Source organism: Ascaphus truei, chromosome 10, assembly GCF_040206685.1.
Source record: "Ascaphus truei isolate aAscTru1 chromosome 10, aAscTru1.hap1, whole genome shotgun sequence".
Classification (NCBI taxonomy): Eukaryota; Metazoa; Chordata; class Amphibia; order Anura; family Ascaphidae; genus Ascaphus; species Ascaphus truei.
Window position 1 is genome coordinate 21402764 of NC_134492.1, and position 61932 is coordinate 21464695.

The 61932-nt window shown below is 46.4% G+C and overlaps 1 protein-coding gene across 2 annotated transcripts; it reads right to left on the reverse strand.

Annotated features, from left to right (window-relative positions):
* Nucleotides 1-24400: 24400 nt before the first annotated feature.
* On the reverse strand, nucleotides 24401-60356 carry BTBD19 (BTB domain containing 19). 2 transcript variants are annotated; one of them, XM_075616165.1, is made up of 8 exons: nucleotides 59869-60356; nucleotides 51673-51901; nucleotides 49792-49845; nucleotides 36545-36604; nucleotides 28873-28941; nucleotides 27084-27215; nucleotides 26702-26827; nucleotides 24401-26586 (listed from the first exon to the last, which is right to left on the reverse strand). In XM_075616165.1, exons 1-8 carry the CDS (start codon nucleotides 59976-59978, stop codon nucleotides 26452-26454), a joined length of 915 nt encoding a protein of 304 aa, XP_075472280.1. In that variant the 5' UTR covers nucleotides 59979-60356; the 3' UTR covers nucleotides 24401-26451. The 2 variants fall into 2 exon arrangements, with proteins under 2 accessions (XP_075472280.1, XP_075472281.1); XM_075616166.1 differs by lacking the exon at nucleotides 36545-36604.
* Nucleotides 60357-61932: the final 1576 nt, after the last annotated feature.

The following is a 61932-nucleotide window of genomic DNA, read 5'->3' on the forward strand; positions in this document are numbered from 1 at the left end:
GTCCAAGACAGCGGGTCATCCTGGCACCAAGAGAACTACCGAGCTCATAGAACGCACCTTCTGGTGGCCCAACATGCGGAGAGACATACAAGATTTCGTAGCTACATGCACTACATGTGCACGAAACAAAACTCCACGCAACAGACCTGCGGGCCTCCTTCAACCTTTACCCATTCCGGAACGTCCATGGACACATATATCTATGGACTTTATCTTGAGTTGCCTAAATCTAGAGGCATGGATACCATCCTTGTAGTGGTGGACAGGTTTTCTAAACAGGCACACTTCATCCAGATGAAGGGTCTACCCACCGCGCCTATGTTGTCCGACGTTTTCATCAGGGAGATCTTCAGGTTGCATGGAACGCCCCAGGTCATAGTATCCGACAGAGGATCCCAATTCATCTCCCGGTTCTGGAGGGCGTTTTGTAAGAGTCTGAACGTCACACTGCACTTTTCGTCAGGCTATCACCCTCAGACCAATGGGCAAACTGAATGCACTCATCAGTCTCTGGAACAATTTTTAAGGTGTTTTATTGCTGATACTCAAGACGACTGGGCAGAACTTCTTCCGTGGGCAGAATTCTCCCATAATAATCTTCGGAATGAATCGTCTCAACAGTCGCCGTTCATGGTCAATTATGGCTTCCATCCTTCTGCGCTCCCTTCCCTTATCTCGAAGTCTGGAGTCCCGGGCCACAGAGGACAGGATCCTACACTTACAAGACTTGTGGAAGAAGATCCAACTGAACCTACAGCATGCTGGTAAACTACAGAAGAGACAAGCGGATCATCACCGTAGAGAGGTCCCAGGGTACTCTTTAGGACAAAGGGTCTGGTTATCCACAAAAAACATTCGTTTAAAGGTAACCTCACCCACACTGGCACCGCGCTTTATTGGACCATTCCGTATCACAGAAAGGATCAACCCGGTAGCCTACCGGCTAGAACTGCCAAAAAATATGAGGATTCCCTCCGTCTTCCACTCCTCCCATCTGAAACCCCGTCTGCAAGACTCATTCTCCAAATGACAACCAAAACCTCCGCAACCCATACTGGTGGAGTGTCAACAAGAATATGAGGTACAGACCATTCTCAACTCCAGAATGTCCAGAGGAGGATTGCAGTATCTCGTACACTGGAAGGGCTTTGGCCCGGAGGAGAGAGAGTGGATTCCTCATCGACAGGTACATGCTAACCGTCTAATTCATGCCTTCCACCGTAGTCATCCTAATAAACCATCCCTGGGTCGCCCGGAGGTCTCCCCTCAAGGGGGGGATACTGTATCCGCCGCCGCAGCCCCTGCCAGAACCCGCCCGGCTGACGCGTCACACGGCAGAGCCACGCACCCGCGCACTGCCAAGCCGGTGCGCGCACGCTCTGAAGGGTGCCATCGGCACCTCCCGCAGGGAGGAATCTTGGCCGCACGTCCGCGCCGTGCATCGCGCACGCGCGTGGGTCGCCCGGCACCCAATTAGTAGTAACCAGAGAAGCCTCACCTGTAGGCTGTTTCAGCTACTTACCTCCCTGATGCCATTGGAGGACCTGATCACACCCCTGCAAGGTAATTGGATCCTTCCTCCATATATACCTACTCCTGTCTGTCCTCCCCTGCTGAGCATAAACTCCTGTTTATGCATTGTGCTCACTGCTGCTGTTTCGTTGTTTCTTGATCCCTGCTTGCCCTTGACCTGTCTGTTCTCTCCTGTCCTGACCTTTGGCTGTTCTTCGGATTCCTACACTCTCCAACGCTTTGATCCTGGCTTCGTCCCTTGACCATTCTACCTTCTCTGACCCTGGACTTTGGCTATGGAAATCTACCATCCTCCACTCTCCAACCCAGAACTACGGCAAGTACCCTGATTACCCTGACCTCTCCAACCCTACTACGCTGTACGACTTGGACTTCGCATTCCGGACCGGACTGCGTGGTTGTGGGTCGGTGTCTTTCCATCCCCACCTCAGCCCCGCGGTCTTCAGTCCTGTTTGTGGTGAGCGCAGCGTGACAGGAAGCAACTGCAATGTTTTATTGATGTAAGGACATTGATACTAATATGTATTTTTAATCAACTGTATACTTGACACTCTTTTATCGTGGCTGTCATCCCTCTCTGGGTCCGTTGCAAGAACGCTGGACGCCAAGGAACACATGACACCAGATGATAGACTGACAAGCCACCACTGGGGAAAAAGGCACTTACAGTGCTTAAAGAGATACCCTATGGATCTTGTCTCACACATGCCCGTGTGAGTACTGTTTATGCAGTTATATATTCATCCAACACACCCCTCCTCCTATTGTTTGTGTCATTATCCCATCTGACTAGAGAGTCCAATTATTTATCAGTGTCTGTCTTGTTCATTCATCTATCCATTTCTGTATGCGCTCATCACCCCTTGTTTTTCACGTTTTATAGGCTAATGTGAGAGGGGGGTATTGCTACTTTAAAGCATATAACACGCTTATATCTCTCTATATTATAAAATGATTTTGTCCGCCCCTTCTGTGAGATATAGCTCATCCGTGATGTCATAATGCACATAGCCTGGTGGCAGATATGGAGAGTCAGATAGCTATAAAGTTTAGACAGAAAGCAGAATAAGGAAGAAAGAGAGGAAATCAGTTGACCTGAGAGGAGAAAGAACTGATGACATCATAAGGTATTGAATGAAAGAGGTGCGGTGAAGAACGAGAAAGGAGCGGGGAAAGGAAAAAGTCAAAGTCGTCATTATTTTGCGGAGGGCGGGGTTGGTATGCGAAGCGCGCATGGGCTGAGCACCAGAGATAATAAATAATGAACTCTCACTAATCTGTTCCTTTTTCTATGCAGAGCAAATTATATTGTTACAAACCCAGATATCCATTCTCACAATTTATTTGTATTTCTGCTGCAAATATCCCCGCATTATATATGTAATCACAGTTATGTCCTCATTGAGTCCTACTCTACTGCACAGAATATAAGGGGGGGCTGGGAAAGATTTCCCGGGGCCCAGGACTAGAGTTACGACCGGGCTCCCCCCATTTCACACCTCACGAACCCCCTCTATTCCCTCCTGTCTCACTCCCTCTCTTCCTCACTAACCCCCTCTCATTCTCCCCCCTCCATCAATTAACCCACTCTCACTCAATCCCTCCCCCCCTCGCATGTATTTCCCTCCCCTGCGTCTCACTCTTACTTTCTGTTTTCCTCAATCACTCACTCCACCCTCTCCCCCCCCTCTCTCCTCTCCCCTCCCCTCTTCCGTCAATTACCCACTCCTCACTCATTCCCCCCCCTTCACACAATGCCCCCCACATAATACATACCAAACCCCCAATACAAAAAACTTTCCCACCCCCAAATACATAAAACAATCCCCACCCTCAAATACATACACCCCCCCACACACCAAAAACATACAACCCCCTCAAATACATATAAACCTCCTCTCCCCCCAAATACATAACCCCCACTCCCCAAATACATACTACACCCCCACACCCCAAATACATACAACACCCCCACATCCCAAATACATACAACACCCCCACATCCCAAATAGATACCAATCATACCCCAAACCCCACCCCAGATATATATAACACCACCTCCGCCAAATACATATAACCCCCACCCCCCCAAATACATACAACCCCCACACCCCCAAATACATACAACCACACCCCAAATACATACCAAACTCCCCCCTCCACCCACCAAATACATATAACCCCCCTCCCCCCAAATACATATAAACCTCCCCCCCCCCCCAAACACATACAAAATACAGACTTGGAAAAATAAGGGGGGAAAAGAGCACTACTATAATAGATCCAGAGATATATATAAACAACACAAATGTGATTTAAAGTGATATAAACCTGAAAAATCAGATGTGAAAAAATAACCACATCAAACAGTGTATATAATGAATATTGAATAAGTAACCTTCGTAAGGTAATTAAGAAAGCGTCTGCAGCTGTAAAACCGGAGTGGCCTTACACCCCAAGCGTACTAAAACAGAATAAATACAAAAAAAAACAGCGCACAACGCTCATAGTGTGAAAAAGTTTAGTAACAAAAAATGTTCAGAAAAAGGGTATGTATTCTGCGTACATCAAAACAATTCTTTAAAAGTATATCATGTGACCAGACGTGTTACCAATGCTGGAACCGGATCAATTGGGACACTCATCATCTGGTCTCACAATGGAAATCTTCAAAGGGTATATCACTCTCTGTGGTAGGTGTCCCCACACAAATGAACACAAGGAATGCTCCTCAGGGCGGGTAAAGGTTGCATGTCTCTTCCAGCGATATCGTCCTCACTACCGTCCGTGTTCCACCCGACAGGGTCACTACCAGCACGGCCCGGTGGGTTACGTAAGGCACATAAATGAGGCAGCTCAAAATAGCGCTCCCGGTCTGAGAAACATTCAGGAGATACTCAATTTCAGCCCAAACGAAAGCATCGATGGTGCACGGCAAACGAATAGTGATGTCGCCGTACAGGTGCCACAGACTTGGAGCGCCCGCAACGGAGACAGTCACAAACCTGCTGGGCCTTCCTCTCATGCCGCCGCACACCGGAAGCTGAGCCCAGCTTGCTTCCAGAATGCGCCAGAGAGGCTCGGCGTGCGCCAGAATCAGAAGCTCGGCATGGGACAGTCAGTGAGGGAGGGCCGCAGCTCGGGGAGAGCCGGGCCCGGTAGGAACTAGAGGACCGGCAGCCGGGACCACCGCAGCCACCGGGCCTGGGACACCTGTCCTGGTTCTCCCCCCCCCCCCCCTCTCCTGTCGGCAGCCCTGCATAAGGGGTGGGGTCCTGGTAGCTGAATTACAGTCCTGTGCTGCCATCTGCTAATATATCACCTACAGTAAAACCAAGAGAATTGTCAGTACTTTAACTTGGTGCGAAAGAACACAAGGAAAGCACTATTGGGATAGGACACTGCTTGTATGCACCATTTAGTCTGTCTCCAACGGTGGCAATTGTCAGTATAATAGAAAATTGATGTTGAAGCACAAGCAGGGTTAAAACATCTCACAACAAAGCCAATACCCCATGTCACTCAACTGCTAAAACTCCAATGCATGCCCATATTCGCTCCCATCTGGATTAGTGTGACCTACTGATAACAGGCCTCCCTGCCTTGCAACTTTTTCCTTTGCAATCTACCCCATTATTCTGCAGCTAGAATAAATTCATTTTCTCTCAGAGCGGTGTCTGCTCAAGTCCTCCTTAAATCCCTCTCCTGGCTTTCCATCAAATTCTGCATCACCTACAAAGTTTTCCTCCTTACCTTCAAGGCTCTCTTCTCATCTGCTCCTCCCTACATATCGGCTTTGATCTATCATTGTGCCCCTGCTTGTCTCCTGCGCTCTGCCCATAACTGTCTTTTTCATCCCTTCCATCTCTACAGCTATCCCTCACCTTAAGCTCTTTTCCCTCACTGCCCCATATCTGTGGATCTCCCTCACAGTCAGCATACGCCAAGCACCTTCTCTCCCCACCTTTAAATCAAACCTCAGAACTCATGGCTATTGTCCCACACCTAGAGTCACTCCTACCAACCACTGCCACCAGCTGCACTTATTCCCTCCCCCACTGTCCCAAGTCTCCTAACATAGCAGTTAGATTGTAAGCTCTGCAGGGCAGGGATTTCCTTTCCTTTTGTCTGATAGGTTTGTTGCGCTCATTGTATTATAATTCCATATTGTATTTTCTCCTATGTAAAGTGCTGTGTACACAGTTGGTGCAATACAAACACATACATACAAACAACTCAATTAGTACACATAAAATCAGCCAATTTCAGTGAAAACGTTATGAAATATCAGCGTGCGATGCTGACCTGCCAATGTAATCAGCGTCTGTCAATTGTTTAAGTTGGGAAATACATTTCTGTGCGATTCTTACTGTGTGATATACAGGGGGAAATAATACAATAGCTGGGTAAAAGTAAGGACCAGACCTAATATCCAGGACAACTTAATATACAGGCAAAGTTTACAACCTAAGAAAAATAGAGTAACAGATTATAACTTAAGAACAACTTTTATATGTAACAGACAGTACAACGTTAACACGTTGAGTCATATTAGCTGCAGAATTTGCTAGAAACCCATAGCCTACATCTGCATCGCCCCAAAGGCGGACATCAGAAAGGGTTCCTCAACAGCTGCTCCCCTCTGCACAGAACCAGCGTGCCAAGGGTTAACGCCTGAGATTTCTTGCTGCTGTGTGTTTCGGCAGCCGCATCCGCCGCAGTGTTTGTGACTGTGAACAAAGGAATTTCAAAGCCCAGCTGAATTTCATTCAGAATCCCTTCATTCTACATCTGCGTCTCCCCAAAGGCGGATAGCCAAAGGGTGTCAGCCGTTAACTGCTCGGTTACTGAGTTGGGTAACGTCTTCTTGCACAATTGCAGGCTTATCCCACTTCTTCTTCTAATAGGATTTTAACCTTGTCTGTAACTGTTACATACGCCGATAACCACATATTCTCTCTAACTGTCCATGAAATGTCTGTAAATTGAATGTATCACCACTGTTCATTTAATGCAACCATGTATTATCATAATTCTGTGCCCAGGACATACAGGCAGTCCTCGTTTTACAATGCTTCGCTTTACAACGAATGGCTTATCCAACGCTATGCAATGTATACCTATGTTCATCTTTACAACGCCAAAACGGCTTATCCAACGCTCTTACGACGCTTTGCAAAGTTGTTAATGTGTATATAATATATATATAATATAATATTATACTATATAATATATTATTTTATGTTATATTATATATATAATACAGTATATACACTATATAATTTATCTGTGTGCTGCATATCTTATTGCCTGCATAAAATATTTGGTATATTTTAGTGTTAAAAATGCCTTCAGGAACGGAACCTTTCATTTAAACAGTGTTCCTATGGGAAAACGTGTTTCGCTTTACAACGTTTCGCTATCCAACGCCATTTTGAGTAACACATTGTGTCGGATAACCGAGGACTGCCTGTACTTGAAAACGAGAGGCAACTCTCAATGTATTACATTATAAATTTATAAATAAAAATAGGAGTGAATAAGGCTAAGGCCCAGTTGCACGCGTCCGCACGGCTGTCTTGCTTGCTGGCGGCGTGTGCAACTCACTGCACCGCGATCTGCGGTCTGCAGGAAACTTTTTTCAGAGCGGGGGGGGGGGGGGGGGGGCGCGGCCATAACGTGGGGGGGGGGGCGCGGCCATGAAGTTTTCCCTCTTCCGTGTTTCAAACAATTTGCTCCCATTGGCTAGCACTAGCTGGCTTGCTATTGGTTGATGGGAGCCAGTCTATGATTGGCCCCTTCGCGTACCATGTGACGCGTTGCCGCACGGGAACACCATTCTCTTGTATCCTGTGCTGGCTGACGCGTCACAGTACGTCGTCAGTTGGCAGTGAGGAGGGACTGGGACCGGATCGTGAGTTTAAACCGCAATGGTGAGTTGCGCTCACGCCGCCGCCCGCGCCGCCAGGCGCAGCGGGTCCCAGCCCTAAGTGGGGCTTGTGTAGGCGTTGGCATAGCAATCGCCTGAGCAAATACCTGCAATTGTTATATGTTACCACAAGATGGCAGGGCATGCCCACATAACGGTCTCGCTGTAGGCAGCAACGTAAACGGAGACAAGCTCTGGAAACTTGCCACGTGAAAGTTACATGCATATGGAGGGGACGGACTGTTGTACCTCTGAAGTGGGTTCAATGGGAAGCACCAGATCCGTGCAGCCGTGGTCAGGTTACTCAGTTCTATGTACAACAGATAAGCCTATCCGAATGTGAGCTCCGTAGGGGCAATAGGTTACGCTGTGTATCTACAATGTACAGCATTGGAATAACAGGGAGCTGACCTCTTCCCTGCAGCGCACTGTCTGGTTCTCACACGGTCAGTCTAGATATATATATGTAGCGGGGTCCCCTTACCCTGCCTCTGGGTCGGGGGAACCGCTCTGAGGCAGGCGGCAGCCATTTTTAAAGCTATCGCGCAGGACACGATAGTGCGGCGGTCATCTTGCAGGTGGCGCCGCAGGGTACATTGCGCATGTGCAGGACACGGCAAAGGCGGCGGCCATCTTGTACGTGGCACCACAGGGACATTGCGCGTGTGTGAAGGCCCCGAATCGGAAGGGATGAAGAGGGGAGCCCGCGAGTCAGTCGTGTGGGAGCCAGGACAGTAGGTGGTAGTGTCCAGGGAGCAAGTGGCTTCCTGGACTAGGCCTAGATTCTGCCCCTTAGGCCCCAGATAGGCCCTGAGCCAACCCAGTACAGTATTGTAGGGAAGGCCCCAGATAGTACCCTCCCATTAGTCTGTAGCAGCACTACTGCACCGGTGGACGGACGCCCACGCGGTGACCTGAGGCCTGGGACCAGGCTGTATGTTCACAGACACTTGTGTGAGACACTCCAGCTGGAGCTCACCCCACGTGGAGGACTGGACCCTTAGGCGAGAGGGGATTATTGTCAGAGGCCCCGCTGCTGTGTGGGATCTTCTTCAGTCCAGGTCTAAAAGGTACACTTGGGTACTGGAGTACCCAGGCAGGTACTCAACGTTCACAGGCGGTAGCGCTACCTCACATTGGGTGGGATTGTTGGGACGGACACCGTCCTGGGGTATTGGTGCCACAGCATCCTCAGTACGTTGGAGGGAATACACAGGGGTACTGTGGTATTGTGTATTGCATTGTTGTATTATTGTGTGTGTTATTGTACGTACTGCATTAATTACCTTACTGGGGACTCGGTAAAGAAAGATACACAAACCCGGTTGTATTAGTGGTTTATTGGTTCCTATGCGGAATACATCCCGCCTACGCTGGGATCCTCATAGGTGGAGGCGCTGCACTGTGAGCTATAGCTCCCCAGGCTTTGGCTTCCTGTACGCCTCAGCGGTTTAGCAGCACACGTAGTTGCCCGCGGTTTCCCTTTGGCAAGGGGAAAGGGGGCTGCATACATGTAGCCCCCTTTCCCTGTGCCTAAGGGAACTACGCGGCAACTACGCATGCTGATATACCTGTTTGCTCACAGGAGGCCTAAGCCTCCGCCGCTGGGAGCCTGGGGTGAGCTCTTTCTCCTTGCAGTGCAGCGCCTCCACCTATGAGGGATCCCAGCGTGGGCGGAATAACCACTCACAGGAACCAATACACAGTAAAGAATAATACACCACACAATGTATATAACTAAGGTTTTGTCACGCTTGTGCTCCCCACACACAAGCGCAGAGAAAGGAAGGGACCCGATAGCGAGGTGGGGAAGCCGCAGAAGACACGAATGGGAGTGAGTTGCCGCGCAGCTAGGGATCGGCGCACGTAGTCACGTGAGCGTGCCGCGCGCATGAGAATGCGTGACACGTCCGGAGTTGCGGAGCCAAGCTCAGAGACACGACTAGCCCAGCTGCAAGTGTGCACATGCTCTGACAGCAGAGCGGGGATGCGCGTGTTCTCAGGCACCAACGCGGGGAAAAGCCAACGCTTCAGCACAGGAGTCTGGAACAGGAACATGGAACATGGAACATGGAACAGGAACATGGAAGTAGCCGGGGAGGATAGAGTCCAGAGCACAAGGTCACATCCACAAGGGAAATTGCTTTTTGGAGGACGTCCAGCCTCTTTAAAGGCATAGTGCCAGAAACAGCAAGGTGCAGCGACACTAAATATAACAAAAGGGTTCTTATTCTAATCCATTGGCCAAGGAATTATAAGCCTGGTACCACGTCAAGGTGAACCCTACTAAGCAGGTACCTACACTACCCGATGGTAAACTAACCTCAGTAGTAAATGAGTGACTGTCCCAGTCTTCCGGAATCCAAAGGAGATAAGTAAAGGTCCCAAGGAGGTCCAGACAGGAACAGCATGCGATGGTAGTACTAGCAGGCACGAGGGCAGGCAGCAAATGACTAATAGCAATGAGAAAGTCAAAAAGAGGCTTACTTCCTGTCAGGAGAAAGAGGGCATGATTTGCCAGGAAGCAAGATGGCGTTGTTTGCTTCAGAATCCTTAAAGACACGCTCTTGACTCGCAGCTAGAAGGCGGCGATTAGAAGTAAACAGGTACGGAAGGAACATGCCGCAGGGGGCACCCAATGACCCAACACGTGGTGGTTCCCCCAAAGTACTGAGAGTTCCGTGGCATCAATACGCCTGGCGTCCTGTCCCAGTAATTCCCACCCAAGTGTGAGGGAACGAAGGTGCACATTGGGTACCTACCTTGGTACTCCAGTACCAGAAGGTACTCCAGTACCCAGGTGCTGCTTGGCGTAGTGAGATGGAGCGGGTCCCACGCAGCGGGGCCTCCAACACAAATCCCCTCACACCTTAGAGTCCCTGATGATGTCTGTCCTGTAGGCCTGCACACGTGGTGGAGTCTCCGTCTGGATGAACTCCACGCTGTCTGGTGTCCTGGTCCTCTGCAGCCTAACACTACAGGGAATCACTGAGCTAGGGCAGACCCTACAACACTCTTCTACTGTGCCGGGGTAGCTAACTGGGGCCTGCGGGGAAGTCTGTCCTAGTCCAGGGGCTTACTAGCTACCTGGACACTACCTCCTCCCTTGCTGCCTCCGTCAGGACTGACTATCCTTCCTGGTCCCGCGGAGGATATCCTGAGTCCCAAGATGGCCACTCGCGCCTTTTTTGTGCAAGGCCTTCTGGGACTTGTAGTCTGTAGTTGCTTCTGGAGACATTTAAAGATGGCCACCATTCCGGCCGCAAGTCTGCAGCAGCCGCCGTTACCTTCCTCACTCGCGCGGAGCTCCGGCATATCACTGATCAGCCACGCAGTTCCAGGTAAAGAGGGGGACTCGGCTACATATATATTTCACCCCAAAATTTATTACTTTTTGAACTTGTGCTCCATTCGCTCACTCCATATAAAGAATGTCAGACAATAAGCACTTATAGGTCTATACAGGTGAACATGACAGTGATATAGAAATATATATATATATATATATATATAGATGGTTTCCAATGAAAACCTTGATTTCCTGATGGAAGTGATTAATGTCACAGCGCAGTGTCTGTGCAGGCGGTTAGTTTTGGGGGGTAAAAGATGTAAGCAATCCCTAAAAATTAAAGAAACAGGAATGGGGTTTACAGAGCTACCGACAGGGGCGAGAGCCAGGGCAAGTATCCCGGGCCCGGCAGCTGCACTGGGCATGGCCGACCAGCGCTGGAAGTTCGGCCCAACAACAAGGCCCAACTTCTGTGTCCAGCTGCCAGGCCTCTGCTTGCTGCCGGGACCTCGGCTCTCCCCAGCTGCTGCATGCCCCTCTCTGCCAGGTCGGGCATCTCTGCCGCCGGCTGGAACGGCGATGGGAGATGCGAGCACCGGAGGAGAAGACAAGTGCTCCAGCTGGTCCCTCTTATAGTATACTCTGTCAATGTGAGCGTTACTCTGATTTTTATATAAAGTTGGACTTTGTAAAGAGGCTTCAGAATCCTTCTATTTTCCACTGTGGGAGCGGAGGTGTAAAGAAACGTTTACGTGCCCGGGCGCCCCCACTTCCATGTAAGCGCATACCTCACCACTGAATCTGTTGAAGATTTCTGTGAACGTGCTTCACTGTTTGACAATATTTGTAACTGTGAAAGTATTTAATATGTTGGATAAGCTCATTATCAATCATGGGTGTGCGATACCTCTGCCTTTCCAGTGCCCCCACAAATGACATAGCCCGTTGCACTCCGCCCAGGCCACCTGTGTAAGTCATCCAGTTTTTGTATTATCACTAGAAGCAACTTCGGTTCCACTAAAACCCAGGACTGGATCTCGGGTGACCTCGCAGGTTTGTGTTTGGAGCTTCCTAGTCATGGGACCTGATTGGCAGGCTGGGGGCGTGACGGTCACAGAGAGCTCAAGGACCTGGGAGTGACACGGGTTGTTCCTGCTGATTCATATTCCCTTTATCTCTAGGGAGGCAGATCAAATGTTTTATAGTCGTCTCGAAACTTTGCATTAAAAGCTGTCAGTGTCTGGCCTAGAAGTATTTTTAGTTACTAAGTGGGAACCCGATAACTGAACTATATTCTTTTTATTTATTTGGCTTCTTGCAATGCTCAGTGGTTCACATGATATGGGCCACATGAGTTCACAATCTTATTTATGGTAGGCAGAGGCACAGGGAATTCAAGTGATGGACAAGAATATAAGCAGAGGCGACTGAGACATGAACTGGATCCTCACTTACTGAACAGTGCCAGGCTGTTACAATGTTACTCTTGATCTAGGTATCCACTGCCCTTTCACAAAGGAAGTACAGTATTTGCTAAGATCCCCCTTGGCCTGCCACCATACATGGCATTGTATGCTTGATCGCGTTCTTCCTGCACCTCGCGCTAGTTACATTTATATAAAAAGGTGGGAGATGGAAGTAGGGGGTGTGTTTGGAAGAAGCAACTGGATTTCAGATGCGCTGGCTGAGACCCTTTTCCAGCTTTCCCAACGGCAAAATGGTCGATTGACTTGCAGTGACTTTTTATGGCTGCTATTTCCCACCGAAACAAGGTGAATGCGCTTAGCTAGTCGCAGAGTATGCCATGGATGAGCCAGTCCTGGGACAGCCGCTGGACCCTTTGGCTCCCAAAAAGACCCCAACTTGCCAAGGTAGCCCGTGAACTGAGTGAGGTCCTAATGTGTAGCACACGCCCCATGTACACCATGGCGTGTACTCACTGAGGACACCCCCAAAACTGGGATAGAACCAGTGTTACACACAGCACCAGACTGATCATAGAAAATTAAACCTATTGGAAGAAAATCAGAGTTTTGTCTTTGATTCTGGTGCAGTTCGCCTGCACAGGTTTTACTCCCTATATCTCCAGCTGCCCTGCTTTTTACCACCTGCCTCTCCCCCTGATTTGCTATCTCAACCTGAGTATTTAGAAGAGAAAGTAGTGGTACTCTTTACCAGCCGGTACCATCAAACTTTGATCGCTGCTATTAGCAACATAGCAATAGCCAATGCAGGAAACAAAGCTTGATTACAGGTGTATCCGACCTCCCTCTGTAATAGATCTATGGTTTGTCCTTGGGTACACAGACAGTACAATGGGGAGGGTGAGTCATTACATTCCACAGATGGAGGGAGAGTCTGGAAGTAGGATTTCCCTTCCGCTCTCTCTTCCATTACTCAGTGAGAATGCTCCCTGGCAACAGATCTTATTAGGCACACAAACATGCAGCAGGCCGATCACTCACAGCTCTGTGCCCCAGCCCTGAGGTTGCACTACACTGGAAGCCTGGTCTATGACTGCCAATAGCTTCTATTTAAAGAGCCACCAGATGGTTTCCCTAGAACAGCCAGAGGCAGTCACATTGTTAACCCTTTAGTACCAAGGAGGGACAAATGCCAGAGAACGTGTAAATGCATTAATATACCACAACCATCTCTCTAAACAATGAACACAATATTAAGTAATCAAATCGTTTTCAGAAGACTAATCCATAATGTAGTGGGTTCCAACCTTTTTTTGGTTAAGGAATTCTATGTGAAATTCTGTGGAACCCCAACCCACTCTAACAGCGTGTCTGAGATCAGATGCATTGTAAGGAACCCCAACCCTCTCTAATAGCGCGTCTGAGATCAGATGCATTGTAAGGAACCCCAACTCTCTCTAACAGTGTGTCTGAGATCAGATGCATTGTGAGGAACCCCAACCCTCTCTAATACCACGTCCGAGATCACATGCATTGTGAGGAACCCCAACCCACTCTAATAGCGCGTCTGAGATGAGATGCATTGTAAGGATCCCCGACCCTCTCTAATAGCGTGTCTGAGATCAGATGCATTGTAAGGATCCCCAACCCTCTCTAATAGCGCGTCTGAGATCAGATGCATTGTAAGGAAACCCAACCCTCTCTAATAGCGCGTCTGAGATAAGATGCATTGTAAGGATCCCCAACCCTCTCTAATAGCGCGTCTGAGATCAGATGCATTGTAAGGAAACCCAACCCTCTCTAATAGCGCGTCTGAGATAAGATGCATTGTGAGGAACCCCAACCCTCTCTAATACCACGTCCGAGATCACATGCATTGTGAGGAACCCCAACCCACTCTAATAGCGCGTCTGAGATGAGATGCATTGTAAGGAACCCCAACCCTCTCTAATAGCGCGTCTGAGATCACAAGCATTGTTAGGAACCCCAACCCACTCTAATAGCGCGTCTGAGATGAGATGCATTGTAAGGAACCCCAACCCTCTCTAATAGCGCGTCTGAGATCACATGCATTGTGAGGATCCCCAACCCTCTCTAATAGTGCGTCTGAGATCAGATGCATTGTAAGGACCCCCAACCCTCTCTAATAGCGCGTCCGAGATCACATGCATTGTGAGGAACCCCAACCCTCTCTAATAGCGATGCATTGTAAATTCTTCTGTATTAGTACTATTTTCAAATGACCTGAAAATTGCAGGGAACCCTTTAGGGATGCCCGGGGAACCCAAGGGTGCCTATTAAGCCTCGTTTATAAACACTGCCATATTGGGTAAAACGATAAACGTCTCACCCAACCGATTAAAATAGGCGTATAAACAAGAAGAGGGGACAAGATGACCACAATTAGGACAAAGAAAGGGAATAAGAAGGAAGGAGAAGAGCGGGACCAGAAGATACAGTGTTGTCAATGTTAGCCTCTTTCCATGTCATGGTGAGATTGGGAGTCCTATGGGAATGAAGGATGATCGTCTGAACCACAAAGCACTAGTGTCGCAGGACTGGATCAGGAGCCTTAGGATGTCATGGAGTATGGTGGGCAGAATAGTTTAATATAGGATTTAAAGTAGGTGTAAGGTAGCTGAATAGGATTGCAGAAGAACAGGGATACTGGGCAATAAAAATACCCTGGCTGGATAGGTTAAAGGTAGAGACACCCACATTGTAAATCAATGCCCCACTGGCAGTAAGCATTAACACCACTCGTATTAATAACCCCAGACTAGGGATTCCGAATATCAATGGATGATTATTAGATTTATCAGGCGTTGGCAGGGGAATAAAATATTGAATTTGAGGGAATTTTTCATTAACAGACAGATCTGATCCATATAAATCCACTGGGATATTGGGACATTACCACGCCTGAAATATTCCGTTTGTATGGAGCTGTCATCCCAGAGTATGCCCCTTGATCTCACTTGAAAAAGACCTATGGGTCGAAACTTTGTGTTTTGGCTTAAAAGAAATTAGATTAATTCAAATCCGTTTGTGCCTTGCGTTGCTTTTCTCTCTGATCCCATAGTATAAACCAGCAGGACAGTCCTTCTTCACAGTGCGGTTCCTGTTGTTGTCTGAAAAGGGATTAGAACGTGAAGTGCAGACAGTGGGGTGATCAGTCATACTTAGTACTGATTTATGATGTAGCATTATCTTTTCTTGGGGCCATGTTTTAAAGAAACAAAAAAAAAACAGTTTGTTGTTTAAACAGACAATATTACTTTGAATCAAGATATATATATATATATATATATATATATATATATATATATATATATATATATATATATATATATACACACACACACATACATACATACAAATCATGAATATCTGGCACTCCTGTAGTGATATAATGACCTGGTGCTTATGTCATAAAAAATAATAAAGCATACATTACCAGCAAAGGTAAAGAGACAGCAGCACTCAAGGTATAAGCAGGTAAAAACTGTATTAAAGAAACTTGCACATATATCCAACCTTTCGGTCCACTGAATACACACACACACACACACACACACACACACACACACACACACACACACACACACACACACACACACACACACACACACACACACACACACACACAAACACACATTTACACACACGCATGCAAACATTATGCAATTGTTAGAGGTGTTACATGGTTGATTGCTTTCACTTAATTACTCTTAGTTACTCTTCCAATATGTGTCGCTCTGTTGGACCTAGTAGGGATGTGCAATACTTCATAAGCGATTCGCCACACTTTTTTTTTAATCAAGCAATTTTCCGAAATAGCTCATTCTCTGCGGAAATTTGTGATCTTTGGGACATTTTCAAGCAATGCAAAATTTGGCGACTTTGGCGAAAGTCACTCAAAGTTTGCAAAATAAATAAATTGCGAGACACGTTTTGACACATTCACAATCCCTAGTAGGACGGCATGCTTTAAAAAAATGTTACTACTGTTTTTGTAACAGGATTGAAGCAGACGGTCTCTGGAGCTGAACCCCGTTAATTTCCGTACCGGAGACCCCTTGCTTCATGAGATATGTGAAAAATAAAAGAGAAGAGAGTGCGCGGCTCATAGTGAGGTCTGCATTTTATTGACCCATAAACAAACGGTTAAAAACACTCACAGACGTCAGTTGATATCTGGCACACAATTGTGTTAGAGGGTTCCTGAGACACGTACCTAAATAGGGGGTGCTGGTATATCGTCAAAGTTTAAAACTCCCGGGTCACGCAGGCCAATAGGAAGCCGAACCTCATGACGTCATGGCTTCCTATTGGCCCTCGAGGCGAGGAAGCTTTGAAACGCTGCTATAGTGTGAACCCTGCTCGCTGAGTGGCTAACGGCACGCCCTACAGAGGTATCCCCTGAAACAGGGGGACCCCGGAGCTCAAATTAATGGGGTTCAGCAACAAAGACCCACTGCTTCAATCCCATGTTAAAAAAAAAATAGCCCGCTTGGATTGCTACTTTAACACGTGTGTGTACATGTAGTATGAGCAGTAGACAGACACCCTGCTTAATATTGCATGCAAACTACTCGTGTCGCCTTAATGTCAAGTAGAACATTAAATAAGCAATAGGGCTGTTGTACAGATGGCTGGTTCCCCAGTCCTGCCAGCTGCCTGGATGTCAGGTTAAAGGTCACTTTTGTCTTCAGCTGCCAGGCTCGGGTGCCAGTGAATAGCTCCTAAGTACATTAATAAATTATTATAATAGCACGTGTGCGTGTGTGTGTGTGTAGGCTGTAAGAGGAGTCATGCTCTTCCTTTCCCTTAAACCCTTTGCTGCCATGGAGCCTGCAATGCATTGATACAGGAAGCAATGGGTTAAGGAGTAATGGCGGTTTCTTAGTAATACCCTCCACTGATATCCAGGGACAGGTTCACACAGACCGGGTCCTGCAGGTTTCCTTCCATATAGAATAGTTACAACAGGAGTGGCCAACTGCAGTCCTCAAGGCCCGACAACAGGTCAGGTTTAAAGGATATCCCTGCTTCAGCACAGTCAGGGTTGTCACCTTCTGTTGAAGTCTAAGACTTTTTCCAATTCAATTTCTTTTTTTTCTTTATATACGATATTTAACTCTCCTACCTTCTCCGGCGGCGGAATCTCCTCCTGCGTGGTCCCATCAACATGGCTCCACGACGTCAACTGGCGTTGCCATCACAAGACTGAGCCTCTGATTGAGCCACCTGTGCTGAAGCTGGGATATCCTGAAAACCTGACCTTTTGGGTGGGCTTGAGGACTGGAGTTGAGCCCCCCTGAACTAAAGCCTAAAAGATACCGCAATTCCACAGAATCAGCAGCTACAAAATAACAAGGCTATGCTATGCTATGCTATGCCACTGTCTCATTGTGCAAAACATACTTCGTTAATGGAAAAGTGGCCACTGTGTGATGAGGGACAGAGGTCTCTCCGTTGCCAACGTTAACCTTAAATTACAGGGGACAGCAAAGGGGTTAATGATTCATTAAAATCGGTGGAACACAACACTTTGAAGAGAGCGCATGAGGAATTTGAATGCTGGTCCATTTGGGCAAACAAAAGATCCAAACGGAGACACAAACAGGAATACACACTGGGCACCTACAAGGGATTGTTACTTTGTTCCCTCGGCGTGGCTGCATTCTGCTAGCAAGGTCAGCAGGACAAAGTTCTTTATTTATAACATTTTGCAGCTTGCTGGGTATATTAATAGTCTGATCCACTTCCCCTGCATCCCTCCCTCCTTACATCAGAGCGCCGCGGGGAGCGCAATGCAGAATTATGTATCTGGCATTATGCAAGGAAAATATAGGGTGGGGAAAACAATATGTATGAAGCATAACAAACAGCATTGGTCTCCGTAGAGCAGTGGTTTCCAACCTTTTTTGGTTAAGGAACCCCATGTGAAAAATTCTGAGGAACCCTCAACCATGTTTAATAGCAACTCTGTGATCAGATGCATAGTAAATTCTTCTGGTCATTTGAAAATTATATCAAATACAGAACATTGCAGGCAACCCTTTAAGGATGCTCGGGGAACGCAAGGCTTCCTGGTTCAAAAACACTGCCATAAAGAAATTATAACATTGATCAAATTAGATCAATATGTAGCAAGTGCACACGCCCAAGTAACATTTTAATCAAAGAAGAAAATCTAACTGGAAACAAACAAGGTTCCCCCCCCCCCCCCCCTCCCTTGAACAAATTTGATGCTGAATTTTTTTTAACCAGTTTTGATGGTCGGGGAGACTTTGATCATTGTGAGACTACACAGACACAAGGAGATATTATCTAAAAACATCAATTAGATTACATTAGGCTCGGTCTTTTCATGTCAGTTTTGTGATATGGGGATTCTTTCCAGAACACACTCCGTTCCCTCCCACTTCCAGCACAGAGAACCGGAGAGGTCATTCTTACGTTCTGATCGCTTGAATCGTACCACTCACACTCGGTAAAGGAGCAGGCAGAGGAACCGGTCGTTTGTAACCACATTTACCTTCTACTCCTAGCACAGGGAAAGGCAAACTCTGTGTGTTGGACGCCACTGGCTCTGACCCCATGTAGAGGGGAATGCAGAAGAAGTTTATGACAGTAAATCTAACAGAGGAATTGATGGATACTGTGCAGAACTTGCATTGCAAGTGTTCTTAGTATACACACAAAATATATTTCCAGTTTTATTGCAACAAATATAATACTGTGTAACCCTCCCTGCCCGGCTCCTATGGTGTCTACATCAATGTCCCATTAGTGGCTACTCAGGGTGCAGGCTTCATGTGGCCGGGCGATGAGGTAGCAAATGGTAGAAATGATGGGCGCCAGAAAGTTTTGTAGTACAAACAACACTCTTTATTTGCTCTCTTTTACTAGGGCTCGTATCATCCATACGCAGTACACATAGTTACAGGTGTCATCAGTTCCATTTGGACTGATTGTACTCTTGACTATTGCATCCTCGGGTGCCCTCTCAACACGCTGAGGAGTTGTGGACACTTGGCAAGTTTCTGACCAATTGTCTTGTTCCCATTCTGCATAATGTCCATTACACTCTGTCACTAGGGGGCCCCTTTCCAGGCCCTGGCTGACTCAATGTAGAGAACTGATCTACAGGGCGCTCTTGTCTAGGAATGGTCATTCAATGACAAAGTATATCTGAGGCCTGTGCGGACCTTCCTGTAGAGCTGGTCCATTTGCACTCTGGGGCCTCCCTCTTGGGGACCTCTATAGAGTACATCCTCTTCTTCTGTGAATGACTAGAACCTACCTGAAGGGGCACTGTCCCTAACTAAAACTCAACAAAACAGGGACTGTTCCTTCCCATGTACTCAGGAACATACCTCTTAACTATATACACGGGGGCTCCTCCACACTCATTCCTCCAGGAACCTAAAACTCTTGAACCTTCTCTTTCCAACATATATTGCCAGTGTCGTCTGTCTCCAGGCAACACTGGGCGGGGTTTAGTGTCGGTTGACTAGCCCCTAGCCCCATGTAATAGGAAAAGGTATTTACCCTATCTGGATCTGCACCAGTAACCCCTTAAGGCCATGGTAATCCCATAGGGGAGGGCGGGAGGGTTTACAACTGTAATAGGATGGACAAAGTAACATCTGGTGTGCCTCAGGTCACTGGAAAACAGAAGGTAGAAGGAGAAGTGGCGAACTGCTGTGCTTTATATTTATTAGAGATAAAATACGACAAACATTTTGTGATACGTAAAACCTTTAACGGCCCTCACACTGGTATCACAATCACTTGTGCTCCAAGGCCAGTGATAACAAACACTGAAAGGTTTTCTACACGGCACACATTCCAGGTGATCTCAGCAAAGCCCTGAAAGTACTTTCCCTGTCCGAGTAAAGCTGACACAGGGAACGATGGAACGTCTGGTGATAAACGCATCCAGTATCAGTTTCACTCTTATGTAAATGGGAACTTCCAATGACAAAATAAAATAACAATTCTGGAAACAACCGATACGCATTTTTTTTTTTTTTTTTTTTAAATAACCCTTACATTTTACCGCATTGACCTACATCAACATTGAGTGAATCTAGCCCAAAATTCCGTACGCAAATGTAATCACGCTTAAATATGAAAAAGTTTCTATTTTCAGTTGGAACGCAGAATTATGCTTTTATACTAATTAGATGTTGTTGACCCTTCTCCTTTCTGGTACTCCAAGGAGCAACCCAAGCACCTTTTTTGAATTTTTTTTTTTACCCAGGATTGAAGCAGGGGATCCTCCAGAGCTGAACCCCATTAATTTCAGCTCCGGGGACCCCGTTTCCAGAGATACTTACCTCCGTAAGGGGTGCCGGTAGCCGTTTGGCTGAGCTAACTGGGGTTTAAAAGTTTAAAGCTCCCACGTCACGGGAGCCAATAGGAAGCCGAACCGGATGACGTCACGGCTTCCTATTGGCTGCAGGGCGCAGGAGCTTTGAAACGCCGCAATAATGTGAATCCTGGCAGCCGAATAGCGCAGCTGCTGGCACCCCCCATCTACGGAAGATAATTAATGGGGATCAGCTCCGTAGACCCCCTGCTTCAACACGGTGTAAAAAAAAATGACAATACAAACCATGTAAAAATAAAGCGCTTGGCTTGCCGCTTTAACCCAACCTTGGCAAATATGTGGTTTCTTTGGGGACTCTGAATGGGGAAGCGTTTGTCAGAGATATAGATATATATATAATCTATATATTACACCCCATGCCCTTGTCAGACAGCCAATAAACAAGGGTAGGGTCTTCTGGGTGTGCAAACGCTTGTTGAACACACAGTGACACCAGACAGAAAGGAGCACCCCAGAGGAAATCAAACCGCTTCCAATTCTCCGCTCACCATGCTGAAAATCTAAATTTAAAACATTATTGAAAATGCTTCCACGGCCAGGTGTCGGATTTTCGTAGAAAGACATCCATCAGGAATCAGGATCAGTGCCGTAAGTCACCCGTTACCATAGCCGGTGTTAGGAGAATTGCCGCGTAAGTGATTAAGGGCTGAATGCGCAGAGATCTATAAAGGCCCCCCCCAAAGACCAGCGACAGAGAAGAGGTGAGCGATACGGGCGCTTTGCATGGGCAGGGAGGAGCGGGAGGAAATAAAACCCTGCTTATACTTCAGCTAACAAGGTTCACGCTCCGGTAAAAATACTTCTGGAAGTAATACAGAATATTGATGTCTTGTAAAAAAAAAAAAAAAAGCAATCAATCTCCCAGACAAATCCCTTAAACATGTCGTTGCCACTGGTACATGTTCGCCCTGGGAGGGACTGTACAGATGTAGCACAAATCTGTTCCTCCAAATCCACAGGAGAAGGCTAAGGCCCCGCTCCCAGAGTCAGCGCGCCCGCACTGCAGACAGGCGGGGCGCTGACATACACAGACCGCGATATGCGGTCTGTAGGGAGCGGGAGGTGGGCGGGAGTGGGAGGCTTGAGCGGGAGGGGGGGCGTGGCTTGAGCGGAGGGACCCGCTACTCTCCCCCCCCCTCCCTCCACGGCTCAGGCTGCTGATTGAAGGTAAGTAAAGCAACACACACACACACAGACAGAGGCAGACACTCACGCACTCAGGCACACACATACACACACAGACAGGCACTCAGACACATACACACACAGACAGGCACTCAGACACATACACACACACAGACAAGCACTCACGCTGCTTTCACTCCACACTCCTCCCCACTCCCCGAAGCCTCTCCTCCTCCCGAAGCCTCCCCTCCCCATTGGCTCACAGCCACACCACGTGACGCGTCAACGCTAGGGATCACCATTCTCTTGTATCCCATAGCGGCTGACGCGCCACAGCGTGTAGTAAGCTGTGCAGCCAGGGGGGACCGGGACCGGCTCCGCAGGATTCCCCTGCTGGTGGGGAACTCGCGTGTGGCCGCCCGCGCCACCGAGCGCAGCGGGACCGAGGCCGAAGAAGAAAAAAAACCCAATTCTTCATTCTGAACTGCCAGCCTGGAAACCCAGGACACTTTCTAAGCTCTTCTTCTGCTGTGTGCTTTGAGTTTATTCCACGTGTTGTATTAACATTATTATTTTGTGTGTGTGTAAGTGGTAATATCAGCCCGGAACCTAAACAGAATAAAGCGGACACGGGGTAATAATGTGTTAGAAGCCTGTGTGTGTGGGGTAAAACCATCCAGTGTTATAGTTTCACTCTGATGTCAATGGGAACTTCCACTTAATAAAATAACATTCTGTAAACAATAGAGAAGGAAAATGTTATATCTATGGCGCTAGGCCCCAAGTCACACCAAACAAAAGGATATAAAGCAGCCAGATGGAAGAAGATGTCCACTAGAGCCCTCCTCGTGTAGGCGGTCAAATCATGTAAAAAATTAAAAACAAACATAGTGTAATACAGTAAATGACATTAACACAAAAACAGTGACACCACTAACAAACACTAAAAACTAACAAATGCTGAGACAAACAGATGACTGAAAAGTAAAAAAGGCATTTAATACAATAAAAGTACTTTTTTAACCCCTGAGGGAAGCGCAGCCTTCCGAAACGCGTAGGGTGGTCCCAGGTATCACTGTGCGTTCCATACAGCGAATCTGATCCCCGCAAGCCGAGCTGTGCAGCTCCCTCACTGGAACACTTTTGAATTTGCCGCCATTAGCTCCCCACGTCACCGCGAGGAGCTGGTGTTATTGCGGTGTATTTTCTCTGACGCCGAGCGCTTCTGCTAATGTCTACACCACGGAGGACATAGGGAAGGAGCCTAAACCGCTTATTCTGCCCTGTGAAGCTGTGATAGCTGCTACATCCACTGACTCCCCGGCAGCCAGACGATTGCACGTGGCAGACGCCTAGGAGACGGGCAGGAGCTAAACCGGCGTCGTATGAGAGGGGATACTCTCCAATTATCCACTGCCTGTTACCAGCTGTGCTCCGGTAAGCGGGCATTCCAGCTAGCTACAGGATACCATAGGGACTTCTCACATTGTGTGTTTTTAGTTGTACTGAACCATCAGTTATTGTATTAAATGCCTTTTTTACTTTTCAGTCATCTGTTTGTCTCAGCATTTGTTAGTTTTTAGCGTTTGTTAGTGGTGTCACTGTTTTTGTGTTAATGTCATTTACTGTATTACACTATGTTTGTTTTTATTTTTACATGATTTGACCGCCTACACGAGGAGGGCTCTAGTGGACATCTACGTCCATCTGGCTGCTTTATATCCTTTTGTTTGTTGTGACTTTGGGCTATAGATATAACATTTTCCTTCTCTATCATATCTGACCTTGGGTGTCAGAGTTACATCCCAGGCTGCTGGCCATCACCAGGTTATTTTATTAGCGCTACCTTTTTTTGTTGTTTAATTCTGTAAACAATAGATACACATACATTGTCCCTTAAAGAACTTTAATCAAATGCAAATCACACCTAAACAAAATAATTACATGTTTTGGTTTCTTTGGAAATCAGCAAAGTGTTTATTCTTAAATGGGATTTGCATACGTCAGTTTCAATGCTCACACTCCCATAATTAAAAATACCTATACTGTATATAAAATGCCGACATCGTCCTAAAAAAAAAAGCTGAATCACCTAGACATAATCCCTTAAAGCAGCAAAACATGTGAAATCTTATATGGGTTTTTTTTTTTTTTTAAATCAGTTCTGTTGTATTAGATAATAGTGACCGTTTTTTCTTTTTTTTTAAAAATTCAACTCTTAATGACATTTTTTAATGAGTTTTAAAGCATCCTTTGATTTCTATAGCAGGTTTTAACCCACCTGCTGAGTAAGGCTGCGCTAATACTGCCGGCGACGTCACCCGTCGCAGTTGCGATAGTTGTATTTAAAGTTTAGGCGACGTCGCTGGCTACAAGGCCAGTGACATCAGAAAGGGGGAGGGCAGAGGGACAGAGAAGCTCTCTGATTGGCCGCAAGGGGAGACAGTAGCTGAAAAAAAACCGAACAACAGTGATTACCAGATTTTTGGTAGCGCTGTCGCTTGGTCGCGGTGTCGCAGGCACTATAAGCGCCGAAGACGGTGATAATTAATTTGTTTTCACGCGACGACGCGTGACCGGCACTATAAGCGCAGCCTTACATTGACTGAAGCAGCCAGGGCCACCGACAGAAATCATGGGGCCCAGGACAAATGAAAGGGGCAGCCCCCCCCAACCCATAGCGCCTCCCCCCCCCCAACCCATAGCATACGTAACACGAAAAAAAAAAAATTCGGACACAACTTTAAATGAAATGTTTTCTTGTTATTATAATACTGAAAAAAACATTGGAAACTGGACTTTTGTGCTTTACTATAATATAAGATATGGAATATACAGTTTCCTCTAACGTAAGATAACCAGAACTACAAAGCAGGTTGTTTGACCCTTAATTCGAGAACTCTTCAATTAATTAGTATCACTTCCAATCACAACTCATACCAATGTGCAAATAAAAAAATACTTAATATTAAAACGTAAATATTACGTTGTGCACTTATTCAAATAACCAGTGGTTGACAAATCACCAAAAAATCTACTCGCCACACAAAAAAATCTACTCGCCACCTAGTACCACACGTGTGCTGCTTGGGCCAATATTTACTCGCCCGGGGGTTAAATCCACTCGCCCGGGGCGAGCAAATGTATAGGTTTGTCGAACACTGCAAATAACCAAGAAATCTGCAATTGTAATGAAATTACTACGTAATGATGTTGTCCTTAGGGAGGTAAAAACTTACAGAAGGACCGGTGCGCCTCACCTAATGCTGCTAGTAGGGTGGTTTGGCGAGCTGCCTCAGGCTGGTAAGGTATGGTCCTGGGGTGGTGGGTTAAGTATAGGCCTGGGGGGTTAAGTATAGGCCTGGGGGGGTTAAGTATGGGTGTAAGGGGTACAGTATTGACGAGTATTAATTATAGTACCTCTTCAACCGGTTCGCAAGGGGGGCGTTTCATCGGTTCACGGGGGGAGGCTTCAACCGGTCCTGGGGGGTACTCGGGAGCCTTCAACTGGCCCGCAGGGGGGGGGGGGGCTTCAATCGGCCTACGGGGGGAGGCTTCAACCTGGGGGAATGGGAGTGGGGTGACTCAGGAGGTTTCAACCGGGTGGGGGGGTGTGCCTGAGGAGGCCGCGTTAAGGCCTGGGTGCCACTACAGCCCGCTGCACGTGGCCCGTTGAGGATGCCGGTAGGGGGGGCGGGGGCGGAGGATGCCAGTAGGGTCTGGGGAGGAAGAGGATTCCGGTAGGGCCTGGGGGCAAAAGATTCCAGTTGGGCCTGGGGGGTTGGGCCAAAGGATGCCGGTAGGGCCTGGAGTGGGGGGGCTGAGGATCCGGAGGCCTAGGGCCCGAGTGGCTTTGAGGGAGGGAAGACACATGGGGGGTCCTGCAGGCTGAAGCACACCACTACTGGGTGGCAGTAGAGGAAACTGCTGACACGGCCGCCAACAGTGGACATGTGTCCGGCAGGGAGGCCGGGCGGCCAGGCCCCCTCACTCACCGGGCCCGGGACGCCAACCCCGGCTGTCTCCCCCTGTTGGCGGCCCTTGAAGCAGCCATTACGTTAGGCACGCAATCAGGATTTTGACAGATTTATAACAGGAGTACCAAACGATTGCCAATTTAGGTAAGAATATAGAATTATACATTGTCACATACTTTACGTTTACAAATAAAAGAAATATAACAAAAGTTGGAAAGTAGTATTGCTGCTTTAAATTGGTCTTTGCCGTTGGTACATTTTGGTCCTAAAACGGACTGTACAGATGTATCCCGACTAATCTTGTCTAGAGCTGTGGTGGGAAAAAAAAGATAAAACTTCCGCCACCGATTCATTCTCGACTGCGATTGGCTAAAAACACCAGCGACTTGAAAGTGTTCAGACTATCACTGTGTCATCGTTTCGTCATCGTTCTGAGCTTTTAGGATTAGCCCCTTAGATTGCAAGCTCACGTTTGATGATTTTATATTTGTTGCACTTCTTGTATTATACATTTCCTGTAAACTACTATCTATTTTGTAAAACGCTGCATATATTTTGGGTGCTACATAAATAACAAATATACATAAATATAAAAAAAGTCATTTTTCATTTCATACATGTACACTTTTGTAAAATAGTTTACAAAGAAGCGGAGTATATCCACATATTGACGCACTGCAGGTTACGTGTTCACATGTCCCGTGGCGGTCGCCAATGCTGGCACAAGCTGTAAATGTGCATGCAGATTTGTAACCCCGACAAACACATCCTCACTTGGAAGGGGGTTCCAGGTAGCGGTGATGTTCTCTCTGCAGGGTCCCCTTCCGCCGGTGGAACAGATGGGGCTGAGGTTCACTAATCTTCTTCAGGGCGTGAAACTTCCATGCTTGAGCAATGTGGCTCTCCTGCAGAATATGAGAAAGATCACTACATAGGAACATTATAAACCAGCAGATATTGTGTGTCTGTCTTTGTGTTGCAGGCCCCCTTCTCACAGTAAAGGAGTTACAAGTATCTGACCGGTATGAGCTCATCCTTGCGGTTTTCTCTCTCCAGAGTAGTCAGCTCCTCAGGGGACAGAAGGAAGAGGCGCAGCTCCCTCACTGCATCAGCTGCCACCACAGAGATAGGTATGTCAAGGACCGCCTGAGACAGAAAGCGTAGGCTTACAATTTGCAGTATATAAGCATGTTTGTGTCTGAGTGTTTCTGGCCACCCTGGCAGTGACGAGATTAAAGTCTGCCAAAATATTGGCCCCACCTGACTCCTCAAACTTGGCAACACATACTGTAGTTAAGATATCACTTAGCACTGCAACTACTTTTATGTCATACAGCCCAGGTTGCCTCTCAAGAAGCCGAGATGAGATATAGAGCAATGCTTCGGCCTCAGGGGCACTCACAGAGCTGACGTGAGCCCATTCCCGCACGGCCTGGATAAGAGGCACCTCGTCAATGGCCAGCCGGTTGCTCTGCAGGATGCTTAGAAGTCCCAGATCTGAGAGCTCCCGGAAACTCTGAGTCTTAATGATTTCCTGTGAGAATGAGACCAGATTTCATATTAAAATAAGCCATCCCATGTGGGAACATATAGGAGACGCAATAAAAAGCCTGGATATTCTGTGTCCTTGGTTTTAGTTTAGGCACATGGCACCCTGTGTCTGTTTAACAGAGACGAGGTAAAATCCCCGGTGGAAAAAAATGCCGGTGCACAGCAGACACAAAAGGTAAAACGGGATGAGCAAATAAAAAGGGTTTATTGAATCTTAAAAAACATGAATGATAGTAACGAAGCTGACACTCTAACGCATTTCACACGCAAAGTGCTTTATCAAAGATATACAGTATATTTATAGTATAGTATATGTATAGTATATAGGTGGCTCGGTGAGTAAAGGCACCGACTTTGAAAACAATGACAGAGTTTAAAGCAAGGGAACTGGTTCAATTCCCGGTGTCAGCTCCTTGTGTCCTTGGCTAAGTCACTTTGTCGCCCTGTACCTCAGGCACCAAAAAAATTGATTGTAAGCTCATCTGGGCAGGGACTTGTGCCTGCAAAACGTCTCTGCACAGCACTGTGTACCCTGTCAGCGCCATACAAAAAAAGAAAGAAAAAGCTACTAGGATACATGGCACTAGGATAGGAATCAGGCTCTCGTACGGCAGAACAGGCGCGTTTTACCACATTTCTCTTTGTGTTGGAGGGATTATGTCCCTTTTTTTACCTACCATACTCAGGTTAAGGGGTTAAGTTACGCGGCATTCAGTGTGACAGCAGATGGCAGCTGTATGCATCACATCCTACGTGACAATAGCATTATAAGACACAGGATCAGGAACAGAGGGACAAAGGGACAGGCACAAAGATAGGGGAAAGATCTGACCAATAGTCAGAGGCAAGCATGAGGTATGGGAGGTGTCTTCTGACCTCGGACCTCTTCCCTTTAGTAATCCGTCATGCAGATCAGTGCGCAGAGCAGCTGCTGGAGTTTGCAGCTGAGAGGTGGCTGCATGTTCCTATGTGGGGGGTGGGGGTTCATTTATGGTGTTCCAGTAAAACTAATATTTACGCACTGAGAAACTAAAAATACACTTACTGATAAACAGAGCAAACAAAACACACACACACACACACACAGAAATAGACCAACACAAACAGACAACCAGAGACAGACACGCTCCCCGCTCCCCACAGCAATAGAAAACTAAGCACACACGGCACATGCACGCAAGCAAACATTAGGTACACAATGAGAAAAATACATTCATAGAAAGAAACACACAGAGCAATAATAATAAAATGTTTTTCATATAATGCTATTCTCACAATGGGATTCAAAGCACGGCACAATTACAGCACAGCGTGCGGTACGCAGCACATAGGAATGTTACAGACACAGTCCCTGCCCCGTGGAGCTTACAATCTATGATTTTGGTGCCTGAGGCACAGGGAGATAAAGTGACTTGTCCAAGGTCACAAGAAGCAGACACCGGGAATTGAACCAGGTTCCCCTAAATTCAAACTTGGTGTCATTGTGTACAAAGTCAGTGTCTTTACTCACTGAGCCGCTCCTTCAGCCTTGAATACAGCTCAGCCACACACATGTACAAAGTACATCACAAACACCGCAGCACATACAGGCGGCCACAAACTCACATAAAGACACATGGCATAGCGGACAGATGTCTCACCCGAGTGAAGCGTTCGATGAATGCCAGACACCTCTGTCTCAGGTCAGACTGCCCGTAAGTGACCGCTGCCTGGAACAGAAACAGGGCAACACTGACGCAGAGCTCCTCTCAAGCCTGCTGTACAGTCCGAGCCATTATATAATATAGCATGGTATATTACAACATACTATAATGTGATATACCACAATTATAGCATTATTATTTCATAGTGGTTTCTCATAGAAAATACAAATGAATGTAGAGCAAGATGAATACCTGTAACAGGCCCAGTTAATGGAGTTAAACGAACAAAACCAAATAACAATTTTACAAAATTCTTTTTTTACCCTACATTTGTTTTAATGTTCTAGGAGTGGCAGTTTTTACGGTCTAGGACATTTGGTCGCAGGCGTTTTCGCCGCGACCAAGTGACTGCCGGCATTTAGCCGCAAGTGACCTCACCGCGGGGACACTCCACTTCAACGCCAAGGTAAGTCCCTAACTTTAGCCTAAAAACACCTCATGCTAACGCTACCCCCTACCCTAAAAACCATAGCCCCTTACCCTAACCGCTAAAACCCATTAATAAGTTAACCCCATACCTTAAAACATACCTTATTGTAGGTGCGGCCGGTGGCAGAATGGCTGCAGTGGAGGGTCCCTCTGTAGCCCAACACCAGCGGGGACGGGGTGGCGGTGAGAAAGCCGCGACCCCGCCCCATTCCGCAGTTTTTATTCTATGGGCTAAAACCCCAATTCCCACACTTTATTGAAGAGAAACCCTGGTGCTGGTGCTGTGTGTGTGACATGATTTTGATATTTTGTGCAGTTCCACGTGCTGTTCTTTGTGCTCCTGCACAGAGCCCCGCAAATTGGGACGGTCTCGGGTTAAGTAGGACGTTTGGTAGCTTTACACAGACATGAAACACAGTGACACCAGAACAAAGACAGAGCAGCTCACTCACCAGCCGGACAGATATCCCGGCTCTGACAGGTGCTAAACTCTTTACTGTGTATACAACTGGGTCACAGCACCTGCTGCCCCACTTATTGTATACAGCACGACATTCACCGCTGTGCCGTGCGCTGCTCTCATTACAGAATGGGTCCCGCACAGTCCCACATCCACAGGCTATAAATAGATGTGTATTTTAAACTTTTACAGTCTGTCCCATTTTAAAGTAGTGAACTGTCTGACTGTTTACTGAGGGGGCAGCTTTGTGGCTTGTATGTGACTGCGGGGACGTACCAAGTGGCTGTTGTGCGCTATCCCTGTGCATGCCCCTCTCTCTCGCACAGGCAGCCCCTCTCTCTCTCGCACAGGCAGCCCCTCTCTCTCACACACAGACAGCCCCTCTCTCTCACACACAGACAGCCCCTCTCTCTCACACAGGCAGCCCTTCTCTCGCACTGACAGCCCCTCTCTCGCACAGGCAGCCCCTCTCTCTCACACAGACAGCCCCTCTCTCTCACACAGACAGCCCCTCTCTCACACACAGACAGCCCCTCTCTCTCACACACAGACAGCCCCTCTCTCTCACACAGGCAGCCCTTCTCTCGCACCGACAGCCCCTCTCTCGCACAGGCAGCCCCTCTCTCTCACACAGACAGCCCCTCTCTCTCACAGACAGCCCCTCTCTCTCACACACAGACAGCCCCTCTCTCTCACACACAGACAGCCCCTCTTGTTCTGCACAGGGGTTTTTTTTAACCCCAGCTCATCCCCGTCGATTTCCTCTTCTATTTTGATTTGATTTACACACAGGAGTTGGGGGTCTACATTAACCCTTTATTAGCATATTAATATGTGGCGGGCCCCTCAGGCACCGAAAAAGTAACACAAACAGAAGGGGGGGAAAAAATCAAGCGCAAATATTATTAAAGGTAATTATAGCGAACACACTTGTGAATTAAATCTTATAATAAAATGTATACAGTCGCTGGAGGAAGTGCTGCTCCCAAGATGGACTCAAGTCATGAACGAATGGCAGAAACAGAAGTCCAGGACCGCAAATAGATCCAAGTGCATATGAAAATAAAATAGAAATATATAGTGCAATACAGTATGGGTGAAATAATTTACTATGTCAATGTATCGCTCAGTCACGTGGTCCGTGAGTGGATTTAGGCTGTGCGGTTATTCTGAGTAACCAACTCGTGTAGGTATCCCGGCACGCACGTCGCTGCGTTCATCCGAGCTGGTTGAAGAGAGTAGGGCACAAAGGGAGGGGAATCCCACATAGTGCAGATTGCTTTATAATAAGAAAACACTGGGAACAGATACATTGAACTCAAAAGCAAAATGCAAAATGCAGGGACCACCCATGGTCAGATTCTGGGGTAGGTGCAGCCCTCCCTCTCCCACCGCTATTCCAACTGCGACGGCTGTTTCACAGGGAAAGCTGGTGAAGCCCAGGGACAGAGAGACCAAATCACGGCTGAAAGTACTTCCAAAATGTCCACCAGGAACTGAGTAGTCCTCTAAATCAGGGGGCGCAAGATTTTTCAGGGGGAGGGAGGGCGGCTGTTGCAGAGGATCGCGTTAGGCCTCTGCAAAGTCCCTTACCTTGTCTTTGGCGACGCGTCGCCATGGTAATGCGGCATCACATGACCCCGCCGGCATCATTTGACTCCGAAGACAAGGTAAGGAGGGGGGAGCAAGCAGGAAAGGAGAGCAGGCAGGGGGGCAAGTTTGCGCGCCTTTGCTCTAAACGTTTGTATAGTTCATTTTAATTTGACCCTGAGGAAGCTCGAGAGTGAAACGCGTAGGGTGGATCTATACAGACGCTTAGAGGATGTTTCTGTTAAACAAGGGGGGGGGGTTCAGTGCTTGGAACACAGTGAGAGTGGGGATGGGCAGCACTCAGGTCTGGGAGGCGTTGGCTCTAAGAGCAGAGCTTCTGTTCATCCCAGACACATGCACCTATTCCTGCGGGAGATATCCAACCGGCTGTGAGAACGGTCTAGGACATTTGGCTGTGACCAAACCGCTGCTGCGCGGGTGGCAACCTGCGTGGTAGTGCATGTGTCAGTGGCAGTTTGGCCACAGTTAAAACATCCCATTCTGTGATGGGAACAGTTGATGGGTATGAGCCCAGTAGGCGCTGTTCCCATTGGCCGGTTTGAAATCCCCGCTCTACATAAGCCACCCTGTGGGCTGTGCTAGACACAGTCACTGGTCCATCACAGACAAGTTCTCTCTCTGTGATTGGCCCGTAAGCAGCACCCATACTGTGATTGGTCGGCAGTTCCCCTCCATTGAGAAGAAGCTAAATAAGCGGTGTCTTCTGAGGCTTTGCCGGAGACACTTCAGAACGAGTCTTGTGCCGATCTGAGCGGGAAATTCAAACTTGCTCTTGCAGAAAGAGCATCCCTGAAGTCTTGAGGGACCCCTACAGAACATTGAAGCTGCTCTGGGTAAGCCTTGTGATGTGGCGCCCAGGACCTAGCTAGGATTCCTCCCGTAACCCCTGTTTGGTGAGTGTAAGGTCTTTTTGTGTATTGGTTTGTGCCTGTTGGCTCCGGCCGCAATATAATTGCTTTGTCCTGCCTGGTGCTATGATCCCGGTGAATTTTCCTGGTCTCCCATGACAGCGATATTTTTTTTACTTAAACCAAAGTAGGACAACCCCCCTCCCACTTGAAAAACTATTGGCATTTATTAACCTTTACCCCTTCTGCTGGTTGGCTGTTCCGTGCACCCACTATTTTTCAGAACTTCTCCTGTTTGTTCCAGGATTGCCACCCTCCAGCTGCAGATCATGACCTCTTGTTCCCACATTCCTCCTTCCCAACCTGTTCCCTCCTTCATCTGGTTGAAAACACTTTGTTTGTTTTAACTTTTCCATCAACATTTGAATTCCTGCCTTTTGTTATCTTGCTCACAACAGTTGTGAGAGACCAGATCTGAGTGACGTGTGTTCTGTATCACCGAACTATGCAGAACCACTTCTGAGTGCAGCGAAGAAGCCCGATGAGGAGCAGTGGAGCATGCGGTATGAACACGTCAGCTAGAAGTTGCCTGATACACAAAGTATTGTAAACATCTCATGGTGCGCTTGGAGGGACAACGTAACTCTCCATTTGTTTTCTCACCCAGAATAAAAAGCCATTGACGGCAGATGAAAGCACAATAATATGTAACCACATGTAGGTGCTATATTGTACTGTGCACAGCATTTCATAGGTGCAGATATCATATAAAGTGATATAATATACCACTAATGATGCAGTAGGGAGCTACTCCTGAGGAAGCCAACGTGTAGAGCGTGGCTCACTGCGTGATCCTGAGAGAGGAGAGAGAACCATCTGTGTGCGTGCACGGACGGACGAATTAACGTGACCGCGAGTGACGTCGGATGCAGAGAGGATCAGGGGCTCATGGGACGTGGTAGCGGTGAGAACGCGACTGACCGCACACAAACACAGCCTGTTATTCCTTCTCTATTGATTACTTACACAGTGGAAGCCTCCATTTATGAGTTTGTTCTATAAATGTATTTTTAAGTTTGATCTGCACCATGGCTCTGTCTTTCTATCTTTGAGATGCAACTACATGCATCATACCATCCAGAGACAATATTGCCACGGTTTGGATTTCTGCTTATAAATCCTGCTCCATTGCGAGTAGGCAATTTATAGCCCCCCTTTATTATTGTTTTCTACAATATTGTACTATGATTTTTCTTTATTACATGGCTTTCATCAACGCTCCACTGAAGTTTGGAGACTATTTATTTGGTTTTCATGCCATGTGACCAAAACAAGACCACAGGCTGAAAGGGGTTAACGGATAAGCAGCTCCACATAGCTTGTAACATTGTATTTTGTACAAGTTGCACTTTTTTTTGGCTTCAGATTAATATCATCATCAGCCTTGTTGATCCACTGCTGGATGAAGGCCTCCCCAATGATCTTCCAGGTACTGCGTTTGGAAGCCTCGCTTTCCACACAAATTTTCTGATTTCATCCTCCCATCTTACTTTTGGTCGTCGCCTTGGTCTTTTAATTTCCGTTGGAATCCAGTCAAATACCATTTTGTGTCCAACGATGGTCATTTCTTCTTGCGATATGTCCAGCTCACCGCCTTTTAAAATTTCTTCACCCGTGTGATGGTCACAGACCTTTATTTGGTTTTGAACCCATTCTTTTTCCTGCCTCTTCGGGTAATACCCAGCATACATCTCTCAATACTCTTGAGTTTTCTGAATTACCATCTTATTTAGGGTCCTAATTTCACATCAATACGTGAGCACAGGCAGAATACACAGGTGCAATAGAAGATAGAAATGGCAGAGCACTTTATCAAAGCAAGATAAGATCAGCCTTGATAAAGTGCTCTGTGTAGCACGAAACATGTTGGTAGTGTAATGCCTTGCCTTTTTTCCCTCCATGACTATTAAATCTTTTTATGGATAATGCACTTTCCTTCTAATTCTCTTTTTTTGGATGATTCCGGTTGTGCTCTGCCATTTCTCTCTTCTATTGCATCTATCTCCAAGGACGGAGGCACACCTAGAAGGTCTGGTAGGGTCAACATGGACGCTGCAGCAGACTCGTGAGTTTTTCTTGCTTGCTACATGGTCATATTATTCTACAAAGGGATTAGGGTATTGTTTATTGGGGTGATCATTAGCCTTTGGGTTCCTGGACAATTTGAGTGCCATCTATGCTGGTTTACCAACTAGGATACCACACCCAGTACCCCCCTACAATCAAGATTACATCCCAGACCTCATATAGGATTCATCATCTTCATACCATTATCATCACAGCTGTACACAGTCCTTAGCACTACGCATTATACTCCAGAATACACAGGTGGAAAACCTTCCTCTTGAGGCAGCGTGGAAGACTCCCTGGAAAGATTGCCTTGTTTCCTCCAAATGTGCGCCATCCCATCTTCATTGTTCTATTGATCTCATTCAAAAGGTTCCCATCCATTGTTACTTTCCAGCCAAGGTAGATACAGTCTTCGACTTCTTCTAGTTCTATTCCATTTATTTGGATCTTTGCAGAGGTTACACATTTGTTGAACATCACTTTGGTGTTCCCGAGAGTCACATGGAAGTCCACCTTCGTACTTGTTGCTGGATGTCTTCTGGACTTGTATGTAAATGTTATGTGATATTTTGTCATTTGAAATTTTTAGTACTAGACTTTTAGACCTACCTTAGCAAAGCCAATACAAGTATCCTAGATTAGGAAACATTCATTGAAATAACTTGAGAATGTCAATTAGCTCAGAGTTTCTCACTTTCCTTACAATTTCAGTATATGTAGCTACATGATCTGAGTTTTTGAAAAGGGTTAGGCTAAGGCCCCGCTCCCAGAGTCAGCGCTCCCGCGCTGCAGACAGGCGGCGCGCTGACATACACAGACCGCGATATGTGGTCTGTAGGGAGCCGAAGCCGGAGCGGGAGGTGGGCGGGAGTGGGAGGATTGACAGGGAGGGGGGGCGTGGCTTGAGCGGAGGGACCCCGCTACTCTCCCCCCCCTCCCTCCACGGCTCGGGCTGGAGTTAAGGTAAGTAATGAGCAACACACACACACACACGCAGGCACTCATACACACACACACACACACACACAGGCAGGCACTCACGCACTCATACACACACACACGCACACACACAGGCAGGCACTCACGCACTCATACACACACACACACAGACAGAGGCAGGCACTCACGCACTCACGCACTCAGGCACACACATACACACACACAGACAGAGGCAGGCACTCACGCACTCAGACACACACACATACACACAGACAGGCACTCACGCACTCAGACACACACACAGACAGGCACTCACGCTGCTTTCACTCCACACTCCTCCCCGCTCCCCGAAGCCTCTCCTCCCGAAGCCTCCCCTCCCCATTGGCTCACAGCCACACCACGTGACGCGTCAACGCTAGACATCACCATTTTCTTGTGTCTCCTAGCGGCTGACACGCCACAGCGTGTAGTGCGTTGTGCCGCCAGGGGGGACTGGGACCGGCTCGGTGGGGATTCCCCTGCTGGTGGGGAACTCGCGTGTGGCCGCCCGCGCCAAGGAGCGCAGCGGGACCGAGGCCTTATATGCGACACTATGCTTCAAAACAACTTGTGCTGTTGATGTCACCCTTTAACAAACCTTTTTTTGTGCTATCCCCTGTACACCTTCCTATAAAATATATTTGTATTTTTCCAATTTTTAGGAGATCAAAAAATGTCTGTTACTTTTTATTCTAAACAATGCCCCTGCTCCAACTCTGTAATAATCATTGATGTGTAATACTACAGGTATTTACTTTCCAAGGATGAAATAAAACCAGTCTGTACACTACTTTTACATTTATTTTAAAAGGCAACTACTGTTTCCCATTTTGACAAGTTCTGCTGTTCTAGGATAGTTTCTAGTATGAAGAAACAAAAGAAAATTTATGTTGGGTAAAAAAATAAATATAATGAATGCGAGTATTGCCCTTTACCCCACTCACCCACCACCATGGAAATAGTTACAAATCTCACTCCCAAAATTACAGTGATCTGGCATTTTCTAACCTCCAACCGGTCAGGTGACAAGTTGAGGCCGAATAACAGGATCTGTGAGAGTTTTTGTTTTTCTTACACTTGGTGGCTCAAAGGCCAATCAATCAGATACTGTCACGGAGTGTCCGCTTGTGTCCCCTGGGTGATGTCCCCCTACCTGTAAGGCTTCACAGGCCAACTCCACGGTCAGCGTCCTGCTAATGTACTCAACACACAGCTGCAAAAAAAGCAAACAGCAAACAGCAATGAGTGTCTGTCTCTCGGTCTGTCTGTCTCTCGGTCTGTCTGTCTCTCGGTCTGTCTGTCTCTCGGTCTGTCTGTCTCTCGGTCTGCTTATCTCTCGGTCTGCTTATCTCTCGGTCTGCTTATCTCTGTCTATCTCTCGGTCTGTCTCTCTCGGTCTCTCCATCTCTGCCTGTCCTTTGCCCTGTGTCCTGGAAATGCACCAACCCCCCCTTTGCTATGCAATGCAATTCTGGCCCATGTAGTTATATAGTAACACAATGACTAAGGAGGAACCTCTGATCCACTTGGGTTTTACCTTTTACATAGATATATAGAAACGCAAACTGTTTGCAGATAAAAGGACATTTACCTCCTAGTCTACAAACTTTCCCAATTTGACTGTAAGACACAATGATCATTTGCTTAAGAAAAAAAAACAGTTCTACCCCATAGGATTTCCTTGTGTCTAGTCCAATAACAAAGTACTAGAGAATGTGTTACATGGCTGAGTGCTTTCACTTTGCTGTAATTCCAACATATATTGTTACAAGGAACCTGGGCATTACAGCAACAGTCAGCGCTGATTGTCATTTGTTATAAATTTACATTTTCTTTATACCCAAGTAAATAGATCTCCTTTTTCCCTTTCCAAAGCGGTTTTTATTTTTTAAATCTGATGCTCCGTTCCACATATGGAAGTGTTTAAAATATTAAGTGCCCGGGAGGGTCTAATGCAGCTTTCCCCAGAGCCCATTGCAGTCTACAGGGTTACCATGGTAACCAAAGAGCGCTAAAAAAAGTATTTTTTTTTTAAAGAACAGGACATGCTTAGGGGTCAAGACACTAACATTATAGGAGTTAAATCTATAAAACGTATAAAGATACACCACATTTTATAAAAAAAAAAATATATATATATATATATATATAAAATCAAAAAATAAGTACTGATACCTCTACATTATATATATATATATATATATATATATATATATATATATATATATATATATATATATATATACATACATACATACATACATACATACATACATACATACATACATACACAATAACTCCCTGCAAAACATATATTGTTATATAGTAACATGGAGACACGAGACCTGTCTTATCAAATATACAGGATGACTTTGTAATAAAATAGTTTTGATACCCGTCACACACAATGTACTGTACACCATGGATGGAAGGAGGGGGACAGAATAGAAACTTTCAAGTACACCAGCGCGAGGTTTTGTAACAATGATTGTACTGGAGGGGGGGGGGGGGGGGGCGGAGTTCTGTAAATCTGCTCCCACTGACCACTTTCATACTTTGAAGTCACAATTAAAGGTCACTTTATGGCCAGCTGGTTCTGATCCCTTGACCCCGACAGCTGTTTTACATCTACGTATACTGACAATTGCTGGTATTATCCCTGTCTTAAAGTCAGAAAGGCCTCACTTGTGTTTGGGTCTTAAGACTACTTACAGAGAGGGCTGTATACCGCTAACCCAGGAGTGGCCAACTCCAGTCCTCAAGAGCTACCAACAGGTCAGGTTTTCAGGATATCCCTGCCTCAGCACAGATGGCTCAGTCAAAGACTGAGCCACCTGTGCTGAAGCAGGGATATCCCGAAAACCTGACCTGTTGGTGGCTCTTGAGGACTGGCATTGGCTACCCCTGCGCTAAACCTGTCCCACCGTTTGCATTGCCGAAAAAAGAAGTAGCTCAGAGGCTCTTGTTCAACATGCCTTGAAGCCGTGTTTCCAGTACTGGAAAAGAGTTCAGAACCATTCAAATGAACAGGCGTAAAACGCCTTCCAGCAAAGAAACAATCTTTACAGCACGCCGAATACAGAACAGCATCCTTCACCACTAGCACACAATGAAGGGGGATATTTACACAGGCAGGAGGGATTCGCCAGCCCGGGTTCCGACTGATCACCACTGGCTTAGAAAACGAGCATTTGCAGGAGTCTAGAAAGGAGGTAAAAGGTAACGGGTCTTCGGGTGGTGCAGTTTCCCTTGTGTGTAGAATTCGCAAGCAAGAGTTCCACAGGGAGACCCCCGCACAAGTAACTGTTCTGCTGTTAAAATTAGCACCATCAATTTGTCAGGCGGAGCGTGACTCACACAGGCCCTGTGAGCTGTGCATTTCCGTACTGGGGAACTGAGAATTCATAAACACCCCCATTCTGACTACATCATTTCTGCCGGTCGGGAGGGCCCCCGTGACACATATATAGGTAGCGTTTCAGTCCAATGAGCTAATGTTTAGCTCCGTATAAAATTGGGCAGAGCAGTAGCTCATGCAGAGCAGCCAGTGATCAAAGCCACTCAGCACTGTGACATTACAATGTAAGGGCACTATTATTCATCAATTATATTTAGCTTTATTCTATGACTTTTTTTGCTGAAATACAGTAACTCCGCTTCCTTTCTCTTTTGATTGAATATATTAGCAGGCCTTGAAATAAAGGAGAATAGTGAGAAAGGCAGGTCGCTGCTCTATAAAAAAGGAGGCTGCTAACTATTGATAGCAAGTAAAACACACAAGGGCGCCATCTGTTCGTCACCAATTCACAGTGGACATTATTGCTTAAGTGCCCCTACGTCCCCTAGTTAAACCTTTAATAACCCTGATCACACAACAGTCCAGATTGAAACATACATTGTAGTCACACAGCAGTTATCTGGAAGACAAAGAATCAACATGGTTTATTTCTGCTACAAGGGAGTTTGTGTATGTCAGATTAAGAGGTGTTAGAAATGCAATGTCAATGCAGAAAAGGCACTGGATTAATTTAGGCCGAGTATTATTTTATGAACCAACATTTCCCAAGTTTTGATTAAATCCTGTGCACAGTAGCATTAGTATGGGTTGGTTTCAATGTCGTGATGAAGTTTGTATAAACCCTCCATTATATTCCAGGCCTTTCTGGCCCCCGAAGAGGTTAACCTTAGGAGACGTGAGTATGGTTCCCAGGTGTCCAGTGTTGAACCGGACTGTCCTGTATTTTACTTGGTCCAGTAAAAAATAGGGAGGTAATACTGGACATGTATGTCTCCGGTATTACCTCTGGACAGTAACCTGACCGGTTTGGGGGGCCGTGGGATTTCCTCGGAGCAGGGCTGCTGCTAGGGAGCTGAACAGCTTTCTCCATCCTGATTGGCTGCATTACCCAGCAGCAGCCAGTCAGGAGCCTGGGGGTGGGGCCAAGGTGAGGAGGAAACTGCATGGGGCAGAGAGAGGCGAGTTGTGTGTGTGTGTCTCTCGAGCGCGTCACGCCTTTCACCATTGTGTCCAGTAATTTTGGACAAGCCGCCTGCCAACCCTAGATGCAAGTGCGCAACAATCTGCAAAGACATCATTATTGGCACAGGAGACTGATAAAGGTTTGATGCCCAATTCCAAACTGGTGAAGATGTGTAAACCTTGTCTGCACTGGTGCTCAGCTGGGAAGGAGTTAAATATCTTCTATGGTTACTTCATGGGACAAGGGGGTCCAGTGTAATGACAAACAGCTGTGAGGAAAAGGAAGTGATGAGGATCTCAAGGGAAGCCGGAGTTCCCCCCCTCCTCCCCATGCAGAAAGAAGACTTCAAAGCCTCTGCTCTCTGGCCATCCTCTTGGAAGACATCCGGCAATACGATTTAGACTGAGGTTTATCCTCTGAGAGTCTGCGAAGAATGATGTCATCTATGCAGCTCTAACCTCTCACATTTATTAACCCGTTGTTTGCTGGGGTGAGTGGGGGTTAAACCCTACTGAACCAGGGAGTCTCCAGGAACACAACTGTAACCCCTTCAGTGCCAGAGATGTCCTCGCCTCCACGTTTTAACCGGTTTAACACATCTGTGTGGTGGAGTTTGGTTTGGCCCTCCGTGGGGCAGCAGGCTTTCCCAATCAGCTTGCATGTTATTTATGGAAAAAAATGTGTTTCTCGTCTGCGCAATGAGTCAGACGGTTCTCATGCGACGCTGGTACCAAACCCGCTCCCACGCAATGTGATGTGACCAGGTCCCCAGAGACACTCAGACAGGGCTTGTCATTTAACAGACCTCTGAGCTATGAATGGAAGGGACACTCCAGCTCAGTCTTCAAGGTCTCCCATTGCCCTACAGTACACAAAAAACACTCCCATAAAAGGAACATTTCAAACAGAAAAAAAGGGTTATTGCAGAGTTTTTTTATTGACTTGTATTGGAATATTTTCAGGGAGAAAAAGTAGTTTTTTGGGGGGTTTTTCTTCAGCCAAACATTAACGAATCCCACTAAGAAATACACATTTCGGACTTTGAAACAGTTACTTTTTAGCTGCACTTAATAAAACATAACAAACATGCAATTCAGCCTCATGCATTCCTCATGTTCATAGTAAGAAAAGGACATTACCAAGATGTTTATATGGTCACATTTTCAAGTCAGTGTTTTGATCCATGCTGCGGTAACACCACTTGTGTTTGGGGGAAAATCACACCCGAGCCACAAGATCAGGGCTACTTGTGAGAAGCAAGTAGTTAATATCTGAGTGCAATTATCTGGTTCAGTTAGTGGCAGTATATAATAATAATAATAATAATAATAATAATACTAATAGCATGTCCTTGTACAGTATAGCGCTGCTAGTTTTACATAGCGCTTTACAGAGACATTTTGCAAGCACAGGTCCCTGCCGCACGGAGCTTACAATCTATGTTTTTGGTGCCTGAGGCACAGGGAGATAAAGTGACTTGTCCAGGTCACAAGGAGCCAATACTAGGAATTGAACCAGGACTCCCCTGCTTCACTCTCAGTGCCAATCAGTGTCTTTACTCACTGAGCCGCTCCAACACTTCAGTTGCTGCATGGGCCAGGTCTGAAATGGTTAAATGAGGCATGGGGATATTGGGGGGGGGGGGGGGGGGGAGGAAGTGACTGACAGTCCCGATTAAAAATGATTTAAATAGATTTGCACATGGAAACTGCTGAGATTAAATCTCAGTAGAAAATGCATAGAGATTAGCCAGACACAATAGCAACATAAGAAAACACAGAAACAATGAAATACTTAATTCAATAAATGTGGTGCAGCCCTCGGACAGCAATCTGTGAGGGGTCAATTCTTTCTATTCTAGTCCAGAGTTCCAAGCAACTCACGTTTCCTACAAAGTAACCACCTATGATTAATATCGCCGTGTCTCTAGAAGTATTTTTATTGGGCCTTATTTTCCTTCTCATAAACCATTTATAAGGCTTAGTATACACATATACTTAATGTATACATACAGTACAGCAAGTGTCTCATTTAAACTCATCCATATAGTAAGCATGTCTGATGCCTCAGAGATTGTGCTAGCAAATGCTCACAAAACAGGAGAGGCGCAGGTAACCACTGAGATGCTACGGTTAAAATATGGTTCCCTTAAGCGCATATAGTAATATTATCATTTATTGATAAAGCACCAACATATTCCGCAGTGTGGTACAGTGGAGGAAACAACAGCTACATTAACTAGAACAACAGAAAAAGGAAACTAGTGTCCCGCGCATGCGTTTACATGCTTGTGCTGCAGCACTTTGCCATGAAAACACCTTCTCTAATGAAACAATAGTTTCATTATTTTGCATTTGCTTTGCCAATCTAAGGTTGGTAGGCTGACTGTGAATAGCAGTTAGGCCTCGTTCAGGGTGCCTGCATCGCAACGTGCGCGCGCACATAAGCGCACACGTTCGAAACAAAGTATTTAAAGTAAATATCAGTTGTCAGGGTAGGAAGCTACCCTGTCGCCGAAGTACGGAGTTGACGCTTTCTACACTTTACATAAACAGCTCACGTTGTTTTTTCAAGCTGCAGCAGCGTCACCGGTACTTCGGCAGCCAATCAAATCATTCGGGAAAGTGTAGTGAGAAGAGCAACACCCATCCAGAACCTCAGGTCTGTAGACCCGCCTCCTGAACGCTTGAAAAGGTCTGCTGGGGATGATGAGCACACATCACCCAGCGGACTGAAGTGCGCACACGTCCCCTCCACCTCTTGTCTCTGCCACCCTGAACGAGGCCTTACATCTCGCCACATACAGTATCAATTGCTTAGTTAGGGTCTTATACCCAAGCAGCTCCACAGCTGCAGTGCTCAGGGGATGTGTTTCACCGGTAAATCTTTCCCATGGGAGATTCTAAAGCTCTTTGGTACATATTTATTTTTAACAATTTAAGAGGGCCCACAAAAATATATTCCTGTAGAGAAGCGCTGATGTAAAAAGTACTGGGGGACTGTACAACAGCATCATGCAAAATAAGCAATTTTACTCTTTCTGGGAAGCTCACTTATTTGGGAGTACATCTCATCAACGTTTAGCAACCTTTAGTCTCACAGATTCCAGTGAAGTCTTACTGATATAATTCAGTACTCCTGCAGAATCCACACATCTCACTCGTTTGGGTCCTTGGAGGAGATTTCTGATGATAAATATTTTTAAAAAAAAGTATTAACTAAGAAAATATGACGTGTATTATATGGTGGGAAGAATGTTAAGAATCTAGAGTAGCATACTTCTAGGCCATCAGATGTACAGTATGCACACACAGTGCGGGCCAGTACACCAATTCCAAAATAGGAAAGCCAACCGTCGCAGACACACCTATGAAACAATAGTAAAGTTTCTGGATCTGTTATTAGGGTGACACAGAGGGGGTAGGTAGGGAGCCCACAAACAAAAAACTGAACTGCTCCCCAGGATAGGGAATAATCCAGGGGTAGCCAACTCCAGTCCTCAAGGGCCACCAACAGGTCTTCAGAATATCCCTGCTTTAGCACAGGTGGCGCAATCAGTGGCTCAGTCATTATGATTGAGTCACCTGTGCTGAAGCAGGGATATCCTGAAAACCTGACCTGTTGGTGGCCCTTGAGGACTGGAGTTGCCACCCCTGGATTAATGATTGTTTATGATGATTTATCTATTCACCGACACATAGCAATGCGTTGCAGGACCTATCTGGCAGAGAAAGGGTTAATTGCACTCATAAAAAGGTTTTCGGATCACATTTACAGGGGTGGCTGATTCTCACGGTTTTGGAAGGCGTACTCTGAAGTTTTCCACTTTCATCTCCGAGTGACACAGGTCACAGTATGATCCACGCCTGAGTTCACACAGCAGCGTTGGTCAGCGAGACGCGGGTGTGACACACACTTCCTTGGTATCTCGCCGTCTCTCCTCCACCCGGTTTCTAGGATTTATATAAAAGCTGCATGTTCTCCTCTCAGCAGGAGTTATTTGAAACAGGCCACGGCCCTTGTAATGGCAGCAAGCCAGGGATCCCTTTGAAATTAGAAAGAGGCTACACAGCATCAGTTGCAGCCTTCAGATCTGAAGGGTAATACTGCAAGCAGGAAAGATACATGTGTAAGCCACTCCACATTTAACAGGAGCACATGTAAGGGGGATATTTATGATCACATATGTAACCCTTTCACTTGCGATGTGTGCGGCCCCCTCCCTGAGCCCCAGGCCGCCTTCTTTCTAACATCAAGAACTATTCTTAAATTACTTTGTGTTTTAAAAGGATCACAGAAAATACAGCGCCTGCCTCCTTGGGACACATTGGGCAATAGAGCATGACCCAAATGCATTCCAAATGGCTGTGCGGAAGTAGCAAAGCATGCTAGCCGCCATGTTGTTCTATCCCAGGTTGCCAGTGGATGTTTTTGGGATACCTACATAAGAAAAAGGGTTGGCCTCTGTTTTGATAGGAGACAATAATGGAGATCTAAACTTTTTTTTGGGGGGGGGGGGGGTTGTTAAAAGTCAAAGTGGGGAATGCCAGAAGCAAAGGAGTTAATACTCTCTGTACAAAGCCAGGGTTGAGGAGGGTGCCCGGAGCTCCCACGCAGAAGAAAAATACAGAATACCTGTTTATTTCTTTACAAACGCGGTGTACAAAGCACAAGCGTGATGTGACTTGTGATATAAAACAGCCAGTGCCCAGGCACATGTACGGTCAGTCTCCGGAGAGGTGATAAGGGACACACACCCGTGCACTGCTTCTGCCGATTCACCGGTTTGCCACCTGCACTGTCCCAGGGGTTTCATGGCGGAGGAAGGGCTCCGCCGGATTACGCTTTTCCTCTTTGTACACAGCTGCTTCCTGACGCAGAGACCTTACGTAATCGCCTGTTCTCTAACCTCCTGCAACACGTTGCTCAACGGGAATGTTACAACCGAAATAAAATTGACAGCAGCCTTGAGCCTCTTGGGCGACTGGGCACATGACCGCCGGGGCTCTTCCCCCATCACCTTAGTCCCCGTCGCCTGGTCCGTGCACTCCATCCCTCCCCATCAGGGGGTGACGTGGTGGAGGGGCGTTTATTTAAATCCTGGGCAGCGGCAGGGAAACCAGTCCGCTAACTGCCAGGAAAGTTCGTGCCCACCCGGGATATTTGAGGTGGGCATTTCAAGGCGTGGGGGGTGGGAGTAAGTGTGCTTTGTCCTTGCCAGACGGCGGCTCTATGGTGCGGGAAAGCTCTGCGGTGGCGAGTGGGCAGGGCTCATTTGTGCGCGATTCCCTGGGGCCCATTCTCGCTGAACGACCCAGGCAGGTGCCCGGCTTGGCGGGCCATAGTTTGGGTACCGTCGGCCTTTCCAAGCTGGCACGGTTAGCACTTCTCAAGGGGGGACATTATACATTTTAGTAAAAGCCGTGACCTTTGTAGGTCCAGACCTTCCTTGTGTGTTTATTTATATGTAACTTTACAGGGAAGGGTACTCGGGGGAGGGAGGGGGGAAGGGTACTCGGGGGAGGGAGGGGGGGGAAGGGTACTCGGGGGAGGGAGGGGGGGGAAGGGTACTCGGGGGAGGGAGGGGGGGAAGGGTACCCGGGGGAGGGAGGCGAGGGCTGAAGCTTCCTTGCAGGCTCCAAGGTCAATGAAAGAAGTGATGGGAAACTAGCCAGCAGCGGGATAGCACTTCCGATGCCAGCAATCTATTCTCACGCTCGTAAAAGAAGCAATCCCTGCTAAAAAAAACCCACACAACTGCTTCTAGCCAGTGTCTGTAGTGATGGTACTATGGGGACTCGGAGTATCACTTATTTTGTTTATTTACAGTTCCACTGCAATACTACATATTGATTCACAAAATCACGGCTCTGCTTTCTTTATCATAAAGAGGGATTTACAATTACGTCTCTATTCCTTTTTTGTTTCCCTAACATAAAAATATACATACCATTAGAACATAATAAACAACTATACTTCATAAATTATTATTACATAATAAAAAAATATATATATATATATATATATATATACACACGCAGTCTAAAAATCTTCAGACCAGATGGCATTGCAGCTTGAAGACATATTGTGACAGCGCTGCCTCACTCAACATAAAGCAATAATATTTTAGACTGTAAGCTCCTAGGGCAGGGGTGCCCAACTCCAGTCCTCAATGGCTCAGTCGCTTGTGCTGAAGCAGGGATATCCTGAAAACCTGACCTGTTGGTGGCCCTTGCTTGAGGACTGGAGTTAGCCACCCCTGCCCTAGGAGCAGGGCCCTTCTTACCCACTGCCCCAGTGCATGTTAAGGCTGTAATTGTACGATTGCCTTCACGCCCCTTTGCACCGCGCTGTGGAATATGTTGCTATGCTATAAATAAATGACGGGAATAATAATAGAATAATGAAAACTGAAAGCATCCTGCAGGCTGGGCGCCTGGTCAGCTTATCTGCAGCCGCGGACGTCCTGGCACAAGGATCACATCCCCAGTCTGCTGTCATTTCCTGCCCGGCTATTAATAGAACGCAGCCCACCCCTCATCCTGTGTGCCTGGGGAGAGGGATTTAAGGCACAACCTCTCTCCCCCTCCCCAATCTCTTCCACATGCCAAGCCTCTGGCAGTGAAGGGGTTAAAAAGGATGGGGCCTTCCACCTCAATTTGTCTTTATTGCTTTCTCTCCAACCAATTAATGTAAATTCTCTCCTTTCACTCACACCACATATTCCACGTTAAATCCTGTACTAGTTAAGAGAAAAGTGGCTAAGAGTTTTCGACCCATTCATAGCCTCAGACTTACGCACAAACATAAATACTTTTTTTTAAACATTTTTTCTTCTAAAACCTCAGAATTTCACTTATTTGGGGCCTGGACAGCTATACACAGGATCCACCAAAGTGGTGAGGTGTTGTTTGATGGTAACCAAACTCCTGCAGTCCATCAGGATTAAGATAAATGAATGCACTGTGACAGAAAGGTTGACAGGCACCTCCCTTATGGCTTTGAAAGGAGTGTGGCATTCAAGGAATTCCTTTCATTAGCCAGGGTGCTCCCTGGGAGCGCTCGCTTCGAACAGAGAATACAGATACAAGTGGACCCATCACTGCTGGAAGAGGCTGCTGCACATTCCTTTGGGGAAAACTCTGCAGATCTGCAACAGCTAATCTGGAAACCACAGACCCCCCAAATCATTGCCCCACGCTATTTTTATTTTCAAGATCGGATGCTTTGTCCATAAGATAATATTTCAAATGCTTAAGTGCCTGAGAAATAAAAATGGAACTGGACAGGACTATATTATTATAGGAGCTAAAACCAATATCAGGATCTCCAACATTTTGTGGGAATAAAATAGGTCCCACTGTCCTGCCCCTCCCCCCCCCTCATACTGAACAGAGGAACTTCCAAGTAATCCCAATGGAAGACTGCATAGGTTATAGCAGAGGTGCTCAACTCTAGTTGAAGACGGAGCCCCCTGTGCTGAAGCAGGGACTGATTGAGCCACCTGTGCTGAAGCTGGGATATCATTAAAACCTGACCTGTTGTGGGGGGGGGGGGGGGTAAGGACTGTTGTTGAGCACACCTGCCATAACGTATGCAGCTTACCATAGTTACATAGTAGATGAGGTTGAAACATGACTTATGTCCATGCCCAGGTCATACGTGAAAACGAGAGGTAACTCTCAATGTATTACTTCCTGGTAAAACATGTTATAAATAAATGAGTTCAACGTGTAAACTTTCTGTGTCATAGGTACAGTAGAGCTGGTCCTACAGGAGCCAAACACATGTAGTATACCTGCTAAATAGGTGCAGTTGGGGGGTAATATATATACTTCTGGGGGGGAGAAGGGGAGGTTGTTCTGCTCCTTTAGCAAAAAGGTTAACATGTCTTAACAGTTTCAGCTCAGGTGCTGCCACTGGCCAGGTGACCGAGTTCTGTTCTACAACCAGTTCAATATTGTCCATGCAATCTCAAATAAATGATTAAAGGGGACACCTCCTTTCATTCCGTAATAGCCGCCTCTAGAGCTTGCTAGGTGTTCCAAACCTCCTATCATTAGGCACGGTTATTATAATTATTATTGTTTATTCATGAGAAAATACAAAAAGGGAAAAAGAGGGTACCCCCCCCTCCCAAAAAAGGGTAAAGTACGCCTTTGCACATCAGTTGTCACCAAAAAAAAGTCTCATTTTTTTCCGGAAACAGTGGAGAATACAACGTTGCAGGTTCAACATGGACCTTTCATCTGATGAGTATTCCATGTTGGACCTGAAACATTGTATTCTACGGAAATAAGAGACATTTTTTCGACAAGACTGTCGTGAGCTGTACTTTACGTCTTTTTGGGTGGGGGGGGGGGTTCCCTATTTTTCACTTTGTATTTTTGCCTATTGTGTTAGCCACACATACTGAACAGGTTGTTTACCTCTTTTCCCCCCCAATTTTTTCATGATTATTTATAAGGCGCCAACATACACCCCAACAATGTGTGTAAAAGATCAAATAACATTGTAACATGTATGACAAGGTTACCACGCTGGTGCCACAGGTATAGCAATGAGTTTGCAATCAAAGAAAAAAGGTGAACTTTGAGTCTCTGCTCCGGGACAAAAAGCATGTGCGTTCCAACATGTATATACAGGAGCACCAGCAATTAATAACTACAATTAGATTATCCTCCCCAGAAATAATGATATATTTATAGTAGAGTAGGTAAGGAGAGTATCAAATACAGGGTTGGCTTCATTTTGATAAAACACGCACATTGAGTGACTTGGTGAGTCTGATCTTCACTGGTTGATTATGGGAAAACGGATTGGTTGGTAGTTTAGATAATTGCGTTGCCGTAAAGTCAAGTGAGGGAAGAAAAAGCAGGCAAGTGGAAATGCCCATTTAAAATGAAAGGGGGGTCAGACTCATTTGTTTCTAGCTGGGACCATCTCGGAGTAAACCCGAAACTCGCCCCCAGTCAGCACGGACATTCTTGCTCAGAGGATATTCCATTAAAGGGAAGCAGAGTTGAGGCAGAACGGTGAAGCCAGTGATCTTCCTACTGGTGGCAGGAAGTGTAAACAGTGGGGGAACAGTAGGCAAAGTGGGAGAGGGTATATGGGGAAATACTCGAGTCGTGCAAGGAATCCACAGACTAATATTTTGGGGAATACTGTTTGTTTGTTTTTTAGGTTGCCCACATCCCTTTGCTCCTTATCAAAGGCTCACGTATCAATAGCAGGAATGAATAAGGTTCCTGTGACAGAGGAGACATAGCCACCGTCATATATTTATTAAAATGTTTTACCAGGAAGTAATACAGTGAGAGTTAGGGCCGTTCTATACTGTGTGCGGCCGTGCGCGCATGTGCGAACGCGCGTGCACGAGCCGCATGCTTCTCGTGTGTATGCTGTGAATAAAGGTACTGTGTGTGTATATGTATGTGTGTGAAGAGATTGTGAGTTATGTATTAAATAATATTTTTTAAATTAAAAAAAAGTTGTAATTAAAATAATTTTTATTTATTTAACTTTGACACACACACACACATTACAGCGCGGGTAGCGGCGCGAAATAATTTATTTCCTCATCTTCTCCCTCGTCGGTCCGCTCCAAGCTCCCTGCCGTGCGCACGCGCGGCACTATTATAGAGTGGCTGGCTATCCTCAGCCAACTAAAACTGCCGCACGCGCGCACTATAGAATCAGCCTTACCTCTCGTTTTCAAGTATGTCCTGGGCACAGAGTTATAAAAATACATGGTTGCATTAAAAGAACAGAGGTTAAACAGTCAATTCACAGACATTTCATGGACCATTTCATAGAAGCTCTAGTATTGACAGTCTCCTCTGGCAACCCTCCTTGTGTGAGCACATGACGCACCAAGAACCTCGTTCACTCCCCAATACACGGGCACGGACTTTACCTTTCTCAAGTCATCCAACCCGTACTCCACAGCTGACGTTAGAACCTCCAGGGCCTGCAACGAAACATAAGTGAACAGCCAAACATGCACCTTCCAACCCAACAAATTAGAACTTGCTGTACCAGGGACCAGCGACTTTGGAAACCAAGTCTACCTTAAAAGGAGATACGCTAAAGCAACGTTCCGTTTTCCCTCCTGCTTCCATGCACCAGAAACATGGGACCACCTGTAAAGATCTCAGGAATGTCAATACGCAGAATATGCAGAAGATACCAATATTCGGAAGTAATGAAACGCACCACGGAGAGCGCTGCTGAAGGCAATGGATTACATCGGAGGTGGGAAATTGCCCGATGGACATGTGCTTATGGGAAGCCCGAAGATTGCACACCAAGAACAACTGATAAAGCAGCTGGGCACGTCACATGAAGAACAAGAATATAGATAACAGTTACATTATTTGCCACAGCAGACATTTTTGTGGCAAGAGGACCTTCCTCAGGGCGTTTTCATAGGACCTCAAAACTGCGGTCTTATTTTATGACCTTTTGTTCCTTCTGTATTAAAGTGCTGAATTTTCTATACTCTTCATGTTTAATTAGTGCTAGTTTTCTATGTGCACCATGTTTAACTTGTGACATGCAGCTCTTGTAGGTATGGGAGGGCCGCAGCATTTTACTACCTTAGTTTGCCCAACAATGCATTATGTCATTCACATTAAGCAGCTACTCAGTTAGATCCTGGTCACATTCACTCATGTTGACATCAGTCCTTCAACCACTTCCTGGACGGGGGACGTCACACACAGGAGGAGAAGACATTAAGCAAGAGCATAGATGGGACATGATGACAGTGTAATAGTTGAACTTTTACACACTTAAGTACATTAACTGTTTACAAATATATATATATATATATATATATATATATATATATATATATATATATATATATATATAATGTGTATTATTTTGGTCACATATTGGTACTGAGTGTTCAAACGGGAAGGAATATGTCATCTTTCTACAATGTAGCTGAATGTTTCTCAAACTATTACAGCTTATTCTTCTTAGAAAATGCACCATAAAGCAGCTAAATGTCATTGATTTTTGGAAGTTACTCACCCGTGCTGCTCTCCAACAGTAATAACCAACAAAAAGTGCCTCTCCCACAATATTGCCTATCTACTGTATGGGTACTTAGTGTCAGCTGTGATACTTTGGAGAGAAGGTTTTCGGGGGGGGTGGTCTCTTTTGTAAGCAGAAAAAGCTTCAGACAGATGGAAGTGTGTAGTCATAGTGCTTCATATTGCATGTTAAGTCTAACTTAGGAGGCCCAAGGGGGTGATGAACATTTATGACGGGTACTCTTCTTCCTAAACTCCAACATATTATGGTCACTGATATGGTTGCTGTGTGATTGTTTTAATGACTACTGAAACCCCACAAGAAGAAGAAGAAGATGAGAGACGGAGAAGGTCTATTCTTTAAAGCATTACATATGCCAAGCATTAACAAAAAAAGAACATTGAAATTGGTTGGTAAGATTAAATACATCTTCAACACAACAAGGGAGGGGGTGCTGGGGCACATTACTATTTGACTCATATCTGTAGGAGGTGAGGAGGTATGTTTTGCTGATGTCTCTATACGACATGAGTGTTATGTGTCCCTGATGTCTGTATGAGATGACAGGTATGTGTCCCCAGTGTCTTTGCAGGAAGGAGGTACATGTGTATGAAATGACATCAATGTGTCCCTACTTTCTCCGTAAAAGCAAGAGATGACACACTTTGTCCCTGTAGAACTAGTTCAGTCCCCATACCAGAGTCTGTCATTAAGTTGCCCCCTCTCTGTGTGACCCATTTGGTTTTGTACTCACAATGACACTGTTGAGCGTCACACTGTTGGTGTACAGGAACTCCATCACCGCCAGGAAGACTTCAGGGTGCATGTCAGCCAAGACAAAGGGGACCCGCAGCTCCTGAGAGGCCTCATCCGACTGTAGCTGCTGGCTGAACATGCCGTGAAACACCTTGCAGCGACACGCCAGCACGCAACGGTGACCGTGAACCACCTGCCTCTCCTTCCCCACCACAAACGTCACATCACTGCAGGAGAGAATCAGCGGTGAATTGTCTTACTCCCGCAGGCAGAACACCAACCACAAATACGTACGAGGAAGCGGAGGGGATACCACAGGTCTTTATTCGAACACCTTCACAATGAGTTGGGAGGTGTGTCTGGCAGAGGGGTCATAGAGGTGTCCGGCTCTGAAAGGAGTTTACATCGAGTCTTTTCAGGGTGCTGGGTGTGAATATATGAAAAATTTGGTGCGCCCATGAATTAGGAATAAATACAGTCTGGTATCAATAATCCTAATGATTCAAACTCTGGAGTAAGACTCTAGTATGGAGTGGGTCAAGTACGATATCTTGAGTGAATAACCCGTGAGATAATGATATAATATCTCCTGAAGCAAACAAATCAAGGTGATGGTGGCTCAACCTGAAGTTAACTCATTTGAGAAAAACTGAATCACTACTGGAGTACTGGAAACACTAAGTAACAACATGTGGAATAAATCTTACCCGCTCCTGAGCCTCCACGAGTCTATGATGGCGCGTCCAGCCGCAGATGTAGAAATCCCGTAACAAAAGAAGAAGAAAGCATTTTTTTTCCTTCTTTTGTTGCTGGGTGTGAATATGCAGATATAATAATGATGGGCGCCACAGACTTTTATATTCCAAACAAGAGCTTTATTCACATCCATTGTTACGTCTCGCCATACAAAAACATGCTTCACTTCACACATGAACTGGTGGCAAATAATATGGTTACACTGTGCTTCTTCTCCTGTTAGCTCTCACTCCTACACTGGGGAGGCTTATGTGTGTTTCCCTTAGTAATGGTTAGATTGGCAATCTCCTGCTTAGTGTCAATAGTGCCCCCATCTCAAGTGGGGCTATGGTGGAAATATACTCTGTCCTCGGGGGGGGGGGAATCAGTATCCCATCACTGTGTTTAGTCTAAGTCGTCCATGCATATTGGATCTTTTACTTAGTTTACTTAGGACCTTCAGGTGGGGCCAATCCGATTATGCTGCGGAGCTACTACTCCGAGAACTCCTATTAAGCACATGCTTACTCCTCTTCCCGAATGAGAACAATCTTGGGCCATTAATATAGGCGCTAACTATATAGGGCACGCTCCTTAACTGAAAACAATAAATGGTTGCAGAACATCCTTAATACACACAACTATACACACAAAAGCCTATTTACAGGACTCACAGTGAGGCTTCACTCTGAGGAACCTGCTTCTAGAACATAGGGAATATCTATATATACCCTCCTATCTCCCTATAGTGACAAGACATACAAAAGAGGGGCTATCCCTTTCTGCATAGTCATCCTTCCTCACATGAGGGGGGGAGGGGAGTAACCCCACACAGTTAACCCATTAAGGCAGTAAACCCCTTCTACCAACTAGTAGACCCCAAAGGGGGCTACATTTGCTTTGCCTTTTTCATTCCCCTCGCACACTTCACTGTGAAATCCATAGTTTGGGGATTTTGGAGAAAAATAATAAAAATAATAATTCTTAGCATTAATATTAAAAAAAAAAAAAGAAGAAAAAGGGAAAAGTTTTTTAAAGTGTAAGACTGAAATGATAAACTTCTTTAAACAGATTCCCGACCATCACAAGACTGGAGATGCTGGAATGTATAACAGGAGTATTTCTTCTAAACCAGGGGAGCGCAATCTTTTCCCCTGCGCCCCCTGCCAGCTGTTCCCCTCTCTCCGCGCCCCCCCTCTTACCTTGGCTCCGGCGTCATGACATCACAATGCCATGGCGACGCGTCTTCAGGAGAAAGGTAAGTGCAGTTTACAGAGGCCTTCGCCGCTTCCTCTGCACTTCATTTAAATGCCTTCGGGAAGTGCGCGGGGCCTCTGTAAACCCCGCGCCCCCCGCAGACAATCTTGGGCGCGCCCCCGCGCCCCAGTTTACGCACCGCTGTTCTAAACGATAAAATAATCATTGTACAGTGAAGTATGTGATAGGGCTGAAAATGGGAAAGCATCGGCAAATGAAAAAGAAACAACACATTGTTAGGTAAAGTTTTTCACTCTGGCCTTTGCAGGAATTAGGTTGGCGTTATAGTAAACGCCATTGTGCTCGCGTGACAATGATAATTACCTGTCTCCCTATGACAGTGCATCTAGTGAGGAGCGCGATGGCGCGGCTGCGTTTTGAAAAGACCAAAAAAAATTGTCTTTCCAAGAGCGTCCGCGTCAGGTGAGCGGTTCCGCCAATGACGGGGTACCAGCTTTGTGACGCGTCCGCCACGACCTCCACAATCTCCTGCAGCCAAGTTCACAGATCGCTGGGGCTGCAGGAGTGGGCGAGGCTACGCGCTCCGTCACTATTATCCCAGCCTTACCCCCCTATTCATGCAGATTGACAGATGACGTGTTGGACACCTCTAGGATCGGAAAAAGATGGCAACCTATAAAATGGTAAAAAAATAATAATAATAATAATAATAATAATAATAATAATAATAATAATAATAATAATATCAGTGAGATTTGGGGGTTCCGAGTCAAAAAATGGCATTTTCATGGAAAATTTCTGACTATTATCAGTGTGACTCCATTAAAATATGTGAGACACAGATGCTGGAAAAAAATAAAATAAAATATCAACCAGACTCTAAAATAAAATTATATCAGGCAGTAGATGGGAGATCCATCCTGACAAGAGTTTATAGCATGTGAAGAGAAAAATGGTAACATTCATTTCAGTTCCACCGCCCAGAGAACAGAAACTGCTTCTCCTGTCAATCAGCCCGACTAGGGGGTATTTCCTGCTCTGCATGGCAGTGTCTGGGGGGGGGGGGGGGGGGAGATACTTTGGTTAATAAGTCTTAAAACAGATCATATTTGAACAAGGAAGAGGAAGCTTAGCTTTATGTGGCTAGTATGAGGTCACTGTATTCAAATGACTGAATGCGGAGTTGAAACTGCAGAGTTGATCTGTTTACGGAGATTCTGAATCTGGAATTAGTCCTAGTTAGATACCTGCAGGTACTTCTAGCTACAAGAAGGTACCAATTTTTGGGAAAGACCTTATTTCCTTGGACTTGCATTGGGATTAGGTGATTTATTTGATTTTGTTTCTTAAAAATCAGTGACACTTTATTTAAAAAAAGGATGCATTTTTGTCAGTTAACCCTTTCAGTGACAGATGTATTTCAATAAAGGGTTAAAATTTAGGGGGTCTCTGATACCGAGTTGGCCAAGGTGCAATGGATCAAACAGCCCTTCTCATGCAGTTTTACAGGATTGGAACTGGATCCGGGGTTCTTACAGACTTTAACCGCACTCTTTGCAGCTTCGGGGACCCCCTCCCCAGTTTGAGATACTTACCGGAGAAGTTATTAGTATTGGTTATGAAAATGCCAGAAAATATTCAGTATTTTAATAAACCTGGCACACCAGAGCTTAATTTTAGTTGGAGGGTGCCTTAAAAATAATGTGTGCTTCCTCCTGGCGTGGATGGGGTGATGGCGGTGCACTGCGTGTCAAACGCCTATGATGCGTTTCAAATGAAGGAAATGCTGCTGAGGCTGGTTGCGATATGAAAAAGAACAATTTATTGAACGTGGACAAGCATAGTTAAAAACAAGAGTCAGGGGAAAAGCCTCTGACGCGTTTCGTGCATGTACTGCACCTTATTTGCCTTAAAAATAATGAATTATGACAGGCCAGGCCACTGACCCGGACAGTTTCTGTGCTGGTCTAGGAATGAGGCTATCCAAGGTCAATGCCTGGAAGAGGGGGATTGAAATATGGAGTCACAATTCTCTTCTGACTGTAGAAAGAGACGAAAACCTTCTAATGTATCTTGAAAGGCATTCATTGGTGTTCTGTACAATACCAGAGGGTGTGACCAGGGAGATATTCCAGAGAATGGTTTGAATTTACTAAATATGATACATCTGGCATACAATACAATTCACAAGGATGTGAAAGTTATTTATGGACCAGGGAACTCAGCTGTTTAGATTGATACAAAAACAAAAATGACAGTTTGGTTTATGTTATCTCTCTGATATATATTTTTGTCGTACAAACGTATAAATTGTGTTTGCAAAAATCATATCTATGCGCGTATTTTAAATATATAGATGCAACCATGAATATGGCGTTCTTCTAAGTATAGCAGTAAAGATATGGGACTTTTTCTGTATTCAGGCACTTTTTGACTCAAAATCTATGAATTTAGAAATTCAACATAGAGGGTGTGTTTCTCTACAGCACACGTGGATTTCGATATTTCTAACCTCACTGAAAGGTTGGCCGGGTGGGCAACTTCATTCCTCAAGGGCCACCTACAGGTCTTCTGGATATCCCTGGCCTGTAGGTGGCCCTTGAGGGCTGGTGATACTCACCCCCGGCCTATATATAAACGATAAGCCTTTTGTTTAAAGTGGTATCTGATGATCTTTACTAACACACACATCTTGTTTATGAGGCTTATAACATCAGCCCTAACACCCTGCGGTCACCCTCACACTACACTTTGCTGCCTACCAACAATAACAGAATTTCACTTTTCCTGCTTCAGTGGGTGGAAATACACCAGCAGCAGATAAACTGTTATGTTGCAGTTTGACTCATGGGCCCAAGACATGCACAGAGCTGCGAGGTGAGAAAACCCCCGCCAGCATTAACTGAGCTATGTTTTATAACTGTTCATAATGGTGAGGCATGGGTTAAACCCGCAGTGAACAGTCAGTCAGTCTGGTGTTTTTGTAGATATATACACATACACATTTGTATCTAAACTACATTAAATAATTCAGCTTTAAATAAAAAAAATATGTGGTAGAACAAGCATTTCTCCTCTCTCCCAATTAGTATCACAGCCCCATCTCCAATATATCATATTTTCAATAACAATTCCTAATCACTATACAGATGTGAAGTTTATTCTGCATCCCTAAAACAAAAAATGCCAGAACTCAGTTTCCCAACACAAATAGCCCTGGTTAGAGTAGTACAGTACTCTGCACCTTATTTTCTTGACATAAAGGGGTCGGGTGAGTGGATTACTGCATCAGTCAAAAACACAGAGATATGGGAAACGGGGTACTCTAGTAGGGGGTTCTCAACAAGGGTTCCTCCCCCAACAGGTCAAATGTTCAGAATGTGCCTGCTTCAACACAGGTGGCTCAATCAGTCCCTGCTTCAGCACAGGTGGCTCAATCAGTCCCTGCTTTAGCAAAGGTGGCTCAATCAGTCCCTGCTTCAGCACAGGTGGCACCATCAGAGGTTCAGCCTTTGACTGGGCATCTGATTGCGCCACCTGTGCTGAAGCTGGGATATCCTGAAAACCTGGACCTGTAGGCGGGGGACTTGAGGACTGAAGTTGAGAACCGCTGGTCCAGAGGTAACAGAATTCGGGGTGAACCCGATACAAATGTCAAGATTAGCTCTTTACGACCGTGGGCAAACTTGTTTTTTTTTTTTTTTACATTTAATAAAGTGTCAGCTCCACGGAGCAGCGACTTGGGCCTGAAAAGAAATCTGTGTAAACTGCTCTGTCACCTGCAGGGCCATATAATGGAAAAGATTTATTATTATTATTATTATTATTATTATAAGAAAAGAAAACCGATTTGGAGGTGGCCTGAGAAAGTAGCCAATGGCAGCGTCCTTCCCGTTGAGCTAACGCACTGTCAGTGGGACGCCCTTTCACATAACGACACGTTGCGCTGATGTCGCGGTTGCCTCATCGGTAAGTGAAGCGGGGGGGGGGGGTGTCTCTAAAATGTCTTCAGATTTTTATTCGTGCGTTACGTATTACTGCGACCTCCTCCTGATTTATAAAATAAATGATACAAATGGTGCAGGCAAACGTCCCATGACTAAGTGCTTTCACCAGTCATCTCTATAAGACGCTGTGCACAATTCCACCTTTAACCCTCTCACTACCGGAGTGGCCAACGATACATTATATAACATTGCTTTTCTGAGCTCTAGGTTCCATTGATAATCTTATCTGCTGCTTTCTCCCACAGAACTAGGGGCTTAGAAATGGACCATAAAACTCCCGGCAATCCTCTCTGGCACTGAAGGGGTTAAGAATGCCTGTGCCCGCCATTGTTTTTGGGACACTTCGCCCATTTAACCGCGTCGGTGCCAGAACGGCGTGCAATATATTGCAATGCGAGCCGCCGGAGGAAAGCTGACGACGCCAGTTTTATCCGGCGGTTAAAGGCCACCGAGACTAAACTGTTTTTTTTCCACCTGCTTTGCAAATTGTGTTGTTATTTGCAGCTTTGGTTTAACCCAGCACTTCGGAGAAAATCGAAAACCACAGAGAGGGGATGACTGGAGGGTGACCGCCAAACGGGGAGGAGGGACAAGTCGTGACAGGCGCACTTCACCTATTAACCCCGTACACACCGGTCTCTGCACTTTAGAATTGAGATTTAATATACTGCGTTGGGGAGGTCCCAGCGGGAGACCCCATGCCAGCTCTTCCTTGTGAAACAGGCGCTGGACATGACATTGTAAGCACGTTCTCATTCATTGTGCTCTTACATTTCGGTGTCCTGAGCAGCGACACCGACAGCACTAGGCAATGTACAACCCAGCGTGAAATCATTGTATGCTGTGCTGACACCCGAAGACATTATAAGGGTTGGCACTCAAAAGTCAGGGGTGCTCAACTCCAGTCCTCCCACCCTCCCCCCTCCAACAGGTCAGGTTTTCAGGATATCCCAGCTTCAGCACAGGTGGTTCAATCAGTCTCAATCAAAGACTGAGTCGCCTGTGCTGAAGCTGGAATATCTTGAAAACCTGATCTGGTGGGGCTTGATGACAGGAGTTAAGTACCTTTACTCCAAGTACAGGATACGTCATGCTAGAAATCCTGGTTACTTAATATTTATTTAGGGGAGAGATCTCATTTACCGGATTGAATGTGGGGAGGTCCTGGGTGGGGGTGGGGAGGTCCTGGGTGGGGGTGGGGAGGTCCTGGGTGGGGGTGGGGAGGTCCTGGGTGGGCTGCCTGCGACCTTGTGATCGCTACACCAAGCCATCACAAGTTTGAGATCTGAAAGCCTGGTGTCACCTTCCATCACTCAAAGGGTTAAAGTGCATGTCCTACTGGACATCCCCCCCGCAACAGGTCAGGTTTTAAGGATATCCCAGGTCTGCACAAGTGGCTTTACACCTTTACAAAATTGGACAAATATTTGGGAAATAATTTTTTTTTTCTTTTCAACTTTACCATGGTACAGAAATTCCATTTGCATAGTTTTTCCTATCTTTATCCAACATCTTTTGGTGATAAGACTGACAGTCACCGAAGCTCTGTTCTTTGTTTGCAGAGTAAAGCCATGCCTGCTCAAACAGATCAACAGAAGTAGGGTCCCCGGAGAAATGCAAAGCATATGATACAGAGAAGCAAACACGGTGACTTTCAGGCCAGGGACACTGACTCTTTCTGGGGCCATGGTACCGCACGCTGAGCGAACAGACTGCCTTAAGGCAGTGATCGCGTCCATGCTGCGTGCGGTGCGCGTCCATGCTGCGTGCGGTGCGCGTCCATGCTGCGTGCGGTGCGCGTCCATTCTGCGTGCGGTGCGCGTCTGCACGAAAGCAGAAGGGGGCACGCTTTGCGTGAGAAATCAGTTCAACTGATTTCTCAGCGCGACAGAAAGGTCACGTGCGCGTTTCGCCCAATGAGGGCGAACCAGCTTCGTGACGTCACTGGCACGCCCACGCACGGCGCGCATACCGTGGCCAAACAACACACCCACTTCAAGCGGGTGACGTCACGCCCGCGCACGCCTCCGCACGGGCGAAGGCACTATGTCCCCAGCCTAAGAAAGACAATTCCACTCAGAAATGGTTTCTGTTTTATTCTGACCATCTACAGAAGATGTTAGTACCCATGCTACTGTCTTCCTACACCTGGGAGAGACTGTCCCTGCAGAAGAGAAGTCCCCAGTCACACCCCACTGGCTGACACTCATATCGTCGGTTTATTGGTCACTTACCTGAAGTGGGGGTTGTTAATAAGTCCCCTGAAGGCCGCAGTGAAGCAGCTGCTGTTGCCCTGCAGTGAGGCCGAAGCTCCGGGCTTGGCTGTGGCTGAGTACTGGGCCATGTTGGGGGAGACACCAAGCAGGGCCCAGTGAGAGCTGCACAGCTCACCAAGCACCGGGGGGCCCTTTAAAGGAGCCCTGGCTGTGTCCCATTATTACTCTTCTTGTTGATGCTACTTTGCTGCCCCTTGTCCCACTGCTGCTGTCCCTAGATCCCCTCACGCGTGGAACATCCCCTGGCTCCCCCCTCTTCCCTTGTGTTGGGGAGTCAGAGCCCTGGAAGTGACCCCCCCGGCTCAGCAGATGTTGGCTCCAGTCCTGGTGTTTGCTAAGTGCACATGTGGGCTTTATTCCTGAGGATCCAGCCTCCCACGAAATCCCTGGCGTGGGAGGGGGGAGATGGAAACCCGGAGGCGGATTCAGCCCTGAAGTCGGACCAGACTCGGAAATGGGAGGTTGTTTTAACCCCTTCACTCCCAGGGAGGGACCTTTAAAAGCATAGTCCTGGCTGAAAAAGCAGTGCTGGGCCTTCTGGCAGCAAACATAAATGTGCAACGTGTCACTTCCACGCCAGTGGTATTTGCTGGGATAAGGCTGGTTCAGATTGGGGATATAACTGCAAGTGATATTGGGTTATGAAAATGGCTGCAGGGCTTCTATCTCTATGTAGTTGGGCTGAAGGAGTATCTGAAAGGCAAGAACACTGCCTTTGACGTGGGCAAAATTAGTTTGAATCCCAGTGTCCGTGTGTTCATCACCCTGTGACCCCCCCTCCCCCCAAATTAGATTGTAAGTTCTGCAGGACAGGGAAATAACTAAATGGGCCATTGTGGCTGCAAAATTGTACGTGCAGTCCAGTGCACAACGTCAGTGTCACGTTAAATATATATATATACTTTATAGGACATGGCACTAAGTAACTGTATGAAAATGCATGTTTGGCATGCAGAGGGGTTAACCCCAGTGTGTCGATGCTCCTGATGCTGAAGGGGTTAATACAGCGGTGTGCAACAACAGTCCTCAAAGGTCAGGTTTTAAGGATATCCCTGCTTCAGCACAGGTGGCTCAACAAATGGCTCACAGGGATATCCTTAAAAGCTGACCTGTCGGTGGCTCTTGAGGGTGCTGGAGTTGCCCACCACGGGGTTAATACAAGTCCCTGGAGACAACCTGTTTCACTGGGTGTGCTGCTGTAAGGTACAGGTATCTGCCCCTCACCCGTCTCCACAGTGACCGCAGAGCATCGGCCTGGAAATAAACAAAGCACTGGGACATGCCAGGAAGCTAATAATGAGTGATGAAGGGGGAGCGGTTACTATTTACACTACAGAGAATATGATCTTCAAAACACACAAACTCACAGGTGACTTGTAGCAGGAGCATCTCGATGGAAAAATAAAAGACATGGGTCCATATTTACTAAGCGGCTCCAAGCTGTTATTCACTTCGGATAGAAGGTGCCTTACAGTTAGGGTTGCCGGGTGTCCGGTATTGAACTGGACTGTCCTGGAATTGCATGCTCTGTCCAGTAAAAAATGAGAGGTACTGTAATACTGGACATGTATGTGTCCGGTATTACATCCCTGGACATAGTGACCTGACGCACCTTTCACCATTGAGTCCAGTATTTTTGGAGAAGCCACCTGGCAACCCTACTTACAGTTTAGCGCCGCTTATGTAGGGTCACATTGGGATTTTCTGAAAATTACTTTATTACGGAGTCTGTGTGGTCATTTCGCTTTACACCTACATGGGGTTTTTTTTTTTTCAGTTTAAGTTAAGAATAGGATCCTAAAAAAAAATAACAATAAAGAAGGCCGATTTTCACCTTATAATGTTTAATGTTTTCAGTTGTCGTGCCTGAGTGCCACGGCCCGTCTGGTACAGTGCAGTCATGTGACCGTGGCGGCCATTTTGTAGGAAAACAGGCGAAGGAACCCTCCTCTGCTCCATGGGAACGCAGGACACGATCTAAGCTTTAAAAAAAACAGACCCTTGGAGGAAGCCAGCAGGGTG

Coding starts and splice junctions, on each gene's coding strand:
- BTBD19 (XM_075616165.1), bottom strand. CDS start 59,978: ATGGCCCAGTACTCAGCCACAGCCAAGCCCGGAGCTTCGGCCTCACTG. Junction 51,902..59,868: donor ATTAACAACCCCCACTTCAG/GTAAGTGACCAA, acceptor TCTCTCCTGCAG/TGATGTGACGTTTGTGGTGG. Junction 49,846..51,672: donor TGACGCTCAACAGTGTCATT/GTGAGTACAAAA, acceptor GTTTCGTTGCAG/GCCCTGGAGGTTCTAACGTC.